The sequence below is a fragment of the Brachypodium distachyon genome, chromosome 5 (genome assembly GCF_000005505.3).
Source record: "Brachypodium distachyon strain Bd21 chromosome 5, Brachypodium_distachyon_v3.0, whole genome shotgun sequence".
Taxonomy (NCBI): Eukaryota; Viridiplantae; Streptophyta; class Magnoliopsida; order Poales; family Poaceae; genus Brachypodium; species Brachypodium distachyon.
Genome location: NC_016135.3, coordinates 1,257,857 through 1,312,829, shown reverse-complemented (window position 1 = coordinate 1,312,829; position 54,973 = coordinate 1,257,857). Strand labels below are relative to the sequence as shown.

General features: G+C 43.0%; 5 protein-coding genes and 2 long non-coding RNA genes across 8 annotated transcripts; 6 read left to right on the top strand and 1 right to left on the bottom strand.

Annotated features, from left to right (window-relative positions):
- The first annotated feature begins 8,974 nt into the window (after positions 1-8,974).
- On the top strand, positions 8,975-14,699 carry LOC100845558 (mediator of RNA polymerase II transcription subunit 15a). The gene is made up of 10 exons (XM_014895530.2): positions 8,975-9,233; positions 9,879-9,990; positions 10,242-10,664; positions 10,779-10,856; positions 10,948-11,234; positions 11,573-12,089; positions 12,187-12,474; positions 13,685-13,876; positions 13,975-14,066; positions 14,158-14,699. Exons 3-10 carry the CDS (start codon positions 10,281-10,283, stop codon positions 14,360-14,362), a joined length of 2,043 nt encoding a protein of 680 aa, XP_014751016.1. The 5' UTR covers positions 8,975-9,233; positions 9,879-9,990; positions 10,242-10,280; the 3' UTR covers positions 14,363-14,699.
- A 600-nt stretch (positions 14,700-15,299) lies between these two features.
- Positions 15,300-19,845, top strand: LOC106865477. Its single transcript, XR_001404680.2, has 2 exons — positions 15,300-16,392; positions 19,246-19,845. It is a non-coding gene; the product is annotated as an uncharacterized LOC106865477 (long non-coding RNA).
- Positions 19,846-24,488: 4,643 nt separating this feature from the next.
- Positions 24,489-25,022, top strand: LOC112269461. Its single transcript, XR_002961310.1, has 2 exons — positions 24,489-24,572; positions 24,659-25,022. It is a non-coding gene; the product is annotated as an uncharacterized LOC112269461 (long non-coding RNA).
- A 1,586-nt stretch (positions 25,023-26,608) lies between these two features.
- On the top strand, positions 26,609-27,367 carry LOC112269486. The gene is made up of 2 exons (XM_024456290.1): positions 26,609-27,110; positions 27,223-27,367. Exons 1-2 carry the CDS (start codon positions 26,635-26,637, stop codon positions 27,239-27,241), a joined length of 495 nt encoding a protein of 164 aa, XP_024312058.1. The 5' UTR covers positions 26,609-26,634; the 3' UTR covers positions 27,242-27,367.
- A 4,510-nt stretch (positions 27,368-31,877) lies between these two features.
- Positions 31,878-33,088, top strand: LOC100844948 (cytosolic sulfotransferase 5). Its single transcript, XM_003580911.4, has one exon. It carries the CDS (start codon positions 32,023-32,025, stop codon positions 33,031-33,033), a length of 1,011 nt encoding a protein of 336 aa, XP_003580959.1. The 5' UTR covers positions 31,878-32,022; the 3' UTR covers positions 33,034-33,088.
- Positions 33,089-33,288: 200 nt separating this feature from the next.
- Positions 33,289-37,242, bottom strand: LOC100827235 (TOM1-like protein 1). Its single transcript, XM_003580207.4, has 4 exons — positions 37,095-37,242; positions 36,090-36,617; positions 35,265-35,510; positions 33,289-34,056 (listed from the first exon to the last, which is right to left on the bottom strand). The coding sequence occupies exons 2-4, from the start codon at positions 36,606-36,608 to the stop codon at positions 33,643-33,645; spliced, it is 1,179 nt and encodes a 392-aa protein (XP_003580255.1). The 5' UTR covers positions 36,609-36,617; positions 37,095-37,242; the 3' UTR covers positions 33,289-33,642.
- A 4,917-nt stretch (positions 37,243-42,159) lies between these two features.
- Positions 42,160-45,989, top strand: LOC100825063 (Werner Syndrome-like exonuclease). Of its 2 annotated transcripts, XM_024456420.1 has the most exons (8): positions 42,160-42,501; positions 42,602-42,793; positions 42,902-43,078; positions 43,223-43,353; positions 43,476-43,637; positions 44,151-44,261; positions 44,344-44,495; positions 45,646-45,989. In XM_024456420.1, the coding sequence occupies exons 1-7, from the start codon at positions 42,258-42,260 to the stop codon at positions 44,395-44,397; spliced, it is 1,071 nt and encodes a 356-aa protein (XP_024312188.1). In that variant the 5' UTR covers positions 42,160-42,257; the 3' UTR covers positions 44,398-44,495; positions 45,646-45,989. The 2 variants fall into 2 exon arrangements, with proteins under 2 accessions (XP_024312188.1, XP_003580248.1); XM_003580200.4 differs by lacking the exon at positions 42,602-42,793 and having other exon boundaries at positions 42,163-42,501.
- Positions 45,990-54,973: the final 8,984 nt, after the last annotated feature.

The window sequence follows — 54,973 nt, the reverse complement described above, 5'->3', positions numbered from 1 at the left end:
TGCTCTGTGCCGCATCGTATCACGCTACACCATGTCATGCCTCGACACGTGTCGTGCCTCGGCAGCACCTTTGAATGACGTCATGCCTCGCGCTCGTCGTGCAAGTATTTATTTTGTATTCCATGTTTACTAAGTGTTGTACTCCCTCCATTCTTAAATTTTTGTCGTTGTTTTAGTTCAATTTTGAATCAGAGGAGGAATAGTAAAAATAAATCCCTTATATGGGTTGGGCCTTACCTGACAATTATCAAGTCAACAATAGTCACCTCCGGTCAAGATGTCTACATGGTACTGTTAAGTCTACAAGACACCGATCAAAGAAAGTCAAAAGAAGTCAAGTCTCCTAGGCATGGTCAAAAAGGTGGAAGGACCTAAAATTGTGGAAGGAGAGAAAAGGTGACTAGAAACAAGAAACTAAAGCAAAAGTCATGAGATGATAAGGCAAATGGTCGGCCACCATGGACCATGGACAATCTCTCTCATCCACTTGGTATACCGTTTACTATCACTTAAACTCAGGAGAGAGGGCTAACTCATTTGAGCCTTGTTGCGAGTTGCGAGAAGCAAGGTCTATTTGACTCGGACTCGACACTAAGGTAAAGGTTTAAATTCCCGAGGGTATCCTCACCTTGATTGTTGCTCGGGAAGCTCGGTTTGACCTAGTGGCGGAGCTAGGATTTTCGTTCAGGGTGGGGCGACTAAATTTTTTTTAGGTTTAGTACTATCAATGTAACATGGCAATACACAAGCGTAGAATTTATCAAACGGACAAAAAAAAAACTGATCCATAAGGTCTTAAAAGTCTCAAATTTGCATAAAAGAACACTACATACCTGCAACATTTTTGAAACTAAGACGACGCTAGTACTTTTTCTTCTTCTCAGGCTTGCGTCTTTTCATGGCCATGAAAGTCTCAATTATGTCATCATCTTTTACCTTGCTGAAAATTTCTCGCTCAATGAACGTGACGAGACAATCATCCAAAACACTATCGCCCAACTTATTTCTCAACTTATGTTTCACTAAAACTTCTACACAATCTGAACAATTATCAATCAATGTAAAGCGTGAAACAGCTAATGATCTCAATTCTCAAGAAATCGCACCTTAGGTTAGGCTTGAAAGCTTCAGAAATCAGAAGGAACAAGATTGGAACTGACGGTGCCTGTTCACGCCCTCGCGTCCTGCTGCAGTGCTGCTCCTCGCACGCACAGGTGCCTGGCCGAGGCTTTGATCTCGTGGGGAATTGCAGTCTGGACGGGGAGTCGTACATGGAAGCCGGACTGCAGCCTGCAGGGAAGACGATGCGCTCGCGGCTCGCGAAACGCCCGTGCGGCCGTGCGGTTGGAGTTGCCGTGAGATTCTACGTGTTAGTTGTTGGGCCAGAGAGTGGGCTTTTTTCTGTCTTTTTTTTTCGTTTTGCTAACAATACCTGCTGAACGTGTGCCTGATTTTTAGGGTGGTACTACCGCCGCTGGTTCGGCCCGAGCACCAGATGGCTCAACAATGGTTTTGACATTTATCTAGAAAGTATGTTGAAAAACATATGGAATAAACTTGTCAAAACATAAATATATAAAACTCTTGTATTTTTTTGAATTACTCAAAAATTTGAACAATACAAATGTCCAAGTATTAAAAACATTCTGAAAAATAAGAAATTCCAAGTGAACGCATCCTGCTGTAAATAAGGCTTGCTTGTCATGGATCAGAAGCTACGCCCCTGGTTAACAGAGGAACCAATTAATCTATTGAGATAGCAAATGTGCGGTGATTGTCGAAAAAACAGAGTACTAGGCATTTGGAATTGGATGCATGATCCCAGTAGGAACAGTTACTTACCAAACCAAACACAGGTTTCTGATTGCTCGAGGAATAGAAGGCAAGCAGTAATAAGGACTCTAAGGTACTTCGAAGCAAACCAGTTAATCGAGTAACGGCCCAGAACAACTATGTTTGAATATAGTCCTCTGAATTGGCGTGCCACATGTAGATGACATATGGGCCAACCTAAACATAGGGTAAACTGCAAAAACTTCACTTTACAGGGATGCCCAAAATAAGTTATCACTAAAGGAGTATTACTTTCAAATATGTGCACGCAGGGTTCCTGATTTTTATTCATTTGTTTGGCATTATTGGCGAGAGATTAGTTCATCCAGTCTATTTTGATTTTTCATGGTTTTAGTGGAAAAAAGGTTTTGAATCTATTTAGAACTCAGCAAAACTTATGGATTTTTTTAAAAATATAAACTTATAACTTTTGAATTCTGAAATTTCTCTTAAATTTGAAAAGTATGAATGCCCAAGTATAAAATATGTTGAAAAATAATAAAAGAAAATTTAGCCAGTTATAACAAAAGATGCGCTCCCGAAGCACCGCTCTACGTGAACTCATGGTTGCACGGCACGTGGGTCACACGTAAATGGCTCATTTGACTTTTGGTTACCTTTTTCTCCCCGCTTTTGTTTTGATAATTTTTCTCCCGATTTTAGTTTTCTCAGATTTTTCAACTTTCAGATTTTGCAGTTTTAAGCTTTTAGTTTTATTTATCTAAAATATCAATAGAAGGTAGAAAAAAACAAAGGTTTATGCAGTGTAAGCTCTATGCGGTGCTCAGACCACTAGCAAAGCCCAAACTATAAGACGTGTTGATAATTAATAAAAAAAACGTACCAAGTGAACACGGTCAACTACAATGAAAAGACACGATGTGAAGCACCGCCCCGGTCAAACTCGTGGCTGGGCAGCGCGTTACCACGCACAAATGATCCATTTATTTATCTCCTTCTATTTTTCTCTCTGCTTCTGTTTCTTTCTTGATTTTTTGTTCCACTTTCAGTTTGAAAATTTTAAACTTTTAGTTTTTTTATATAAATTAGCAACAAGGAAAAAAGTTGATTACATGGTAAGCTTTATGCAATGCTCAGCCAACTGACGCAGCCCTAGCTATATATAAGACGTGTTGTAATTCCTTCTAAGACGTACGAATAGAGCACCGCCTTGCATTGTCAAACTTGTGGCTCCGCGACGTGTTGTCATGGCTTTATTTGCTACTTTTTAATCTCTAGTTTCATTTTTTTCACTTAAGTTTTCACAATTTTAATTTTTGTAATCTAAAATAGCAACAAAAGAAAAAGAAAAAAAGGAAAAAGAAAGAGCTAACAGCAGGATAGGCCCTTTGGGGTGCTCAGCCAACTGGCACAGTCCAACCAATAAAAACTTGGGGTGCTCAGCCAACTGGCGCAGCCCCAACAATAAAACCTATTGATTATTCATAAAGATATTCCTTCCATGGCGCAAGCGGTGGAGCACCGCGCCGCACGGTCAAATCCGTGGCTGCGAGGCGCGTCCGTTACACGTGAATGAATGGCGCATTTATTTTTATCTAAAATATAGCAAAAGAAATTAGAAGAAAACAAAAAGAAAGAAATTAGAAAGAAAAACAAAAAAAATACGTGTTCGGCCAGCTAGCCCAGCCCCAGCCCCAGCCCCAGGGTATAAATACGGGATCGCGTCGGATGGGTCAGAACTCGGAATCCTTTGCAAGATCTCTCACAAACACAAGACCCAACGCGCTCCCTTCTTCCCCGGCACACGCCACCCAATCCGCCGTGTTCCGATGGCCGCCTCCGCGGGCGACAGCAGCCACTGGCTGGCGGTAGAGGCGCCCGAGCTCCGCCCCCGCATGCTCCAAACTCTGTAAGTAGAACGCGGGCGCTCCTTTCCCTGATTATATATTTCTGTTGTATATCCCTGTTGTACCAGCTGTACGCATCCACCGATTTTCGCCCTCACTGGATTGCTTCGGGGTTTTCGTTTCAGTCCGGATCTACTACTTCCTCCGATCCATATTAGTTGTCGAAATATTACATGTATCTAGATGCCTTTTAGGCATAGATTCATCCATATTTAGATAAATTTGAGACAATTAATATAGATCGGAGGGAGTGCTATTCTAGGATCAGGTTGCGTCTTGTGGTTGGATCGAATGCATCAGCTTGGGGCTTAGGACTTTGGATAGCCGATGCCCGACGGGGGTTTCTAGCTAGGCTTCTGTGGGCTTTGGCTCGGGTTGATTGTTTGTAGCAAGGTGTGTGCTATTCTATTCTTGCTTGCTGCTGCTGCCGTTGCGATGCGATTCATATGGGCAGGCAGCACGCTACATTATCTATGTCCTACGAGAGAGCGTGATTATAACAAAAGAAAAATCGATGCGATTTTTGAATCGGTTTCCTCTGGTATGGAAACCATAGCAGCCCGGCCCGAGCCTGGCTGAAACTACACCGGCCTTGGCATGGGCAGCCCGACCAGAAAAAGCTTGTGGGACGTGTTAGGGCTGGTCTAGCTAGATTTGCAGTCTGTGACAAATTTTGGGCCGCGCTCGGGCTTTAGTTCAGCCCAAAAAAATCTGGCTTGGCCCGGTTATAGGCAATAACCTGGGGCCAATCTTGGATCTAAATGGAAAAAGGCACATGGATTTAATTTGATTTGATCACGATCCGTGATGTCTGAATATCCATTTGTTATGCGCATTGTAAAGAGTAGTATGTATTCAATATCTACTTTCTATCTTGATTTGTGAATTGTCGGCTTTGAGCCGAGCCTCGGGCTTTTGAGTTGGGCCGGCTTCGGGTTTGAGTTTTGGAATAACCTGGGCTTTGGACCCCGCTTGGACTTCAAAGCTGAAAGTCAGGCTTCTACAAGCCCAACCCGAAACCTCGTCTAGCCCGATGAATGCCCAGGTATAATAGAAACAAACAGTTCACCCCTCCAAACTGTTTTCACATACTTGTCGTCCACTGCTAATGAAAAACACACCTAAGTCCTGCCAGGAGAAGTTCATAGCAGTGAATAACACAAGTACTTACACACGACTCCCCAGGACCGCCGAATGGTCAACAATGAGTTTCAACCTATCAAACTTTGTCTCTTTGTCAACTCACTTTCAACGTCTGCTTTTCAACCCACCTTCCATCAGCATCATCCGCAGAATATTCAAGACATCGCTTGTCCCATATGAGAGAAGTGTTCCCCTTTCCAAAGCCTATGCTCCTATTCAGACATTCTTGTTACCACCTTCCGATCATAGTCCAACACAGTATCTCATGAAAGGACGTGCAGAACAAATGATATCCGGAGGAAATTGAATTTTTTTTTAAAACATTCCTAGCTTCTAATTTTTCATATTGGGGTCTGTATTTCTGAATAACATCAACATTATCCCCCTTAGGTAACAATGTTACGACACCATAATTGTTTCTTCTCAAATTAAGATCACTTTTATGAAACTCGTCATTAGTCCCGTAGCAACTCTAATAGAACTCGATAGGAATTCCATCCGCCTCGCGACTTTATTTTTCTCCATCTAATATATATGATATGTTTCACTTCCTCATCTTCAAAGGGTTTATCTAATATTTCATTATCTTTCTCGGACAATTTTCTCCTCTTCCAACCACATTCCATCTCTCAAGCTACAACCAAAATCATCAGTTGGTCCAGACAGTTCTTTGTAAAACGCAGTAGCATGTTGTAGCAGATCATGAGTCCCCTATATCACCTTACTTTGATTTTGGGAAGGGGATATGATAAATTTTTCATCCTCCTACCAATGGCCAGATTATGAAAGTAATATGTATTATGGTCCCCTTTCAGAAGCCTTTTTCACTAGATCTTATGTGCCAAAATTCCTCCTCGTCAAAATATATTTATAACATCAAAACATTTATCTATCCTCTCTTGTTCATCTGTTCGTTGTTTCAAAGGTTCAATTTCCACAAGGTCCTCAAAATCTCACAATTCATGCAACAAATCTTTTTCAGCCTAATCTCACCTCTCAAATTGATTCCCCCGACCTATTATTTTTTCTTTAGTTGTTTCAACTTTTCTTGTATTATTCCCAAAATACCCTTGGCAACAACTTTCGGTCGCCAAATACTTGCAATTTCCATTAGGAACTCAGGTCGTTTAATCCAGCTAACCTCAAACCTAAAGTCATTTTGCTTTTTATTTTCCATTCTCCATGGTATCCCAAATCAAAAGATTATGACCAGATATTTTTCCTAACCAACTTATTCATAGTGGTTAGGGGAAACAAAATCTCGCATTCATTGCTAACTAGCAACCTGTGCAATTTCTCTAATTTAGTCATGTCGGTATATTTACCTCCGGCTAAATCAAAATCCTTCATTTTCATGAGTATTGATAATGTCAATGCATAGATCAAAGCTCTTAAATCTCTTCATATTCTTATTGTTTCTGAAATCAAACTCAATATATTAAATATCCTCCTATGAAGAAAGGCAAGGATATCTCCCAATTTAGCTAGAAACTCATCCTTATCTTTCTTCTGAGCAACCCATATACACAGACTAATGAAGCTATATGATACATTTATCATATTGCACTTTGAGCTTTGTATAATGATTTTCCATGCTTGTATATATCTAAAATCTCACAGGTCGTATCCCACGAGATTTCCCTATTCGACGTCCTCCTAGCTTATATGACTTGACTTTCGTTTGACCTTTTGTGCATATCACACGAGTAAATCATTCCTCCTCTTAATCATGGTCATTATCCCAGTCTAATAACAACACATCCCATCGCCAACTATAACCCCCCCCCCTCCTCTATATCATCATTTTTTATGAGGACTGTTATGTCTAGTAATTTCTAAGTTTTAAATATTTCAGCTTTCCCCATGGTTAAAAAAATGCACATCAAACCTAATCTAAAGGGCTCTAGATATCCCCACTATCTAGAACAACACAAGAAAATTAGCAGAATTTAAACATGTATCTTCCAGGTTCCTCCTTGCTTGTTGGTTGGCTGCTCTCACGTCCATTCGTTGACCCTCACCCCTCTGATTTCTGAGCCCGCTACTTTGTCTGAGAGATTCTGCTTCAGTGACTTGATTAGGGATGGAAATAACATCAGGAGGATCCAAAATTTCCATAAAATCCTCATCTCTTAGTTCTTGTACTAGAATGGGTATTTCTTGTTGAGGTTCATCCAACTCCATAGTGCAACCATCTTCTCCCGGCTCACTATGTATTTGTCTAATCTAATCATTCTTTCCTCGATATTCACCTTCTCCCCAACATTAAATGAAACATCGCTCTAATTTGACTTAATCTCCATAGAAGCAAATTAATTCAACACCAGCCTTAGGCTCTTGAATGATAGGTTCTCCTAAATATTCCTTGTATTCTTTCCGGCACAAACGTTTCTTATCACTACCAGAATGCATTAACTCTGCTACGAATTCCTCAAAGGGATCTCTCTACTGTAGGATCTTCAAGTTGAATCACATTGCCCATGATTCTAGCAACAAAAGGATTCCCTAGTGCAAAGGATTGGGCAACCTTTTGTTGCATCTCATTTAGTTTAGTCATTGCAGTTTCACGTTGATGGAGCATCATGTTGATGCTGCTGTTGAGCATGAATATGGGTATGAATATATTGCTTCTGCTGAGATGTCGGTCCAGGATTAGAATAGCCTAGCAAGGCCACTTGATCAGCTAAGGATAAATCCTCCTCCTCTTCTTCCACAGTAGCCATTGGAGTAAATCCACCCGACTTGATCAGCTAAGTCTAGGAGAATTTCTCCTCTTCCTCTTCTTCCACACTAGCCATTGGAGTAAAAACACATGACTTGATTCGCTAAGGAGAAATCCTCCTCCTCTTCTTCCACAGTAGCCACGATGTTGCTCCATGCGCCGAATTTCCTCCATGCGCCCCATGTCCTCCTCACTAGGGGCGGATCTGCACCCAGGGCTAACTGAGCTATAGCCCTGGTCATGGCCTAGATAATTAGCTAGCACTAGTAATTACAACTCCAACTACAAGATGTTCTCTTCTTCTTGTGCAACTCAAGCAGTCACTTGGCTTCAAAAAAAGAAAAAGAAAACTCAAGTAGTTGCTTTCCTTCATTTTGAGGATGAACCCTGCTTCTCTTCATTGTGATGCTTCTGCTCCTCGTCGCGGACGATGAACTAATAGGAAAACCATTCTGTATACTAGTAAAGTCGAGCCGGTACCTCCGGGATATCTACCCTCATCGTAGCAACCACAAATTTGGGAGAGAGAAAGAGTATTAGAGAACGATGATTAAGAGAGAAAGCAGTACTTGTGTTCGGCTACTCTTTTCTTAAAGCTCTTGTGTCAGGTTTCTATCTCTCTCTTGGATGTGACCACTGACAACTTTTTTGTATTTTTTTTGCTTCTCTCCTCTCTCTCTCCGGCAATGACTATTAGTACATCGTCTCAATACTTAAGTACCTTGTCCTGTTGTATTAGTACACAGAAAATACATAAATACATCCAGGTACATGAAAAATACATTATCGATTTAATAATACGTAAAGCAAATCATGATGGGTACATGATAGGTACATTATGATACATGACATGCTAGTTAACAATTTTTAAGTACCTCGTCAATATGAAGATTGTGTACTTCGGCTCATAATAGTACGTCATCTTCCAGGAAAAATCACACTACAAACATTGGTCAAAACTTAGTACCTCGTATGTAAATACTGTGTACATCAACTCATAATTGGACATCATGTATCAGGAAAAAAAAAGCACAAACCTTCATCAAAACTAAATATCTCATCATGTATCCATTCATCAAAACTTAGTAAATTGTGGAAAGCATCCAGATCGAAACGCGATTATACGCCAAACATTCCGGTACCCATCCTATCTATGCTCATGGTGTTGTCCACACACGCTCATCACTGGAGGTTAAGGAACATATTGTCATGGATGGCATATAACGAGTTACTAAGTTTTTGAGGCCAATGATTGCGTGAATATCTGCATGTACAATGGTTGATAAGACAGTATTTTTTTATTTGTTTCACGTTATTTAGAAAAGACAATATGACATATTTAAGAAAAATCTGACGTTACCCATTATACACGTCCTGACCGTTTCTTATGACCCGCCCATGGACCCACAATGCCACAACTGACTCGCCCTCAACAGTCAACACGTGCAGAGCCTCAGGACCTCGCCGGCGGCCTTGGACCTCGCCCCCCGCCGCGCGCCATGGACTTCACCCTACAGGCATCACCGTCGATCTCCCATGGACCTCGCTGGCGCCGCGGGCCTCGCCGCCATGGACTGATGGACCTCGCCTTCGCTCCGCATGAACCTTGCCGCCATCCCCGCGGACCTCCCCGGGGCCCTGCCACGCGCTGTAGCGTCTCGCCGGTGGTGAGCGCAGCAGCCATGAACCTCTGATTTGGGTTTTTTCTTCCCTTGTATTCTTCTAAACCCTGAAATTACTAGCTAGATGTGGTTGGAAACCCTAGGAGAATGTACAGAGGCGATAAAGGCACGGCTGAGGTTATCAGAGTTCCTTCTTTTGAGTCTTTTGACTCGCATCCAAATTGGGAGTCAGCGCAGTCATCAGGGAACTCTATGCCTGACTAGTTACATGGGTTGTACTGGCCTACAACAGTCTACTAGAACTCAGCTTGGCTGTGAACTTGTGATCGCACCAATGCAATAGGCTATATATTACTTACTAGTAATATTTTGGTAAATGTCTTTTAGTTGGTAGCTGTTGTTCTTTCTTAATCTGATGACAGGTCTCAATCGTCAAATTATTTGTTGATATGCTTATGGGACTAATTTGATTATTCAAAAAATTGGAAAAAAAATCTACAGTTCTACCCGGTGGTACTGGTGCAGTCATCACATTGATATATATGTTTTGTGTGCTCGTCACATGGATCTTTTATGCTCATATTTTTCGTTAATTGTGGATCTGGATAGCAAATACATATGCTGAGCTCTGTTATAATACGAGCTCTTCGAATGATATATCTTAACCCCATTTCTTTCAACTGTATTCAGAATTGGCAAATTGGCCCAGTTTTATCAGGGTAGGTGTGACCCACATTCCCCTGAGTTCCAAAGCTATATTGCCAAATTTGAGGAAGCGGCCTTCAATGGGGCCAACAATAAGGTGCGTTTATCTGCTACTTGCTTCCTTGCACCAGTCGAGTTGCTTTTTCCTATTATGTTTCAGATCAGTGGAACCTAGCTAGTAGTTTCATGTTATATATCCAATTATATGTGTTCTGGTAGTTAATTCGAAAACGTGAGAAACAATGTTGTGCAGCAGCAAAATATGCCTTTCTGTTTATTTGGTTCAGACTTGATTGATTCCATCTCATGTCATCGATCAATATTTAATTTTGTTTTGGACTTGTTCAGGAACAATACTTGAGGATTCTATCTACCAAGTTGATCGGTATGGGAAAAAGACTGCAAGAAGAGCAAGAGCGACAGATGCAGTTACGTCGTAGCCAACTGCGATCGGATATTGCAGTTCAAGTTCATGCTTTACATGGTGGCAGTTCTTCTTCAATGCCACAGGCGGGGAGGAGCGGTAGTCCAAGAGGGCCATCTTCTCAGATGACACCTCAAGCTTCAGGTCTAGTGCCAAACCAGCGAATGGTCCAATGGCATCCTTACACTCCAAACATGCAGACTGACGTTATGCAAGAGCAGACTGACGCGATGACATTTCTGGATCAATTTCTAAACTTTGAACCCACGGAGAATGCTCCAATGGCTCCAGGTGTCCAACCTGGAAGTGCCAGAGAAGTTGACCTAATAGAGAAAATGTTTAGGCAGGTGAGAACCTTCTCTTTTATATGTTGGTATTAACAATTTATGTTTATCCATATTCTGTTACAAAATCTTAACAGTTCCACCTAATCATAGTGCTGCCAAAAAAATCCGTTGCAGATCAAGTCTTGGAATGAGGCTTATTTCTCGAAGTTTATGGAACTGGATCGAGGAATTGTTGTTCAAAACTTAACAGAGGTCATCTGTCCTTTTCGTAGGGATGAATCTTCATTTGTACATGTTTGCAGCGCTGTCTGTCACTTACACCCTTCATTCCATCTTCATACAGGAAAAATTATCATCATTACCCGAAGACATAGCTAAAACTTATCGATATACAGCGACTGTGAAGAAAGCAACCAGAAAGGTGCTGAATTTCTTACAGTTGCAGAAAAGTAATTTGCACGAGGGTATGAAGTCTGATTTCCCGATGGTCGAAAAGCTAATACGTCATTTGCTGGGTGTCATCGAAAGTAAAATATCTCGCAATGCAAAGATGAATACAGGATATCAGTTGCAAAATTGTGGTGAGCAGTCTCAAGTCGGCAATGCAGCTCCAGCCACTGGCGGTAAAAGGTTTGTAAAACTACAGCTTAGAAAAACCAGGAGATATTAAAATTAACTATTTTTTTTTATGCAATACAATGCCTTTCTTTTAAGATGCCAAAAGTGGACAATAAGAAATATTGAATAGCCCAATCTATGACCCTAAACGTGATTTAACATAACTTGTCACCATGAATAACATGAAGTACTGGGCATTCGTCTCTTCCTGAAGTAACTTCTCATTTTTGTTTCACATTCAATAGTTAGTAATATTGATGACAACTGTGTTCCTAATTGTTCCCTATTTACAGAATATATCAAAAGAAATGTTTGCAATGAGCTTTATCCAATGCGTTTTTTGTTTCTAGCGCAAGCATTTTGCAGTCAAGGCGAATAACTGTGGCTGGAACTCCACCAGCTCATCAACAAGACAGTAGCAACCACTTCCTAGGAGTAGCAAGTTCTTGTTCAATCAGTGCATCAGGAACATTGCAGTCTTTGCCTACAAATAAGCTTGAATGCTTGACTCCATCACCAGTTGCCAAGTCAGCGGCTACACCTTCAGCTTCACCCTGTGCTTTGGTGAAGCCCATATTTATATCACCTGTCGAGAAGCCGGTAGTAGCACCAGTTGCTTTGCCCTGTGATCCGGTGGTGTCCATACCAATGGATTGTGACAGCATAATTGCCTTCTTGTCACACGACAATGCAGCAACACCAGCACAAGACCCAATTGCAAATGGTTCTAACCAGGCCACTCCTAAAGCAACAACGTCAGCTTCACCACTTCAGACAGAGACAGTAGCTGGTATGGCAGAGGATCAGGTGCACGGTGGATCTGCAACACCAGTAGGCAGCAGGCCCATCAACCGCCTAATTGACGCAGTAAGTGTATCAGATTTCTCAGCTCAGTGCGCATAGATCATTTTCTTGCAATCTCTTATACTGACTGCTCTGTTTTCTATCTTGTATATAATGTCAGATACGGTCTTCATCACCGGCAGTGCTACAGAAATCAGCTAATTCAATCCGGTCTGTCCTCAGCATTGGTGACATTGTACCACCTGGGAAAATTGGCACAATTTTGGATTGCAAATTCTCACATCATCAGCACGGTGGATTTAATGCTGTGGATAAAATGAAGCGTGTTTTTGATCATACGGAATTACATTCTGAATCACTACCATTCGGAAGCGCTATGCCATTTGAGTGTGATGCCTCCGGCTGCGGATCCAGCAGCGAACGAAGCATGAAGAGGCACAAAACACAGGTAACCTGATTGAACTTCACTCTATGAAGTTGCCAATCCAATGTCATCCGTTTCCTATCTGTTGGGACGTAATTATTTTACTTTGGGGGATTTGATATTTCACCGTTATATGCCTTCATCCTCTTTCGATACCATCATACACCCTTCCATTTTCCGTGATTTAACTCACACGCCTCTGTTTTTCGTTTTCTGGGTGTCATGTGTCTCCTCCATTGCCTCTCCAAAAGCACATAAGGCGACGTCTTATTCCCCCCTTACTCCTTCTGTGCTCATCCTTGTTTTGTCTAGCTCCGTCGCTAGTGCATAGTTGCCCCACTCCACTCCATCTCCTCTAGGAACATATAACGGTGTATTAAGAGCATCATCTCAATATGGATAATATAAAGGGAGCATATAGAAATGACAAAATGTGTGTGCCCACACTAAGCATAGGCTTCACTGGCCAACATTGCCTACAACCCCGCATGACGGCACATCAGGCTCCGCTCTGCCTCTAGCAACACTTCGATCTGACATAGGTGCAACAACCTTAATCATTTGTTTGAATGCAAAAACCTGATAATGTTTCGGTATCAATTAGCTCGTGTGACCTTTTAATGTGGATTAACAAGTGTTTGTTCACAACAATTGTGTTAAGTTGTTGCCCAATGTAGGCTTCCTACATTGCAGATAAACCTGGTATTAAATACAAGCAGTGATATTGGTATGCTCAGTTTGCTATGCTCTAGTTCTATTAAAAAAGTGGTGTGCTGTCACTTTAACTTGTCAGAAAACAGGTTTGCAAGCAATGCATGGATCTTTCAGAGTTCTCAAAAGAAAATTTCGGAACTTCCAGGCATTCATCAAAATGATACCATTCACTTTAGAATCTTTAAAACAGGTTTTTTATCAGTCTGTTCATTTGTCTTTTCCCCAAGCGCCAAAAACTGATGAACGAAAGCAAACATTCATTAAAAGCTTTATCCTGAAGTAAAATGCACAATAGAAAATTGAAAGAACTCACCCATGTGTTGCTACGGACTAAAAAAGTACAATATATATTTAAAGAGATGTTGTATTATCATCTATTATCTTGGACAATATAATCCACATTTGTTCTCAAAGCGACGTAGTCTGAAGACATCACGGACCACCACCATGTCCGCCACCGATTGAGTCTTTTATATAAGTAGTTATAAGAGCCTAACATTCTTTGATGTTCCCCTCGCAGAATGCAAATGATGCTCTGTTGGAAGAGGTAAAATCTGTTAACAACGTAATGATCGATACAGTGATCAGCGTGACTAGTGACTGTGGAACAGATAGGAACACCTCTTGCGGCAATGGGACCGTAATCAAACTCTCATACAGTGCCGTGTCGCTTGACCCAACCCTGAAGGAACTCCTTGCAACATCAGAAATGGTACTTTGGCTCACAAATCTCTGATACTTTCTGCATGTCATGTCACTTTACATCAGTACCATGATGTCCTGACTGATTTTTCTGAACAACATATGCAGTCTCTAGTCATGCCAGAGAAGCTCTTTGTCCCTGCTGACTATCCGAATAGCTCCCCTGTGCTTATCGATGACGAAAGAGATGACCAGATAAGGTGAGTTGAGTTCCAGCACAACCGATCATCTGGATGCCTCAAATCTGCCCCTGCTTCATAAAAGATATGGCTATCTGTGTACCATCTGCAGGAACAAGTTCAGTAACATCTCGGCGTCGGTGCACGTGGCATTCCGGCGTGCACTCAGTGGCCTCCCGGAGCCTTGGTCTATCAAGGAGACAGCGAGGGCGTGGGATGCCTGTGTGAGGAAGGCCGTGGTGGAGTTTGCGGAGGAGCATGGCGGCGGGACGATCAGCTCAATGCTTGGCCGGTGGGAGAGATGTGCTGCCGCATGAGAAATGGAGAATGTATGATGCCGTTTGTGTGCCTTGTTTGTTGTACAACAGGAAGAGAAGAGAGGGTAAGCTGGTTAGTCCATGTACTCCTTAGACAGATACTTATGCATGAGTAACAAGTTTAGGCAGTGGTGGAACTCTGCATATCTGTTAAAATTGACTCTGTTGATGTAAAATGTACTTCTAGTGATGGATGTAAAATGTATCACCAATTTATGACAATTTGGAACAAGAACTGCTAGTGAAATGACTGGAAGATATTGGATTGCTAGAGGATGGATGGCACAATTTTATCAATTTGAAATAATGAACGTCTATGTGTGCGTTGTTGTGACGATGATCGTCATGTAAGTCATCTTGGATTGCTCTATTATTCTCTGTAAACTCTTCTTCTTAATATATTGAAAGCAGCACTGCTGCATTTCGTCAAAAAAAATGGTTGGGCTGAATCGAGACAAGAACCAATCATCTGGATTCATTGCTAGTAACGAAGCTCTATTCAAGGAGTAGGTACGTTTTGTTGCTACTGCTGGCCAAGAAACAGTGGATTCAGTACTCGGTACGATGGACTCTGAATATAAAATTAACAAGACTCAGACTCAAACAAATTCGAAAGTTAACAAAATATCCTGGGAATCGGGGAGTTTCTAATATCTGTATGTGCATGCATGACCGGGGACACCGGCCCTTGTTGCCAGCTACCGGTAATTAATTAAAGACAAGGTTGTAAATGTTGAGATCTGGTTATAATGGACACTATCGATCGACCAGGTGTTGCTCTACTTTAAGAAAGCCAAAAGATGCAGTCCAGGATGGATGAAGTTGAAAACATGTGCTGGTTGGGATACTCATTTACACCTATATCATGAATACTTCAGATTTCAAAGACAAACTAACACTTCTTTTCCCCTTCACACACACAACCTACCTGCGATAAATAGCAAGGTCGATGTCCATTCATTTTTATAAAATGGATGTAAAATCTCAAATGCAAGAGCTAAAGTCGTAGAGAGAACTGGAGTAGCTAGCTAGCTAGCTAGAGTGGCAAATTATTCCATTAGGACTTGTTTGTTACAACCCGATACCCACCGATTCGGAGGACTGGCAGGGATTGATGGGGATTGTAGTTCATTCCCCCTCAATCTTTCCCATTTCCCATCAATTCAGAGGAAATGACACTAGACTGAACATTACACGGATACATGTGATCAAAACCGTTTCGGAAGGAAGGTGCTTAGGGGGAGGACTAATCAATTTTCCTAGTGCAACCTAGAGGCTCTCACGTCGCCCACCTCGGGCGACTCGGGGGCAACCCCCGCCGCCAGCCGCCGCCACCCTCCCTCCTTCTCTCTCCCCTCGCCGCCGCTAGAGGCTGCAGCCGGCAAGGCCGGGCGTTGCCGATGAAGGAGGCGGCGAGGCGCTCCGCGCGTGCCCGTGCCCCTCCACCATGCTCCATGGCCGGCCCTCGATCTGCCGTCTTCGGCCAGATCCGGCCCTGGGCGGCGAGATCCCGTCGGAGGTCTCTTGGGCTTGGCGGCGGGCGGAAGGGCGTCCTGGTGTGGCCGCGGGCCGCTGCTCGGTCGTGGAGCGCACCTGCTTTCCACGGCCGTGTGCGGGGGAGGGCGGAGCTCGTCGGCCACCGCCGGTGCTCCCTCAAGGCCGGATCCGGCGGTTGTTCAGCCGCCGGTTCCCTGCCCTCCGCCCAGGCGCCGTACTTCACCAGCTGTGCACCCACTCCGCCGCCTCCCACCTCGCCATCACCCTGCTGCTCGGCCTCGCGGCGGCTCCCTGAGCTCCGGCCCGACTTGCTGCCTCCTTCACCGGATCCGTGCCGCGCCGGAGAAGGCAGCCGCACTCGCGTCCCCCACCCCTCGTCAGTGCCTACTGCTGTTCCGCCACGTGTGCGGCTCGACAGTCACAAACTTGGCGCCCGCGACGGTCCCCTGCCCCAGATCTGCTGCTTTGCGGCTTGGCAGACCCTATTGCGCCGGCGTCGGCCCCCCGCCCCAGATCCATATCGGTGATTCAAGGTACGGCTTGTTCCACAGCATCGTCTGCATGGTGAATGGTAGTGCCAACGTGCATTTGGGATTAGGGATTTAGGTGGATTGTTCCAGGAGAAATCCTAGCTTTGAACTTGTGCCAATGGCAGCCACGGCGACGTTTCTTAACATCGTTTACCTTCTTGGAGGCATGGTCATGGAACTCCAACTCCCATCACATCCCTCTGGTCATGGTTCTCCGGGTGAAAACCCCAGATCTGATCCTCAGATCGGGCGACAATGCTGTCTTTGACAACGTTTCCTTGTTGGAGGTGTCGTCTTCGAGTCTTGTACCATGCAGGCCTCCTATCGGGCACTGGTTCCTAGTCAGACATGCACGGCGATGGATTCGCTCTTGGTTTTGCAATGTTGCTGCTACCATCATTTCCCCAATAGCTTCTGGTCAGGCCCCTTCTGGGATTGAGGTTACCCCTTTGTAGTCGTCAATGCTTGCAAGAGGTTTCGTGTTCGTGGTGAAGTCTCGGCTGCCCATCGCCCTTCATCGGTTCAGTCGGCACACTACGCTTTGCACAGTGCTCGGGGTCGTGTTGGCTCTTGAGCTCGCGGTCAAGGTTCGTGTTTGTGGTTTAGACTCGGTGTCGCGACGCCCTTCGATAGCATGTGTGGACCAGCTCGCAGTGATGGCATATCTATTCAACCGGCAAGATTGATGTCTGCAGCGTTGTCTCGGTGTGTGACGCCCTTCGACTAGATACACTAGGTAACAACACTCGTTGACTTGATGGTGCTCGGATCCACTCGGTCGCCAATCAAGCGGGTGGAGATTGTGCAACTGCTTCTGACTCGGCTGTGGTTTGCCCTTCGACGACGTCGGAGGCACACCTCTCGTGCATGTCAGAGATCGCTTCTTCGGTGGTAATCCTCTAGTCCTGTTGTGTTTTGACTAGGTAGTTTTCTATGAACTTTTGATTGAAATGCAATTAAAAAAAAAGGTAGCCGTCAGCTTGTGACGTGTTTATCTTTCCCCCCCCACCACCCCCCCCCCCCCCCCCCGATTGCCTAAAAAAACCCGTTTCGGAATAGGGGGCAGAGGGAATGCTCAATGTGCCAGAGGTAACCTGTGTTTCCTCATCATATTATATTCTCTCATTCTGGCCTTTGAACTTCTGGCTGCGAAAATGGCGAGCATCGGCCATGTCCATTGCTGTAGATACTGTGCGCCAATCTTATATTATTTGGATTCATTGCTAGTAACGAAGCTCTATTCAAGGAGTAGGTACGTTTTGTTGCTACTGCTGGTACATGGAAATTCTGAATTCCGGCAGATTTGGTGGATGGCCAAGAAACAGTGGATTCAGTACTCGGTACGATGGACTCTGAATATAAAATTAACAAGACTCAGACTCAAACAAATTCGAAAGTTAACAAATTTTCCTGCGAATCAGGGAGTTTCTAATATCTGTATGTGCATGCATGACCGGGGACACCGGCCTATGTTGCCAGCTACTGGTAATTAATTACTCCCTCCGTTTCATAAAGATTGGCACAACTTTAACCTAGAGCTAGTTCAAACCCGCGCCAATCTTTATGAAATGGAGGGAGTAAAAACAAAGTTGTAAATGTTGAGATCTGGTTATAATGGACACTATCGATCGACCAGGTGTTGCTCTACTTTAAGAAAGCCAAAAGATGCAGGCCAGGATCGATGAAGTTGAAAACATGTGCTGGTCGGGATACTCATTTACACCTATATCATGAGTACTTTAGATTTCAAAGACAAACTAACACTCTTCTTTTCCCCTTCACACACACAACCTAGCTAGCTAGACGATATATAGCAAGGTCGATGTCCATTCTTTTTTATAAAATGGACGTAAAATTTCAGATGCAAGAGCTAAAGATGTAGAGAGAACTGAAGTAGCTAGCTAGCTAGAGTGGCAAATTATTCCGTTAGGACTTGTTTGTTACAACCCGATACCCACCAATTCGGAGGACTGGCAAGAATTGATAGGGATTGTAGTTCATTCCCCCTCAATCTTTCCCATTCCCCATCAATTCAGAGGAAATGACACTAGACTGAACATTACACAGATACATGTGATCAAAACCGTTTCGGAATAGGGGGCAGAAGGAATGCTTAATGTGCCAGAGGTAACTTGTGTTTCCTCATCATGTTCTCTCATTCTGGCCTTTGAGGCGTGCCACGTATGCTAATGGTGCAGCTCTTGAGACGAACAATGCAAGGTTGATCATGAAATGACTTAGCTGTTAGCTCCAATGTCAGTATTGGGAAACACTGCGGGCATCACTGGAAACGCGTTTTGGAGCTCGGTGTAAAATTCGGAGCCCAAAATATTTCCGACCCCAGCCCCGAACAGCGACTGGACTGTCCTTTTGGTTACCCTTTTCCCATGTATTAAGGCCATTACACCAGCTCTCGAGCAACATCTGCGGTGTAGACGGACTGTGGTGCGACCCCGACGGCGGCGACCTTGATCTCTACGCTCGGTGGCTCCACAGCTTAGCAAAATGCAAGTGAACTTGATTAACATTCACGGTGACCTAGCAGCTGGTTTAATGACCTCCCAACTTCGGATGTAACTCTTACTACCCATGATCAATCAATAAAGGGTTGTGTTATTGTCAGAAAAAAAAACATACGCGGTACTACTCTTTCACCTCCCAGGTGCGAAACACTTGTATTTTTGTGATAACAAAATGAGAAGACTGGGCCACCTTGGCGTTATTAATTCTCTCCGTTGTGACTCGTGGTGTGGGATATTTTTTTCAAAGGTCCAGAAGTAGGGTGTGGCACGCATGATTCATACATGATACTCTAGATTAACTTAATATTTATAGTGATAAAAATGTTTGATGCAGGAAGAGGCCAGGGCATACCCCTTTTCGAAAGGAAAAGAAAAAACTCTTGATCAGATTCGGTGTTTACGGAGCCCTATGAGGCACAGATGCTGATGTTTCGATGCAGCAGCACCATTGCTGCACACGCTCTTTCCGGTTCTATATATTCTCCAGAGTGGGGGACGATGTTTGTGTTATGTCACACATATCCTACGGCTGCAGTCCGCACTTGTGGGCGTCTTGGTACCCCCTGGCATCTGGGGCGTTGCCACAATAAGATTAGCTTTCAAGTCGCAACCACAATATAACTAGAGAAATTTCTTTCCGTCACCCCTTGTTGTTGATCTACCGATGCTTCCTATCCCTAGTAGACCTCCTTGCCACCTAATTTTAAGTAATCCAAACAAGGTTTTTTTTGGTTCCGATATGCTCATCCCCATCCATTCACTCTCTGGTTCTTAAAGTTCAGTGGTCGAGCTTCATCTCTGGTTCTCATAGGATATGCTGTATATGTGTAATCACGAGTAGTTCGCGCGTGCTATTGTACCTTCTGAAAATTATGTACTGGATGCTTTATTGTCCTTTATGTAGCAAATAATTTCTTGGAGAACTTCAAGAGCATCCTGGTCTATAAAATAGAAAATTCCTGAGCAATACAGGATGTTTAAAAGTTCTGCTCCTCTCGTCATTTCAGTCATGGCCATTCTAGATGCTAAAATATTTCCATATACTCGTGACGCAAAATAGATAAACCCTGATAACTAACATCGTGACGAAAAATCATAGTTTCTCCAAACACATAGGGACTAATGTTAGAATCAATCTTGATTGTTTTCAAGGAGTTGAGTCTAATAGAAATTAGAGTCTTCGTGTGTTGCATTTCAGAGCCCGGTTGTACCTGTGAGTTAGCATCGTGTTTTGCGTGGTCTAGGGTGAGTTTGGCATTGAGGTGGATTATGATACATAATCCAGTTTTTACCTAGTTTTGTGTTTGGCTAACAAAATTCTTCTTGCTTTCGTGTGTATTTTGATAGCAAATAATAAAAGAGTAAAATGCACCCGAAGTTCCTATTCTTTCGCGAAGGTGTCAATTAGATCCCTAATCTTTCAAAATGCACATTTGGGTCCTGATTGTTTGTTAAGCGGTTCACCCCAGGTCCCTCGACTGTATGCGCAGCTCTGGTCGCATGACGTGGCTGACACATAGGCTTTGGGCCCACACGTCAGGCGACGACGTGGTGTTGCCATCTTACAGAACCCCCCCCCCCCACACACACACACACACACATTTCTCCCTCTCATTTTCGCGGCCCGCTGACGGCGGCGATGGGGGCTCCGGCTCCACGGCGGATCTGGCGGCGAGCGAAGACACGACCTCCTCGAGCCTCTCCAGCAGCCCGGCGAGTTCCTCCGCGGGTGTCGCCATCTCCACCGTCTCCGCCTCGTGAACCTCGGCCTCCTCCTCCAACCCCGCAGTGACGGCGCGAGCAGGAGGAAGAAGAAGAGTGCGGCGAGGGGACGGTGGGCCATGGCTGTCAGTGAGCGACCCTTCTTTACGGCACTGAGGAAGAAGAGGAGAACGTCAACGGGCCGCGAAAATGAGAGGGAGAAATGTGCGGGTTTTTTTCTATAATATGGCAACGCCACGTCGTCGCCTGACTAGTGGACCCAAAGCCTACGTGTCAGCCACGTCATGCGGCCAGAGCTGCGTATACAGCCGAGGGACTTGGGATGAACCACTTAACAAACAATCAGGACCCAAATGTGCATTTTGAAAGATTAGGAACCTACTTGACACCTTCGCGAAAGAATAGGAACCTCGGGTACATTTTACTCATAATAAAATAAGTTCAGCTCAGCAAAATTCAGCAATGTCAAACTGCGCTATCTTGTAAACTTTCTATATAAAGCAATATAAAGGGTTACAAGGCCGTGGTAAGTTGCTACGGTGGCTACATCTTTCATATCCCAAAAAGGATCATTCCACAATTTTTGGTCTCCTGCGGTGAAGCTACTGCGGTAGAAGTTCCAATCCTAATTCTCTAGCTACCGTGGCAGCGATTCTAGTTTTAGTCTATTACTATTTACCTGACAGCATTTTAATTAGATCTGTTTGGTGCCGTGGAAGAATCACGGTAGGAATTATTGGTTCTATGGATGGAGTTGATCTTAGGCAAAGCTAACACACGAAGAATCTCATGTGATTTAGTCCACATCTGTAGGAGGTAGTTGGCCGATACAGACGTGTGAGTGTACTTCAAAGTCATTCACATACCTAGCTACCACCTGCGAAATGTTGTAGTACAGCATCAAAGCATTTGTCAGGGGCATTTGTGTTGCATGTAAATGGTTCATAATACCATGTCCATAAGCCTGCCCCAGCAGGTTTGGGTATAAATTGCTAGCAGGCTTCTGTTTCGTACACATACAAAGCCAGAAAGGCCCAATTGGTCCATGAATAAAAAACCCAGAAAGGCCCAATTGGCCCACCCTAAATCAAACCTCTAACTCCGCCACTGATTAGAGGCAGTAGTAGTTACGGAAAACGGCCCCACGGCACGCGCTGTTTCGGATCTCACGAACCGTCGCATGAAGCTCGATAATCTCGCTCTCCTGGACGAACTGGAACCCTAGCCGCCGGAGGAACAACAGCCACCGTTCTATCGGTTCTCCTCATCTCCAACCACCGATTCGGTATCGGACGACGAGGGGAACCATAGATCAACATCTGACGATAGTTTGAGTACCTTCTTCGAAGGTTTTGTGTCCTCCCGGCAGCGTATGGAATAATGGTCTGCTGGCTCCATCCTCATCATGGTGTAGTCAACACAATCTACTTCATGGTTCTTGTGGATCTTGTGGTTTGTATTTTTGTTATTTTGCTCTTCTTCCTCGTCGGTTCGGCGACGGATCCGCGTTTCGACAACCTGACTTGCAAGGGGTGTGTCCCCGGCCAAAGTGCGTTCAACGATAATAAATTCTCATCGTTTGCGGTGAGCGACTTATGCGGCTATTCAAAACCTACAAGGTTAGTCCAGCTTGTTCAGGATTAGTCTTTTGCAGTTTCATCACGAGAGACTTGAAGAGATTTCAAGATGCGGATAACGGATCTAGAGATTCGAAGAATCTTGATGTAACTTATAGTTTCATTAGGAATCTTCGTTGTCGTTTTTTATTTCAATTTAGTCGATTCTTTGTACTCTGTCTATTGAATCAATAAAGTCAGATGTTTTTAAAAAAAAAAGTAGTAGTAGTAGTTTCGCTCAAAAAAATTGTAGTAGTAGTATCAATATTGAGTGGCCTCGAAAGACTTTATAGGTGGCCAATTAGTTCATCAGGATTGGAGACACCAGACCTGGGTGTAGAATCAGAGGGCGTACAACTTCCTTTTCGGAAGGAAAAAAACGGGGTGGGAACGAAGTCAACATCTAAAACATGATCATATTACGATTCCACTTTTAATTCGGCTCTTTATCTAAAAAACGATAATTGTCTGTAGTGAAAAAATAGACAGTTATTAGTTGAGCAAATTTCACAGAGCAATCACATTTGAGACAGTTGTTGCATAAACCACCGTTTTTGTAATTTTCGCGCAGAACCACCGCGATTCAGGCAAGTTTTTGCACATAACACTGATTCTGTCGTTTGCGGAGTATAATCTCATTTCTGACACCTGGGTCCACATGTCGGGTTGACCAGCCCGACCCGACATCAGCATCGTCTGTTAGTGCCGCTTGGAGCGAGCCAGACTAGTCTCCCCATGCGTCTCCGGCGATGCGGGCTTCCTTTGTGCACTCGGCAGGGTGCGCGACTTGACCAGAGCTGGTGGCGACCGAGGAAGGGACATTGGCGGAGACAGCGGCGACAGGGATAACTTCTCATGGCCTCACAGCCACGGCTTGCAATGCTGCTGCCGCGTATGATACTTATTTTTGTTATCTGTTGTTCAATTCCGCAGTATTTCTCGTTTGTGCTAATTACATAACTTTGCAAAATAAAGGACTAAGAGGAGGACTCCCCTTTTTAAAGAATGACTCCATATACATTTTGAGGTCTTTTATGGTACCTTTAAACCGTTGTGAGCCATCCATTTTATTCGATCTGAAGGCCCATATTGATTTATATTGGTGGTCAAAACAATAGTGTCAAAATGGAGTATCAAAACGTGTAAGGGCAAAATTGTCCGAATTTTTTTTTCGCACCGCTAAAAAGTAAAAAACAAATTTCGGCAAACCGTCCGACATCACTTCCATCATTTTCCCCTTCCCTCACTTCATCTACCCCTCGCCGCGCCGTAATCCATACCGCCGCCGTTCACCGCCTCCACATGGACACCCCGCCGTCCACCTCCGCCTCGGCTTCAGGTGACAAGCCATGGATGACAAGGAAGAACTTCTGGCTGCGAAAATTGGCACACAGTATCTACAGCAATGGACATCGCCCTTGTCCAAATCTGTAGATATTATGTGCCAATTTTGTATTATTTAGAAGAGGGAAGAAAGACAGTGAATTTTCTCCTCTTTTTAATTAGGATTTAGGGATAGGCGTTTTTGTATATATTACAACGAGTTCTGCTGTTCGATGCTGATGCTGCTGCTGCTTGTGTTAACATATTCAAACAATCCTCTCAGAGGTGAAGCATCTCTGTTCAAGAGGAAGTTTAAGTTCTGCAGTTTCTTTGCCAGTCACCTTTTATCGAATGGTCGTAGTTGTGATGAATCGCTAGTTGTGATGGGTTAGCCGTGGTTTCTAATCCTTAATTTGGTTGTGAGAACTAAAAATGCACTATTTCAGTACAACATAGGAATCCTCAAATTTGTTCTATTGCATCCGGAAAAATAAATACCGGTACAGAAAAAGCATTGGAAATTATACTTACTTGTGCCTATGTACATTCCTACAGTAAATTATTCAGAAAAAGGGGACAGAGTTCACTGACTGCTCCATCTGTACATAATTAATTGACGCCGAAAATGTCGAAAAAAACCCTTGCTATTTCTCAAAATCAACCTGCAGTCCACATTCTACCAAAACTTTTGCAAAAAAATCTTGTAGTTTTTCGAAATCAACATGCGATCCACATTCAATTGAAACGTGTACTACAGCTTGATATCGTATATTAACAGGATTGTTTTTGCAAAATGGCCAGCACCAATTAATTGGCAACGGAGGGAATCCCAAATATCTCCATGACGCACAGCTTCTCAGGAGAACAAAAATCCAAAACACTTGTAACATCTGTAATCAGTCGGTGAGAGTTCATCATATCTGGCTGGACGGCGACCCACTGCCCACCAGCATGCTCGACATGTGCATGCTTCTCAGGGTGGGCAGAGAACCTGACCTCGGTAACATCTCTGCACATCTTGTTCAAGTGGTCGATGGAAAGAAACAAATCAAAATGATGTTCCGTTTTATTGCTGGTCTTGTGGAGCTTGATGCCGACATCCACGCCACGAGAACTTGCAGCGCCGAAGAGCAAAGGATGCCCGAGGACTAGCTAGCCCGTCAGACAAGCTGCATATCTGTCGAAAGTAAAGTTTGTTTCAGATATCGGGCGGAGACGGGGCGGCCCCGGTGGAGGCGGTGGCGCGACGTCGACAGGGCGGCGCCGACGGAGGCGGTGACGGCGCGGCGACAGGATCAAGAGATACGTATTTTCTATCGATCTATTGCGATGCCGATGGCATGAAAAAAAGTCAGGTCCCTGCTAATTAACTTTCTATTACTCGTCTCTTCCTGTAGTATCAAAATGTACCGTAAAAAACATCTACATTTCAAGGTTTAACTTTGATCATCAAATTATTTAAAAAAAAAAGTTGACCATCAATTACGACAATGCTTGTGATATTTCGATGTTTTGAATCTTTTATGCAAAACTAACAGAAGAATCACGTACATTTTTTTTATAGAGGGAGCTTTCATGAACCAAAATGTCGCCGGGCCCCTGAACTTTGTGCACCATTTAAGAAATCCTTTTTGTGCTCGTTATGGAATGTCTGTCCAAGCTATTCTTGACAGCTGAAGCTGATGGTTGTTGGAATTTTGGGTTAGGCCCAAGGTTTAATATGAAATTAATTCCTGAAAAATCTCAAAAGCCCATTCATGTAGTGCGATGAGGAAGTGGAAATAGTCTCACCTTGCTAGTTTAGGGGGAGTTGGACCAATATATAAGGTATGTTGGTTCTCACCTCTTGATCAAGTGAGCAAGAGAAATCCCCACGCGCGCTCTTCCTCCGCTCGTCGCGTCGCGACGCGACGCGTTTCGTTTCGTGGATCGAGTTCGTGCCGTGCTTATCTTTTTGGTAGTCGGAATCCATTGCGGACGCGTAAAACACACCACAACCCTAGCTGTCACGCCTACGATCCAGTCTCGCTGTTCGCCGCCAACTGCTCCTCCATCCCGTCGACTGCGTGCACATATCGCCGGGAGAGCAGGCCTCCGGAACCCCGACCTTTGAGATCCTACCCGGGAGACAGTCGATAAGGTTCTTGGGGAGCGTTCTCACACGATTACTCGCTTCTTCACGTCCCTATTTCGTCGGCATCTTCATCACCAATGGCCGACGACCTCGGAGATCCCGCGGCTCAGGCTGCCGCTCTAGGTCAGCAGCAGCAGGCTGCACAACTTCAAGCACAGCAGCAGGCTGCCCAACTCCAAGCCCAGGAAACTGCTGCTGCACAGGCGCAAGCGCAACCACCAGCCGCTGCTCAGGAGGTAGTCAAGGCTGCTGCTGCCGGCGTGAACATCGACGCCACCGGACTTGTCACCAACCTCAACAAACAAACACAAGAAAAGAGTACAACACCGTACGTAATCTGCTCTTTCTTGTTGGTTTTGATTAGTAGTTCTATTGTTAATGCCGTGAAATTAGATGAGTTTTATTGCTGTGCGTTACTATTTAATTTGTCTAGTTTGTATGATATAATATGCTACATGTTTTATACATTGTTTTTCTGGATTAAATATTCATCGAAATTACCTAATTACTCAGCAATCCAAAACCTTACTCGTGTAGGCAATTTTCGATGTCTCAATTTGTTGTCGCATTGAAACCACCTGTGTTTACTGGACTGCACTTTAAGAGGTGGCAGTATAAATGTCATATGTGGCTCGTGGCTATGGGCGCATGATGGGTGGTACAACACGGGAAGACTCAAACAATTGCTTCTCAGTAGTTGTATGTTGAGGCTTGTGTTGTAGTCGTCGGTGCGATCTGTAGTGTGCTGGGAGATAAGCTCGTTGATGCTTATCTGCACTATCAGGATGCCAAAGAGTTGTAGGATGCGCTCGATCCTAAGTTTGGCGCATCTAACGCTGGTAGTGAGATGTACGTCATGGAGCAGTTCTTTGACTATAAGATGGTTGCAAACCGATCTGTAGTGAAACAAGCTCATGAATTACTGACTATGGCTAAGGAACTTGAGCAATTCAAGTGTCCACTACTCGACAAGTTTGTCGCCGGGGGCATCATCGCCAAGCTTCCTCCCTCGTGGAGGAACTTTGCTACTTCACTAAAACACAAGAGACAAGAAATCTCTATGGAGAACCTGATTGGGACTCTTGATGTTGAGGAGAAGGCGAGAGCAAAAGATGCTGGCCCCAAATGCAACACACAAGAGGGTACATCCACTACCAACATGGTTCAAAGGAACAACCACAACAACAGTAACAACAAGGAAAAGGAAAAAGCATTCAACAATGCTGGTCCAAAGAACACTACCACTTTCAAGAAGAAGAAGAAAGGAGGCAACAAAAACAAGGATCCTTGCTTTGTGTGCGGAGGACTTGGCCATTGGGCGAGTAACTGCAAGGAGCGCAAAGGGGGACAGATTCGGAAAAAGTTTGCTAATTTGACCATTGGCAACAATGAAGATGCAGGCAGGTATGGTAATTTATTTACTGTATTTTCTGTATGTCATTCCGCCGATTGGTGGGTCGATACAGGTGCAACTATTCATGTGTGTGCTGATATTTCCTTGTTTTCTTCATATCAGGCCATCAACTCCTCAGTGACGATGGGGAACGGCGCCCATGCTTCTGTTCATGGTGTTGGCACGGTGGATCTGAAGTTTACTTCGGGAAAGATCGTGCAGCTGAGGAACGTGCAGCATGTGCCCTCCATTCAGAAGAATCTTGTTAGTGGATCCCTCCTTTGCAAGGACGGATTTAAGTTAGTGTTTGAGTCCAATAAAGTTATTGTGTCTAAGTATGGACAATTTATTGGTAAAGGTTATGAGTGCGGAGGCTTGTTCCGCTTATCCCTTTCGGATTTTTGTAATAAGGTCGTGAACAGCGTCAATTCTATTAATAATGAGTCGAATGTTTGGCATTCACGACTTTGTCACATTAATTTTGGTTGCATGACGCGATTAGCAAATCTGAGTTTAATCCCTAAAATCACTGTGGCTAAAGGTTCGAAGTGCTAAGCTTGTGTGCAAGCGAAGCAGCCTCGCAAGCCTCACAAGGCTGCTGAGGAGAGGAACCTAGCACCATTAGAGCTCATACATTCTGATCTTTGTGAGATGAACGGTGTATTAACCAAAGGTGGAAAACGTTACTTTATGACTTTCATTGATGATGCGACTAGATTATGTTATGTGTATTTATTAAAATCAAAGGATGAAGCATTGCATTATTTTAAGATCTATAAAGCTAAAGTCGAGAATCAACTTGAGAATAAAATTAAACGTTTGCGGTCTGACCGCGGTGGAAAATATTTCTCCAGTGAGTTTAATTCATTTTGTGAGGAACATGGCATAGTCCATGAGAGGACGCCTCCTTATTCGCCCTAGTCAAACGGGGTTGCTGAGAGAAAAAACCGCACGCTGACTGACTTGGTCAACGCCATGTTAGACACTGCTGGTTTATCCAAGGCATGGTGGGGGGAGGCGCTATTGACTTCGTGTCATGTCCTAAATCGTGCTCCAACAAAAGATAAAGAAGTCACCCCATACGAGCTATGGGAAAAGAAGAGACTCGCACTTTCTTACTTACGGACTTGGGGTTGTTTGACGAAAGTCAATGTGCCAATCACCAAGAAACGTAATCTTGGACCAAAAACCGTTGATTGTGTCTTTCTTGGCTACGCACTTCGGAGTGTTGGCTATAGATTCTTGGTTGTAAATTTTGGAGTACCTGACATGAGCGTCGGTACAATTATGGAGTCCAGGGATGCTACATTCTTTAAGGACATATTTCTCATGAGAGATATGCATAGCACATCTAGAGAGGATCATGATGTACCTGCTGAACCCGTCAGTTCAGAGGAACATCAGGATCATGGTGTAGCTCCTGAACCCGCCATCCCAGTGGAAAATCTTGAACAAACACTTGATGAGATTCCTGAGGAGTATGAAAATGAAGCCCCTATTAGGGGTAAGCGACAAAGGATTGCTAAATGCTTTGGTGATGATTTCATTGTGTACCTTGTGGATGACACACCTAAAACCATTAATGAGGCATTTGCATCTCCGGATGCAGACTATTGGAAGGAAGCCATTCGTAGCGAGATGGATTCTATCATGGCTAATGGTACTTGGGAGGTCGTTGACCGTCCGTACGGGTGCAAACCTATAAGATGCAAGTGGATATTCAAGAAAAAGCTTAGGCCTGATGGTACTATTAAGAAGTACAAGGCACGGCTTGTGGCCAAGGGTTTTACCCAGAAAGAAGGCAAAGATTTGTTTGATACTTACTCACCTGTAACTCGATTGACCACAATCAGAATATTACTATCACTGGCTGCCTCATATGGTCTGATCGTCCATCAAATGGACGTGAAGATAGCTTTCCTTAACGGAGAGTTGGACGAAGAAATTTACATGAACCAGCCAGATGGATTTGTAATAAAGGGTCATGAAGGCAAAGTGTATAAGTTATTAAAGTCTCTATATGGCCTGAAACAAGCTCCTAAGCAATGGCATGAGAAGTTTGACAAAACTTTAACATCTGCTGGATTTGTTGTAAATGAAGCTGACAAATGTGTATACTACCGCCATGGTGTGGGTGATGGAGTTATACTTTGTATGTCGATGACATACTAATATTTGGGACTAACCTCAAAGTGATTGAAGAGGTTAAGACTTTCTTGCCGAAGTGCTTTGACATGAAAGACCTTGGTGTAGCTGATGTTATTCTGAACATCAAGCTCGTGAGAAGCGACAATGGTGAGATCACTTTGTTGCAATCTCACTATGTGGAGAAGATCTTGAGTCGTTTCGGCTATGCTGATTGTAAACCTTCTCCAACTCCTTATGATCCAAGCGTTCTGCTTCGAAAGAATCACAGAATTGGAAGAGACCAACTGAGATATTCTCAGATTATTGGTTCACTCATCTATTTGGCTAGCGCAACTAGACCTGACATCTCTTTTGCTGTGAGCAAACTGAGTCGGTTCAATAAAAATCCGAGAGATGATCATTGGAGTGCGATCGAGAGGGTCATGCGCTATGTAAAGGGCACAATGAGCTATGGCATACACTATACTGGGTACCCCAAGGTACTTGAGGGTTATAGTGATTCAAACTGGATATCTGATGTTGATGAGCTAAAGGCCACGAGTGGATATGTGTTTACACTCGGAGGGGGCGCTGTTTCATGGAAGTCTTGCAAGCAAACGATCTTAACCAGATCAACAATGGAAGCAGAACTTTCAGCATTAGATACATCCACGGTTGAAGCCGACTGGCTTCATGAGCTCTTGATGGACTTGCCGATTGTTGAAAAACCAATACCGGCGATTCTTATGAACTGTGACAATCAAACTGTGATAGTCAAAGTAAACAGTTCTAAAGATAACATGAAGTCATCAAGACACGACAGGAGACGTCTGAAATCTGTCAAAGCAATGAGAAATTCCGGAATAATAGCTTTGGGATATATCCCAACGGCTCAAAATCTGGCAGATCCCTTTACAAAGGGTCTATCAAGGAATGTGATAGAATCTGCATCAAGGGAGATGGGGTTGCGACCCACGTGAGTTACCATGGTGGTAAACCAACCTATGTGATCGGAGATCCCGTGAATTAGGACCTGTGAAACAAGTCATTGGATAACTGAGGAGAGTGTACATTCTTTATCCCATTCCGTTGACGATGCATTACTCTCGTGTACTGTATGGTAGGTTGTTTAACTTAATGTGTCCTAACGCGTTGCATTAATTTGCAAGGGAGATACTGTCCTACAGAGTAGTCTCTAAATAACACACCTATATGAGGCTGACTGTTGGTCGCAGTCTATGAGATTTGGGTGGTCTCTAGTAAGCTCATGAAAAGGCCTGGAAAATGACTTATATGCTCCACACCGCGGTGTAGCATTCAGCAGCCCAGTACCAAACAACAATTTAGTGAAGCTCTAACACAGAAAACTAACAATTTAAGGTTTGTTCATTGTTCAGTTGTGCGTGAGTGAAGCTATTTGTTTAGGTGGATGTTCAACCTTAACCGATCTCCACTGAAACGCTGGTATATCAAAAACAGAGTTTTGGATCAATGGCAATTTTATGTGCTTATGAGATATTGTGGGGGATTGTTGGAATTTTGGGTTAGGCCCAAGGCCCAATCTGAAATTAGTTCCTAAAAAATCTCAAAATCCCATTCATGTAGCGGGATCAGGAAGTGGGAATAGTCCCACCTTACTAGTTTAGGGGGAGTTGGACCAATATATAAGGTATGTTGGTTCTCACCTCTTGAGCAAGTGAGCAAGGGAAATCCCCACGCGCGCTCCTCCTCCTCCTCCTCGCCTCGCCTCGTCACGACGCGCGTGCCGCATTTCGTGGATCGTGTTCGTGTCATCCTTTTTGGCAGTCGGAATCCGTTGCGGACGCGTAACAACCGACAATTAAATTGCGGAGTCGGTTTTGGTTTGTTAAACCGAACCGAAGTCCGCATGCGTGCCTATATAATAAGACGACCGCGGTCTCCCGGAAAAACACACCACAACCCTAGCCGTCACGCCTACGATCCAATCTCGCTGTTCGCCGCCAACTGCTACTCCATCCCGTCGACTGCGTGCACATATCGCCGGGAGAGCAGGCCTCCGGAACCCCGACCTTCGAGATCCTGCCCGGGAGACGGTCGATAAGGTTTTTGGGGAGCGTTCTCACGCGACTGCTCACTTCTTCACGTCCCTATTTCATCGGCATCTTCATCACCAATGGCCGACGACCTCAGAGATCCCGCGGCTCAGGCTGCCGCTCTAGGTCAGCAGCAGCAGGCTGCACAACTTCAAGCACAGCAGCAGGCTGCCCAACTCCAAGCTCAGGCCACTGCTGCTGCACAGGCGCAAGCGCAGGCACTGGCCGCTGCTCAGGAGGTAGTCAAGGTTGCTGCTGCTGCCGGCGTGAACATCGACACCACCGGACTCGTCACCGACCTTAACAAACAAACACAAGAAAAGAGTACAGCACCGTACGTAATCTGCTATTTCTTGTTGGTTTTGATTAGTAGCTCTATTATTCATGCCGTGAAATTAAATGAGTTTTATTGCTGTGTGTTGCTATTTAATTTGCCTAATTTGTATGATATAATATGCTACATGTTTTACGCATTGTTTTTCTGGATTAAATATTCATCGAAATTACATAATTACTCAGCAACGGCCGCGTGGTACGCAAGCTTAAGAGTATATTTCAATCCATAAACATCCAGCCAAAAGACAGCATGCCGGCCGATCTTATCGTAATCTCACAAAAGACACCAGCTAGCCAGTGATGCATGTGAGCTAAAAACCAATACAGCTAGGGAAATTTGTCGCGCGACACGGACCAGCTGGCCAACAATCAACTTGGCCGGAGGATGGCGTCGCCGACGATGGATCTGGACATCTCGTCGCTTCCCCTGGAGACACGCTGCCCGCCGTTCCGGCTCAGGCAGTGCGGCGGCTTCTGGCTGCCGGAGACGAGCCTCCCGGGCATCGCCGCCGTGCACGCGTCCTTCGCACCGAGGCCGGAGGACATTCTCCTGGCCAGCTTCCCCAAGTCCGGCACCACCTGGCTCAAGGCCCTCGCCTTCGCCACGCTCCACAGGGCCGACCACCCGCCACGCGCCGCCGACCACCCGCTCCGCCGCCTCAATCCCCACGGCTGCGTCAAGTTCTTGGAGCTGGACTTGGGCCTTCCGGCACAAGATCCTAAAGGCGGAGCTAGCGGCGTGCTGGCCACCCACCTGCCTTACTCGCTTCTAGGGAGGCGTATCACGGCGGAGGATTCCGGTTGCCGGATCGTGTACATTTGCCGAGACCCCAAGGACGCCTTCGTCTCCTCCTGGCTCTTCACCAAGAAAAACATGGACATGGCGGCGGCCATGGATGCCGCCAACAACGACAGCCCACCAAGCAAAGCTACTAAGGCACTCTGCACGCTCCAAGAGGCGTTCGAGCTATTCTGCGACGGGCGATCATTCTACGGCCCGCAATGGCACCATGTCGTCGGCTACTGGCAAGAAAGCCGGAGGAACCCACATAAGGTGCTGTTCCTCCGGTACGAGGAGATGCTCCAAGATCCTGTAAGCAACCTGAAGAAGCTGGCCGAGTTCATGGGGTGCCCCTTCTCTGCCGAGGAGGAAGCGGCGGGGGCCGTGCGGGACATCGTCGAGCTGTGCAGCCTCGACACCCTCAGGAACATGGAGGTGAACAGGAATGGTGCTCAGTTGCTGGCCAGGAACGACGGCTTCTTTCGCAAAGGGGTAGCCGGAGACTGGAGAAACCACATGACGTCAGCAATGGCGGCAAGGCTAGACAGAATCGTCCAGGACCAACTGCAAGGGTCAGATTTTACCTTCACCGTCGCCGCTCAGGCAACTACGTGAGTGCAACGGGTGTAAAACTTGTGATGAATCAATAAAGTCATCCCTTTTTCATCTTGTCGGTTTGGTTTTGTGCATTAGCTCTTAAAATCAAGTCCTTTTCCTACAATTCCATATGGGACCAATCCCAAGAGGTACTACCAAATTTTCTGATTGGACATTCTGTTAGCTTCAAGAATTTGGCCCAAGAAAAATTTAACTGTTGCCCTGCAGCAAGTTGCATGAGTAACCAAAACACGAAAAGCAATAAAAGCTGTATTCTCCAGACAATGGAAGCTTTTATTGATTCTTTTGTATCCAATTAGAGCATGCAACCACAGAAGGGTTCAACTCGACCATATAAATATGATGGCACAAGAAAGATCTAATCAAGCTTCATTCACATACTAACACAAGTTCTTCATCAAGAGTAATCCAGCATCCAATGCGTGAAACCGGATGATGATCAAAGGACTTACCAACTCAAGACCGTGGATCACATGTATGAATGATCACATATGCAAACAGCTAAACAAGTGACCTTCAAACCCTAAAGGTTTGCCCTGATGAATAATTCACAGCTAAAAGCAGCAAGTATCTTCAGATCCCAGGGACTAATAACTGGGATGGTGTTCAGAAGTTGATCAGGTCATCTTTCTTGGGATCCTGCTTTTGGGGCCCTTCCTGGGAGCTGCTTCCTCCCTTCTTGCCGAATATCATCTCATCCAGATCATCGAGGATATCATCGTCCGCCCCGGGCCTTGCTCGAGAACCGGCTGGTTTTCTGACAAGGGCGTCTTCGCTCCCGACGGTGGCAGAATCCTCATGTTCCGTGGCGATCGGTATGACCACCGGCTCGTGTTCAGCGTTTGCCGACGCCAAGGGTTTCTTCATCTCTTCGTATCTAGATAGCACTTTCTGGATCTCATCATTCACGCTCAGGGCCTCGAAAAGCATGGCCTCGTTGTCTCCAGCCGTCTCGACGAATCTCTGGATGGTGTGTTGGGATTGGTAGCATTGTTGCACAAGAGTGGTTGTCAAGTCATCCTGTGGAAATAAGTAACATCGTAACATAATTAGTCAAAACACAATACTAGCTCTTTGCCAGAGTACGTTCAACAAAATCTAACTCAAAACTGTTAAAACAACAAATAAATCATAGTTGAAAAGTAATTTAGTTCGTGTCACCGCAAACAAAACATGAATATTTTGGGCGCATACCTTGCATTCATCAAAGAATAGCATATAGGGAACATCATAACATGCTTAATACAGCAGTAAGTGCTATTTTTTCAACAATCATGTTTTCTGATATAGAGCTAGATGACTAGCAAACAAGAAAAGCAATCTTACTGATGTACTCCCTCCTTCCCATTTTATAAGTTGTGATAGCTCAGAGAAAGCAGAGCACGCATTAGATAAAACAAAATCCAACGCACTAATTTTAACTCCCTCTTTTCCTAAATGTATGGCTTTTTAGTTAGTTGTACTTCAACCAAGACGTGTAAGAAAGACCATTGATCCTCCTCATCGTGTCACTTGTTACCCTTGGGTGTTGCATGCTACTCTAGTCCATGCTAAAATAGTAGCAGTAGAGGTAGCTGAAGGAGAGATATTCAAAGGAAAATGTTTGTATAAAGTTATATCAAAATGATCGATGATATGTATTTAGGAAGACATAGCATAGAAGAACGGTATATATTCGGGAAGAGAGGAAGTAACCATAAACTTCCTACTCTCATAAACAGAGTGATACAAGCATTCAACAGAACAAAATAACCAAAGCACTGGCAGCATAATTCAAATAACAATACACTGCATGATAGCTCAGAAATATGTACCAACCACATATCATCTACGATATCAGATGAAATTGCAAACAAAACAACAGATGGTACTCTTTCAACACAGCAACCAATACAGGAATTTCAACGGTTCACTGAAAAAGCTCCATAAGAAACCAGATCTCATGCATGGAAACAGCTACTCCCTCCATTAAAAAATATAGGGCATATCAATTTTGTCCAACTTCTTAAGTTTGACCAATTTTATAAAAAAAAATCAGCATCTACAAGACCAAATCGATATCAATAGATCCATCATGAAATATGTTTTCATAGTGTATTGATTTGGTACCATAAATGTTGGCACAAATTTTATATGCCCTATAGTTTTTAATGGAGTATTGCGTAAAGTGCCCTGCAGTCAAAAGGTTTTTATACAAACTTGTGACAAAGTTACACAAAGCCCGCTACCTGCAAAGCATCCTGCTGAGGGGAAGATGAAAGAACAGTCGAAAGAAGTTCAATGCTGTTACGCGCAACATCAAAAGCTTCCTTTGTTTCTTCGGCAGTATATGTATGCACATGCACATCTTCGAAGGTCTGTTGCGTGAAGTTTGCTTGAACTTCAGCTTCAGCAACTGAACGTGGTGGAGTAAATATGGGGACCAAGCTCTCATTGTCACGTCCAGGGAACCTCACTCCTCTTGATTTCAGGCTCTACAGAAAATACGTCAGCACCATATTTGTTGCTAGTTACTTAAAAGCACTGCCTTAGTTACTAACATATTTTTTCACTGTAATAGAAATCATATGGATTTACAGTACTGCCATCAAACTGGACACTGAAACAACTGAATTATTCAATGCCAAAGTTTATTGAGTACATTCAGTGCTAATGCCAAAAGTTTATCCACTACAATTACAGCATGAAAAAGTTATGACCACCGCAAATTATCACTAACTTCACTTCTAAACACAAACATATGAAGCATAAAGTATTAAAGAGCTGTATTTTGCTAACTGATAAACTTATTACTTCAAGGTGCTAGTCCTAAAATGGCTTGCTATTTATTTATTTTTTTGTGGGTAGGCTTGCTATATTTTTAACTAACATGAAGGAGCAATAGATTATAATGGCCCTTTTTATCGAACAATGAAAGAAAAATAAACCTAACTGCTGCAAGAAAGAACTACAGAATAGAACATAATTCAAGAAATTCTATTGTCACTTTCACTGGTAACGCGGAGATCAATACAAAGGAAGAAAAGGGGAGAAGGGGACATGTGTTAGTGTACCTTGTAGGTTTCCTCATAGACCGGCAGATATCGGAGCTCCTCACCAGACTCACCCCACGCTTCAATCAGCATAAGTGCCTTGTTCCTGTTATTGACCACAGTCTGGGGATCATCAATCAGCCTGACCATCTCATCAAGAACCCTCTCAGCTGCAATCTCCGAGAAGGCCTTCTCGCAGTTCTTGGCGACGGTCTCGAGAAGGAACAAGGAGAGGAACTGAACTCTGGCGTCCTTGAGCACGATCCGCTTCTTGATCCCACGGATCAGGTCCACGCTGTTGACCTTCTCCGAGTTTATCAAGTCGCAGATTTCGAGGTTCGCAGACCAGTCAGGACCGTCCAGGTTCTCCGAGGTGGCCTCCTCGACGAACTTGTCTGCGGGGGTCTGCGCTTGGAAGAGCTCCTTCATCTTGAAGCTCATGGAGCTCATGCCCGCCGTCATCTTCTTGCTGACCTCTGACCCAGTGATCTTGAGGCGCTCACTCAGTGCTGTGACTTTGTCCATCAGATTGTCATTCATCTTTGCTGCCTGTAAAGCCAGTAATAATCTATAAATATCTGTATGAAATACAAGCTGCAGTAGGCAGTAGCTGTAAAACCGTCTGGCCATATACTACCAGTATTTACTAATAATCAACGGAAACCACATAAACAGTCGCAATAACAGGCACATCGAAGTTTGATTAGCGCAACGAAGTCATGGTCAGATTTGAACAATCTAAACACCCCTTCATATGGGTTCAATGGGGGCAGAAAAGTTCAAAAAAATAATCAGGGGCGGACCTAATCTCGATTTTTTCTTGAATAAACGGATTCTTGCATTGCTACTCAACCACGAAGCAAGCAAATCCGCAACCAACCGAATGAATTATACAAATATATGCCCCCCACGAGCACGTTGACTAGCGGAGGGTCCTCCGGCGGCCGGAGCTTCGCCGCGTGGGCAGACGGGGAAGAGGGGTAAACGAAGAAAGGGAGGACAAAAGGCGGGCGGAGGAGAGCTCACCCTCGCCGGCCGCAGGGGAAGGAGGCGTCAGATCTGGCGAACGGCGGTTGAAACGACGAGTCTTGGTACTCCCGAAGGTCGCGCTCGCTCGCGAGAAACAGGACGCTTGGCTAGGGGCGAAAGAGCTCATAACCTCTGGGCGGTTTTCCTCTGTGAAATATAGATGGTCAACAGGCCGGCCCCCATATAAACGGGCCTGGCCCCAGGAAACGTCCTCCAGGCCCAGGCGCGGGACCAAACCCGGTTGGGCCGGCCTGAGTCCTTCAAGCCCCACGGGACCACCGAAGCCCGCCTCAGCACATGGGCAGATCTGCAGATCACTGCAAAAAAATGAAAAAAAAGGTTAGGCTAGGCCAGATTCAGGAGAAAATGAAAAAAAAACGGTTGGCCGGGTAGATGATGGGCTAAAAGAGAAAAAAGGTGCGCTGGGCCAAAATTGAGAAGGTTAATGCGCCAACTGTGTTAATCCTAAAAAACTATAAACGAGCCATGCCAAGGACCCGAGGATGAACCCCAGGGACGGACAGGAGGGGCTAGGGCCGGCCTAGGCTCGATTAGTTTTGTGCCGGGCCAGGCACACTCGGGCCAAGCCCGCTAGGCTTTCGGTCTTTTCAGAAAGAGTAAATTACAAAAAAACACCACATCAGACTTAGGGTTTCACATAGGTATCTGTTTTCATTTTAGTTGCAAAAAACCATCGGATTAGCGTAACCTCTCCCTCGCTAGCATATAAGCCCGTTTTTAACAAGACGGGTCCACCAGTCAGGCCAACCTGGCGTCCATCGTCCCAACTATCTCTTCTTCCTCTCTACTCTCTCTCTCTCCCCCCGATCTGAAGGCCGATGGGCTCTCACTGGCCATGGCCGCCGCCGCTAGGGAGCCGTGCGGCGAGCAACCGGGGCGAGCGGCGGCACGAGTGGAGCAGCAACGCGTCGCCATAGGGGCGAGCCGCAGCGCGAGCGGAGGCGCGTCAAAGCGGCGGAGCAGCAGTGGGCGAGCGACGCGGCGGCACGCGGAGCCACGGCGCGCGTCGTGGGGGAGCAGCGGCGGCAGCGTGCGGGCGAGCGTCGCGGGGGAGCAACAGCGCGCGGAGATTAAAACTTCTTACACCTTCTTATGGAGGTGGTAGGTGAATAAAGGAGAAGAAAATGCTATAAAAAACCCAGAAACATAGACATAGACACCGTTTCGAAAACCAAATAAATAGATACATAAAGTCAATTTCTCATGTGATGATACCGCGGTGTCTCCAAAAACAACCACATCTACACCAAAGTGACAGAAGAATCCAACAATCCATCTGTCACACTAGGCCAAATGGTTTGACCACCCAAAATCGACACGGGACCAAATTTACTCAATATTAATAGTTCACAGTAGAAAAATCACAAAAGGAAAGAGTTAAGAGGTGGAGTCCACACTTTCGCGCTAGGGGACAAAAAAATACACTTATCTATTTGAAAAAAAATTAACAATTTATCATGAAATTTGGACATACATAGGCTTGATTTTTTTTAACCTGTAACATGTTTTATTTAATGTATACCACTCCCTCCGATCCATAACTTATTGCAACTCTATAATAAGTCTGAGACACTCATTATGGATCGGGGGAGTAAAATTTTCCAATAGTGCACAATTACATTTTTTTTAGTTTTTCTTCCCATCAAAATACTCATGGCAACTACCCATTTAAAATCAATAAGAAGGTTCACTTGTAGGCGAAGTATCCGGTGAAAACCACCTCTACGGTGCAAACTGTGAAAACTCCATCGAAAAAAGTTCAAAAAATTCTCAAAAAAATCACATATGTTAAAAAAGTGATGTTTTATATATGTGTAAAATTTCAAGTCCAAACTCAATTTCGTTTGGTAGCAGCAAAAAAGACAAATTCTGCATGAATAGTGGTTTTTAAGTATTTGACACTATTCATTGTAAATTTCTCTTTTTAATTTCTCCAAAACGCTTTTGATTTTGAACTTGAAATTTTGCAGGTTTGTAGAACATCACAGTCCCAACATATGGTATTTTTTTAGAATTTTTTTGAAACTTCTAAACGTGGCTTTTATGAAGTTTGCATCGAATGAGGGTTTTCACTGGATACTTCGCTTGTAAATTAAGAAAATTACATTAGTTTTTAGACACGTGCGTGAGTAAATAGACACTACTCGCTCGGTTGATAATGATAGTCACATCTCATAATTAAAGCTTAAATCCACAAACATTTTGGCACATGGTCGAAAATCCGTATCTTGGTGCTAACCACCCGCTCCGTCGTCTCAATCCTCATGACTATGTCAAGTTCTCGGAGATGGTGGTGATATCCCCATTTCATTATGTGCTGGACGAAAATTTGCTTCAAGAAGCCGTATATTTGCATCAAGGTCCATATAGTTATTTGATTTTCTGTCAAAAAAAATTCAAAAAGTTGTGCGCCATTTGTTTATAAGACTTAATGTGTTTTTTTGCTTTTGTTGAATTGGACTCCAGTGCCAAGATTACACTGAAGCATTACGCCGTGAACACCTCGCCCCTCATAACCATCTTCCTCTTGCCTTCGTCCTTCGCTCTTTGACTCGCAGTCCTACCATCCGATCCCCGACTGCTTTCACACCTTTCAAGGGCGGCGCATTACCATCGACCTCAATGTTGCACCACCCTTCTCAATCCTCCTTTTTTTGGGCTTCTAGGCCAACTTATAGGTTCCAGGCAGCTGAAACCTAAAAGAAAGGAAAATTTCTCATGAGCTGAAGCTGAACCCAAATCACTTGTAAAATTGGCTCCTAGGAGAAACTGGTCTGGTCCCGACCAGTTTCTAGGACTTCTCCACACATCAGGTTTAGACTTGCCCACGGCGAACCATATTTACAGCAAAAATGCCGCCACCAAGTTTTCCCACCGCGAACCGTTTTCTTGCCCGAGCGCCTCCCTCGCGACCAGCCCCCACCCGGCGTCCTCCCCAGCGCCGGCCGCCCCGCCTCCTCCCCCTCCTCCGGTTGCCCCGCTTCCTCCCCCGCCTCCACCCCGCACCCTCCCCAGCGCCGGCCTCCCCGCCTCCTCCCCGCCGCTGGCCGGTCACCCGCCTCTCCCCCTCCTCCGATCGCCCCGCGTCCTCCCCACCGCCGGCCGCCCTGCCTTCACCCCGCGTCCTCCTCGTTGCCGAATTCCCCATCTTCCCCGCAGCTCGACCGGCCAAAAGGTGAGCAAATCTTGGCATCATGGTTTACCTTTGTACTATATGTGTGATGTTTCCATGTTGTGGAATGAAGTAGCCACTGTTTTCTTGTCCTGTCATCGTGGCCTATCTTTTTACTGCATGTGTGATTTGTGGAATGATGGATTTATGGGTAAATAGGCACTGTTTGTATGGCTAAGGAGGACATGGGAGTATCACAATAAAAAGTAGGCTGTGTTTGCTTTGAACCAATTCTGAACCTGTAGTTTGCATTAGAACCTATTTTTATTTATCTTGGCTGCACCTGTGTGTGCTAGTTGATGCTTGTGTGTGCAAATTATTTGTATGGATTGTGTGCCATCTGATGCATGCGTGATGCACCTGCACGTACTTGTACATTGTTTTTATTTGTCTCACTTGGTTTCTTGATAAGGGGTGACCTAATCTTCTCAGAGAGCAACGTGGATAACTTGTATGATTCTAAAAATCTTCCGGCTGTTCACCCGTCGCGGCACGACGAACTTGCAACCCAATGGAAATTCGCAACACCACACACTTGCGCAGTAGTCCGCCGACCACAAGCGGTTTTGCAATCTTCCAATTCCCAGCGGAACGACAGATTACGCTCGAAATTTCAGTAGATAACAAACACCCTATCGAAACGAATATGGTGTATATGATTCCAGATGAATGCTTCTCGCAATCAACAAGAGTCTCAAAAATAGCTAAAACGTGTTCTCCCCTAAACCTAGACGTACCCCTTGTTTATATAGACGAGGAGTAGCCCAAACTCAATACAGACTCCGACTTAAACTCAAACTAGAATTCGACTCAGACTCAAGAACTAGAATTTGACTCAAAGTCAAACATGGACTCGCAGATTTGGGCACTCCTTAGACGTGTCGGACTCGTCGTAGGCTGTCTTAGTACGCCTCATATTCGTACACGACTTGTGGTGCATCCTGAGCATATCATCCTTGTCGTTGACTGCCACTTGCACAAAGACATTCTTCTAACTTGTATCCTTCATCTTCACTTTTTGTGCGCCTGCCTCTCTCTCCTCCCTCGCGCATATCTTGATGTTGGATATCAACACTTGAGGATCCGCACCCTCATCATTTCTCTTATATGTTGAAGCTACAGATTCATCGGAGGAAGAATTTGACATGGCAGTGGTTGCATTATTTTGTATTTTTCAAAAGAAAAAGAGAATTTCATATGTGCTAGTTGAAGGTACCAATGATGGCACCATGGGTGTGATACTTGAAGGTATTGGAGCGAGTTTGGCAGCTTGAATGATGCTACTGAAGAACTCCTTTTGTGTAGGATAAGAAATATGAGACCTTTTCTTTTGTTAGACTTGTAATATGTACTACTTTAATATGTTCAACTTTTATTCTAATTGTCATTTATGTGGTAAAACAGTCCAAAATACGCATCTTAACAACCAAATAAGTCACGGTTCAGTTTTAGGAGCATCATAGTCCTTTCATACATACATCCGACATGAAGCTGTATTTTCAGAAGCTGAAAAAAAGAGAATATAATAGTTTCTCAGGGTTTTTTTGGCAGCTGGCCAAAAATTAAGCTGAAACTGGTTTTTAGATAAGTTCCAGCCAAAAAAAGGGAGCCTCAATGTTGCATCACCCTTGTTATTTTCCTTCTTGCTCTTCTTCCCGTGCTTTTCCATTTGTTCGTCGCCCCCAAATCCAACGACAGCAAACAAAATGTTTGCCACAAGATGAGATATTGAATGCCCGTTCTATAAGTTTTTTTTTGTTCGAGTAAATTTTCGTTGAACTTTGAACACAATATTTGCTACGTTCAGACCACACAACCAAAATTTCCCTCCCACGGCTTCAAATATCAAAATCGGCCAAACACCTCATCAACAATAATAAGTAAGAGAAGGAAAAAAACCATCTTTCCTCCTCCTCCCACACCATCGGCATAGGCGCGCCGGCGAGTCGGCCACCGATCCGACCCCCATGGAGTCCTCCGCACGGCCCTGCCCCGTGAATGTGGAGGACGATTTCTACTGGGACGCCGCGGCCGAGGCGGAGCTCCAGGCCATCGAGGCAGCCTACGCTTCCGAGTCCGCCAAGCGCCGCCGCCTCCCGGACTGGTGCAGCCCCGCCGTCCCCGTGCGCCCACGAACGAATCCGCTCCCCGCGGCCGGAGCCGCCGACTTGCCATCGTGGACCCCATCGCCTCCCACTCGCCGAGTTGCAGGTGCGGCTCCCCTCTTCTTGCCTTCCTGTTCTGCTTCTCCCTTTCTTCACACCGCGGAATTAAAGAAGGCTCTTGCTTCTTGGAACTGAGGCAAGAACAGATCGTTCCCTCCACATTGCGTCGACCATGGAAATTGTTTGTGCAATTGTGTTAATAAGTTTGTATGATACATCGCACGCATGCGCGTGGAGGACTGGAGGGGATAGGGTTCTTGGGGTTACAGTTTCATCACTTGGAAGAGAAGCCCCCAACTTTGGTGAAATGGCAGCTATGCGTGATTTCTTCCATGTTGGTGCGCTTGGGCTGGTTGGTTGATTTGCACCTAGTTGAAATTTATCAGTGTTAATCTTATTGTGGGATTGACATGAGAATCCTGTTGCCTTTGGATTTTGCGCTACAGGGTATGTGAAGGCAATGCACCAACAAATAGTTTTCAGCGGTAAGATAGTATATTGCCAGACACCTTCTGAAGTGGAGAAAGCTACAACGGAAATTTTACGCAAAATTGAAAAGATGAAGGCCACTGGCCAGGTCTCCCTCGGTTTTGATCTTGAATGGCGACCCTTTCCTAGAAGAGGTTTGCTGCTCTGCCTAGCCTCGTCTTTAACTGCATTCTCAAACTGCAAAAATGTCAGTTATTGGATGAATTCCTTGTAAGTTAACTTTTGTAAATAATTGGATCTGATGGAACCACCAATGATGTGAAGTGTCAACTTTGCAGGAGACCCGCCATGTAAAGTCGCTCTAATGCAGTTATGCATGGACAAAACTCATTGTTATGTCATGCATATCATTCACTCTGGAGTACCTCCTAAATTGAAGTTCCTTTTGGAGGATAATTCATCAATTAAAGTGTGTAATTTGATTTCCTTCAAAGAATTTTGGCCATTTCCCCTTAGATCAAATGCTCTATTCCCCCACAGATGGGTTGCCCTTTTTCAGTCATGCAAGACATTGTTACGTTGTCTGCGCAGGTTGGAATTTGTATAGACAATGATGCAAGGAAAATGTTCAACGATTATGATGTCCGTGTACAGCCATTAATGGATTTGTCTACTGTTGCTAATGTCAAGTTAGCTGGGCCTCCTAAAAGATGGAGTCTTGCTGCATTAACTGAAATGATCACATGTAAAGAGGTAATTTCTTTTTATTAGCTAATAAGTACTGTTCTCTTCCCCAGTTATGTTAGTGTGGGGAGAAACATGAGTCTTCAGGTCTTTATTCACGTTTTTGTTTTATGTATCACTTCAATGTATGGTTGGCTAAATCACACGAGTTCATTTGTTATCTAATAGTAGAAACAAGCCAAAACACACAGATGCCACTATAATATAAGTTTTTTTATTCAGAGTACATGATTAAAACTAAAATTCTTTTGACTGCTACTGTATCATGATTGGTCTATATGGCTATATCTATGTATTGTGGTAATGTCTGGTAGGGTAATTGATACAAGTTCAATTATTATTTTAGCAGACCAAACTCTGAAGTGCCTGTGAGATACAAGCAATTTTTTCACTAGGAATGTTTACATAAAAAAATTGGTTGGTTGCTTGGTCTAATTTCTTCTGCTAGTTCAGTGTTTTGTTGCACTAACATATTGCTATGTTGCAATTCTCTTTATCACCTGCAACTTTTCCTGTCTACAGTTACCCAAGCCCAGCAACATAAGAATGGGAAACTGGGAGGCTTACACTCTCTCAAAGCAGCAACTTCAGTATGCTGCTACTGATGCCTATATCTCGTGGTACTTGTATGAGGTATATGAATAATTGAATATACTATTCATAAGCTGTTATTCCTTTCTCTACGATTTTGACACCCATTTCTACTCTTGATCAGGTATTACAGAGTCTTCCAGATTATAATGCTGAAACTGAAAAGGAGATAGTTTAGGGAACATAGCAGTAGATGCACAATTAAACTGGAGCTTCCAAAAAAGAAGAAGCTATTTCATGTCTCCCTAGTGTTCTATGACTTCTCTTCTCAACCAGGTCAGCAATGTCGACTCATTTACTTAACCTGCAAACCTGATGCTAGCTGTGGATTGGTTTTTACACTCTCTTATGATTACATATTGTCTTTTCCTGCTCAGAGTTTTGCACAAGATTCTTTATATGTGGAGAAATTAGAGATAATAGATGCTATATTCGCTTATACTGGTCTATGAATGACTTCATATGGTTCAAGACTAGTTTAAATTTAGTTATGATTTTTGTATATATGCCAAAATTTTCCTTGGCTTCATAGCAAACATGCTGTTTCCAATTAGAACTATTGTAAGTCCGAAGCCATCATAATTGGTGACACACTGCTTGAAATGTTCAGACTAAGAAGTTAAGAACAACGGACCTAGTTTCTTGTCCTTTTTGGAACCATTCTTGTCACGCCCAGGACTAGCTTGTGGTGTAACAGACCTAAATCTTTGTTCATGATTGTATGAACAAATGTGGAAATTCGGACATAGAACCATTATCTTGGAATGTCTTCTGTTCTTATAACTTATAAATAAGAAGTTATTATCTCAATATTTGCGTCACTTGTTAATCCATACTCTGAACTGTGAAGTTTAACAGTATGCACAAAACAGTCATATAAGGGTGTTACAGAGCATATAGAACTTGATAGTCCATACTCTGAACTGTGAAGTTTAGCAGTTTGTTGCCTTTATTTTTGCATATAGAACTGACAGGACAGATGGTTCTGTAAATTCTTGCAGACTTATACCACAAAAAGAGTCCAGTTGTCCTAGTTAATCATTACATGTTCATTGGATCTTCTCTGTTGATGATTATGTTATACATGTATTGTGTAGTAAAATCTTATACAATCACAAATGCCAAGTGCAAATGCCAAATGGCAGTTTGAGATTGTTTCACGTCCAAAAGATGGAACTTGAAATTTCTAATCTATTTTTTAGGAATAAAAAAAATGATGTGACCTAACATTCAGTACTAAACTAATAAACAATACATATATTTGTAGCCACTTTTAACTTGTTCAAAAAACTTGCTCCCATAATCTTCTGTTGGATGCAGCATGAATTGCAAACTAAATAACCTAAACCTGGTGATATATATTTAACATTTTCTCCCAATGTAAACATTGCATTGCTGAAGCTCTCTGTCGCTTCTGTTCCCGCAGGGTTGAGTACGAAGATATTTTCCCTTGGTCAAAACCAAAGAACTGAAAGTTTCTCCAACCATGCATTGGGAGGCCTGCTGTGCGAAGATCTTCGCTCTGTTGTAATTTGTGCTTGTTGTGATTTAGATTATGTTTCTTAGAACTGTTGTGATTTAGATGCGTGGTGGTTAACCCCTTCACTATAAATTCTTGGATTGTGCCGCCATTGTAACTTGCAAGTTGGATCAAGTACTCTCTCTCCCTCCTTTTTTTTATTGGATCAAGTGCTCTTCTAGTGAGAACAGTTTGGGCTAAATTTTATTGGCCCTATTAGTTTGTTTGATATCGCCATTTGGAGTTAGTTTTGGGCTTAGAGTCATTTAAGTTGCACCTGACTAATCATGTCTCTTTTGTGGGCCTATCTGGGCTGTCATTACGATGGGCTGTCCAAATGGCCCTGATAAAGGTCAAGTATAACCAACTTTTGCTCCAAAAGAAATGGCCAGCTGCTCCAAAACTAGCATGATGGTGAGAATGATGTTGTTTTCAAGTGAAGTTGAGAACTTAAATTAGTAGAATTGAACTTTAACATGTCCTTGCCAGTTAACTTCTTCATCCTTGTGCTCGTCTTCTTCCTTCCGGGGATTTGATTATATACCTCACTTCACATTGCTCTGATAATTTGTCATGTCCTCATTGACAAGCGGCTCTAAACCCTGCATGTAAGTGACACAGGGTGAGACAAATCATCAAAGTGCAAAGTAAATGTGATCAAATCATCAAATGTGTCTCTCTGTGTTTATCGTCACTAGCCTCCATCAATCTAGCACTATTCTTCTCTGCATCGACTGTAAATCTATCATCAATAGGTTAGAACTATAATCAATCTTAGTGGATGTGGATTACATAGTCGGCGATTTTGACGAAACATTCACTGTTTTGGAGGCCAAACTAATTAATTAATGTCACCGGCCGAAACTAAACTGCTCATGCAGCACAGGTGGAATTAACTAGATTCAGCTTTGGTCATGGATCTTGGATTGACTAGATCCTGAAACCGGCCGTCAACATTTGCACTGATAATGTTCTTTTATTTTCTAGGTGACACGTCTATGTATTCTCCTCCATCTAAATAAATATCACGAGCACCATGCTTATTCTGAAATTAGAATCAATCCAAACTTAAAATGCAGACATGTAATGGACAAAGATGCTTGCTTTCAACATTACTGACAGGATGCATGGGCCGGCCACGCATGAATCATTCTCTCGCATAGTTTTATCTTGTCAATTACTGAACAGACATTTATATACATGATCAAGGATTTGATCCCTTCTACTCGTGATCTCATGTAGAGAATAAATCTGTGTGCTGAGATACTCACAGAAAAACAAATATGAAAAAGGGAATAATCAGTTGGGCTTTAAGATTCCGAGCAAGCACACCAAGCCGACGGGGCCACATGGAAAATACAACGGTGGCAATAGTATATACACAGAAATGGAATCTCCCGGCCCAATCTCGACTGTCCACTTGGTTGCCGATGGGCACGTGGCGCGCATCGGTCTGTCCGCGGCCGCTTGGGTTTAGTGCTGGGTTAGTAGTGACAGAGTTCTTGTCACATGGATTTGTGCTGGTCAAAGCGAAACAACATGGTATTGTGATCTTGTATCACGAAGCTAGATTCTCTTCTGATGAGAACAAGACTTTTTTTTTCTGTGTGTTGTTACAATTGGGACAGCGAGATTTCAGTGTTGGAAGAGCGCTGCTTTTGACACAAGAGAGTTCCCAGCTTTGAATTTGCATGCATACACAGGAGGGCCTGCATTCCCATAATTTGACCCTGTTGGATTCTTAACTTAAAAGTGAAAATTGGAAACCTTTCCTAATGATTAACCAACACTTTCTAATCAATTCAACAGTAAGTCTTTTTTACTGACGATGGAAGTACCATATGTATTTTCGACTTTGGCAAAATGGATGCAAATTAGTATCTACTCCCTCCATCCCATAATTCTTGAGACGAGAATTATGGGACGGAGGGAGTACATATCTAGCAATATCTTATATAATATATCATTGCCAAAAGAAAAATCAATTGACACAGGTCAAAAGATGTATATTATCTGATAAGATCTAGTAATCATTTGAGATCAGTGTTTCCAGAGCTGGCACCTGGCTAATGCCGGAGCACTAACAACACTAGTTGTTCTAGACACTGATTTTCACTGCATAAAACTTTCACCCAGCGTGCTAATCATCTTGACCTTAATTGGCAGGGGACAAATGCTATTGCATAAGGTGACTTGCTAACCATATTTGCCCGTCTCTTTTGAGACCAGACCAGCTATCTTGTCACTTTTTCTTGTGTGTTCTTCCACTACCACTGCACTGGAGGGCACGGCTTGTCTACCGTTGGTGATTGATTTGATGCATTGGGAAGACTTCGTTCCAGCGGCTCACAGTGATCACACAGATCTGTCATCTTTTATGGTTGTCGTGTGTACAAAGATGATCTTCCATATATAGACTGCCTCCGTATGCCACAATGTAGTATATGCTATGCAATTATATTTTGTGGTAGATCTAGTCATATATCAATGTAGTGTTTTTTCCATATTGTTGTGGTTATCAAATAAGAAAATGTTTAATTAACAAAGATTCAAAATTTTCTTATCAGAGAAATAGTACATGGTAAGGTCATCTCTGGCCTGCCACTTTGGTTTGAGTGATATGTAGTGGGATCTGCTCTTGACATATAGGTTTGTGAATCCCGGACGTGTCGCTTACTTGTGAATACCGTAGATTGTTGGCTTGTCTGAGATGAATCTAAGATGAAAGCAAATAAGATAATATACTTTGAAGAAATGGTATCAGGTATAGTGGAGAATCCACCAAGCTGTAGATGTAGTGCATATGCATAGAAATTGCTTCCAGCTGGAGATGCTATACATCATTACTCTTTACATTGTTCTTCTGGAATATTTGTCCTGTCATATACTACATGAAGAAACTTCTTCAGACAATTTGACAGAACATGCGTGAGCAGTACTGTTAGCTTTTTCCAAGGATCGAACACAAGATCTCCTGGCACCTCATGTCCAGTGGCAACACAAGTCGTCAAGCTGCAACGAGTCTAAGATCAGGGGGAACAGGTAATGGAACATTTACAAACCGACTCATCCGACTCTGTCCTAGACGCAGTAGTTCGACCTGCATGCCAGCAATGATAAGATATTTTCCTAACTCAAACGACTGTTTTTTTCCAAATTCTACTTCTACTAGGACAATTGGCATTGGACCTGTCTTCTAACAGGATGACCACAATTTTGGATTATACAACAAGCATTTTGTATTTACCTATAGATGATACTCCCTCCTATCCATATTAATGGTCAAAATATTACATGTATCTAAACGCTTTTTAGGCATATATTCATTCATATTTGGGCAAATTTGAGACAATTAATATGGATCGGAGGGAGTACAATATTACTGTTGCCTGTAATTTTTGGGATCTGACTGAACTTTTAAACACTTTTTAATTCGACAGGGGGCGAAGACACCCCCGGTTCCACTAAAAATAAAACCAGGACAGAGTAGTGCACTTATTACAGGAACTGAGTCTCAAACAGGAAACAGAGTAAGATGGGTCACAACGGCCATCAAAAACAGCAGAAATTCTTGGCATAGTTCAAAAGAAATCCTATATCGAATAGGATTCGACCACATTCTGAACTTTGGCACACGGGCGAACAGCAGCCTCACTTTTAAATACTTCCATGATGTAGGATTCATGTAACTGAATTGAGCTCTCAAACACAATCTATCATTGGATTATGGTCTCCAAGGACCAAGCTATCATGCATGCACCTCCTTCTCTCTTAGCCCTAGGTTTGGACTTTGATCCTGAATTCCATGCAAATTGCAATTGATTTTTCCACCTGGATCTGATGTTAGATTTCTGAACAGAGCTTCTCAAGCACATTGAGTTCGTAACTTGCAGTGCATTTCCCCATTAGGGAAAGAGGGAATGAACCAAGCACATGAGAATCCTACCAATTGCATTGACCTACTTAAACAAACACTTATCCTAATATCAAAGACCACAGGTTCATTATGAATACCACAAGTATGGGGTTATCCACAATAAAATAACTCGTATGTATCTAATACTAAATACGACTGGGAATATATATATGTGAATACCGATATATGCTTACCATGTGATGCACCTAGAAGCAGTTGATATTGCTAGAACCAAATCGGCTCCATATCCTCTGGAATATTTTCCCCCTAATTTACCATATATCATCATCACGAAAATAAAATCAGAGTTACTGTTGCACTGTATATATATTTTTTCTTGATCAACCCATGCTATATATAAAAGAAATTGACATCATATCAATCACAGTTTTATGGTAAATTGAAGTAACAGAATTCTCCTAATTATTTGTCTCACTATCTAATTTTTTAAATATAATCTGCGAAAAATATATAAAAGAAGTATGTTCTTTCTCTATCATTTTTTACAGTTGATTTCCTATCAATTAATGCTGAAGTGGGGAGGTCATGACTCATGAGAGGCTACCACATGACACACCTGCCACTGCATGGCGCCCCTTATCATCTGACTGAGATTCTCAGGCTCCATATGACCCAAATAAACTAGAGACTGCACAGCGCCGAACTGAACTAAAATTTGTGTCAGATTATACTCTTCTTTTTTTGCAGTGAAACCAGGCCTAAAAAATAATTCAAGGATCACAGAAGGATAGTGGCTAGCTCAGACTGATAAACAAGAAGATAAATTAGTTACTTGAAGAATAATAGCTACCACATGGTGGTTAAACCGTTACAACCGACCAAGGAAACAGTTGGTGTGTGGTCAAACATCTCGGGGAAAGAGACAATTTTCAGTCAAGGATAGATGAGGTCATCTAATCAATAGAAGGAAACAAGCAGCCACATATACATATATGGGATTAATTAATAGATAATTAAATACCACATGACATGGGTGGCCGGCCTGGTCATAGTGTAATTTGGGGGAGGCTTTACCTAAATGTTGGGGATTAGGGTTGTGAATGTGCTTGGGATGAAACGGTTCTTGGGAACCCATGATGCCATGTGCAAGCTATAGATATGGGTGTTTTGCTTGGTTATCAGTTAATTAATGTTTCTTATGGGACTTATTATCGGTGCAATCTATAATAATGGTCATCAACACATATATCTATTCTTTTATGTACTTTTGAATTTAAATTATACAAATAATACAGGTTCCCAGCTCAATGTGGGTTATGCATCTTAGGTACCTCTACCTTCGAATATTATCCTTTTTTATCATACACTACATTCGAATTAATGAGTTAAAATTACAAGTAGATGATTTTGATTTGAGAATTCAAGGTCATGCAGTATATAAACATATTGATAATTTAGCTTAAATATGTAATTTTGTTCAGTACTTAAATGCAGAAAAATGATCGATATGGCACTGTTCGCTCTGATTTATACCTGAATGATTTTCTAATTTTTCAATATAAGTGATACTTGAATACAGTTCCAGTAAAACTCTGCTCATAATTCCCTGATAAAAGAAAATTCAAAAGGACCATGTATTGATGCATACACATGAAGGAGGAAAATAGAAGGCATACATTAGATGAATTAATCGAGAACACTAATAATTGCCCCTGTAGCTAGCTAGAATCTAAACTACCCATAGAACATTCTTCCAATGATCATCAAACTAAACCCGTCAAAATTTGGTACCAACTAAAAATCTCTAAAGGTGAAAGTTCTAATATCTTAAGATTCCGGTGGGACTCGATGTAGATATACATGAATTAAAATATACGGAGTATGCAATAAGGGGGTGCTCATGACCCAACTGAGACCTATTTCAGACCAAGTTGGATGCATATCTTGGTTGTGATCGATGATCATTAGTACTACAAACCAACTAATTAAGCTGCTGCTCACCCCTGCCATGTTCATATGCATGATGCACAATTAGCTGGTTGACTAAATTATTTGCATGCAGCTCTTGCCAATTATCACAAGATCACATGGCGGCGCGCGTCAAAGGCTCCACTGGCTAGCTTATTTAAGGAGCAGTTGATCACTGCGTGGGTACTATTTTATAGGAAAATGTCATGTTGATCCTGGAATAGCTAGCATACCTTTGCTGTATGACTCAGCTTGGAGTGTAGCTCTATGTGGCGCGCGATCCATCCCTTGTGTGCACCTCATCTATTTGGAATTAAACAACGGCGTGCTTGCATGTTTTTAGGAACACAATTACAATCAGCAGACGCGCACAAACACATTTACCACCGCACACTACGTCTGCTAAAAAGGAAAGGTCGAGCTTGAAAGTCAACAAAGTCATCATTAGCGTTTTGCAATGAGAAAAGTATATTTTTGGCCCCTCAATTGGCAGCAAAGTCTAAAATGGTCCCTCAACTCAAAATCATATACATTTTGGCCCCTCAACTGAAAGCAAAGTCTGAAAAGGAAAGGTCGCGGAGCTTGGAAGCCCACAAAATCATCATTAACGTTTTGCAATGAGAAAAGTATATTTTAAAGTGCCTCAAAACACATATGACATCAAATCCATATATTATGAAATTACATTTCGAAACGGATCTAATGATGCTAATTTAGTGTCATAACTGTTGCTACATTTTTTAATAAAATCGATCAAACTTTAATAATTTTTTATTAGGACAAAACAAAGAAGTACACTTATTTGTGGATGGATCCAGTAGGCAAAACTATGAATATAGGTGTACTATGCAAAACTATAGATTTATATTACACAAGATTAAAAAATAAGCTATAATTAATGCAACACTAAAAAAGCATACATCCATGCATGAAAATTCAGAGGTTTTCTACATGCAAATATTGAGGTGTCAAATAAATATCCGACATTGCCAATACTTTGATTAAAAATCTCTCATTTTTAAAAGCTTAGTTTGGAGCTAATAGCAGCCTATTATTTTAGCTAATTAAGCGGGCGGTTTTGGATTACGATTTCATTTTTTTAAGGTCAAAAGAAATCCCTTAGCACGCAGCTGGCTAGATATTATATACTAATTTGATGCATATCTCAGGCACATGTTTCGTTCTTCTGGTCAGGATATAGTTTCTACTTTTACTGTCGAAATGTCCAAATTATAAAATAGGTACGAAGAGAAACTTACGGTATGGACAGTTAAAGTACACCCTACATCACAAAGCAAGCATGGTATTATTATATCAAAAATGGCATGTTGATTCTGGAATAGCTAGCAGCTAGCTGCATGACTCAGCTCGGAGTCGAGCTATATGTGTCACCCGATCCGTCCCTTGTGTGTATACCTCATCATGGATTAGAAATTAAATAATGACGGTCTTAACAGTTGACTATAGAGTTATGGTAGCTATATTAGCAGGAGGACTGTAAGAACACACTCTCTGAAATGTGGGCCATGCGTATCGCCAACCTTCACTAGGTCTAGAAATAACAAAAAGGTTCTGTGCGTGTAAAATATTGAGATGACAATTAAATCTCCTATGTTGCCCCAGCTTTAATTTAAAAAGGTGTAATTTAAAAACCTGATGTAGAGCTAATAGTGGCCTCCTATTTAACATTGCATTGGAGGTCGAATGAATTAGCCACTCGCGGTTTTGGAGAATAAATTTGCTTTTGAGGTCCAATGAATTAATTACCCCCTGTCATGTTAAATTTTGGAACGGTGAGTTCAACTTTAATATCCCATATAGAGATCTCAAGCACATGTATATGAATCTTCCTCTAGCTGGTTGCTATTTTTAAAAATACAAATGATTAAATGTTGCGTGGGAAAATTAACTAGACGGATTTCGTGCTGTCAAAAAAATAAAAAAATAGACGGCTTTCTTAACTTGTTTGATATTTTCTACGGTGATCGGTCAAGTCCAAATGGTCTGACTTAACATAAGTTTTCCATTTTCCGTAATATTTTCAACAGTTTCATGGTTTTTCTAATAACCATTAATTATTGGAAGGAAAAAGTCAACAAATAAAAAATGAAATGTGGCTTGTATCATTAGCCTTGTGGATTACCAAATATTTTTTGTGAAGAATTTCAGGACATAATTGTTGTGTACTGTCATGTGGGGTACATACATTGAATTTGAACTAGCTAGGGAAGTTGTTCTTTACAATCACAATTAGAAAAATGATTATTCTCAATCAATTTCGTAGATGTGATTAAGACCTATTGTGGTGTGATATACTTCAATACTATGTAGTTAGTATAATTAGTGTGTACCATACCTCCATGATGCCCCACGGAATATTGAGCACATTAAAAAAAAGTCTCTATATAAAGGTTCTCATAAAAAAACAACAAACGCATATCACGAAGTCCCTAAACAAAACTATGGTGTGTGTGATTGCACATACTTTTGGGCTTCGGCTAGCTATGAAAAGGCTCCAAAATAGAGCAATTTCTTTAATCGAAGGGGCCTTTCGTCTATGATTTGCACTTTTGAGCTAATCTTGTAAACCATACTAGGGCAATCACGTAGCAATTGCCATGAGAACTGTGAAGGCTCAAAGAAGCTCAGCTCACCTTACTTGGACGGTGGTGGAATCGGATTCATTTGTGTTCTATAGGACACTCCTCTAATGAAAAAAAAGATCCATGTTAATTAGAGTTAAGACCATATTAATCTCAAATTCCACCGACTTCACTTTTTATTTGATTATATAAAATGAAGAAAAGTAAATTTATGAAGGAAGTAGAAAGATCAACATTGTTGCAGAATTTCTACAATCATTGAATAGTGTAATTAAAGAATATAAGCTATGATGTCAGTGCTCTTTAGCACTTAGATTTCTCAAATTGAGATGTACTATATCAAGCTCCCTATGAGTAATCTACAAACTTCTACTCCCTCCATTTGAAAAAAAATGGCACGCACGCATTTCAAGATTTTATTTTGACCAACAATTAGACTAATGATTTGAGGTTTATGTGTTACAAAAATTATATCAATGGATTCGTATTTCAAAAACCTTTCCAACAATATAAAATTTGTAACATATAATCTACATATAATTGGTCTAATTGTTGGTCAAAATTCAACCTCGAAAAGCGTGGGCGACATTCTTTGTGAAATGGATCGAGTAGTAGCTAACTGTAGTAGGAACTACTGGCACGTTGGGAACTCCATCACCAAATGAAATTTTGTAATTGATGTTCCCAAGAGTAGAAAGCTTCATCGATCCGAGTAATATATACTTCTATCAGTATAGGTCGGCCATTCTCTACAATCATGGCAAAGGCCTTTTAGCGCGTGCGCTAT

What these genes read in the sequence shown, in the direction of transcription:
- LOC100845558 (XM_014895530.2), top strand. Translation starts at nt 10,281, where the DNA reads ATGGGAAAAAGACTGCAAGAAGAGCAAGAGCGACAGATGCAGTTACGT. An exon ending in TAGAGAAAATGTTTAGGCAG is followed by an intron (nt 10,665 to 10,778) that starts GTGAGAACCTTC and finishes AATCCGTTGCAG; the next exon opens with ATCAAGTCTTGGAATGAGGC. An exon ending in GAAAGAGATGACCAGATAAG is followed by an intron (nt 14,067 to 14,157) that starts GTGAGTTGAGTT and finishes TACCATCTGCAG; the next exon opens with GAACAAGTTCAGTAACATCT.
- LOC112269486 (XM_024456290.1), top strand. Translation starts at nt 26,635, where the DNA reads ATGGCTAAGGAACTTGAGCAATTCAAGTGTCCACTACTCGACAAGTTT.
- LOC100844948 (XM_003580911.4), top strand. Translation starts at nt 32,023, where the DNA reads ATGGCGTCGCCGACGATGGATCTGGACATCTCGTCGCTTCCCCTGGAG.
- LOC100827235 (XM_003580207.4), bottom strand. Translation starts at nt 36,608, where the DNA reads ATGAATGACAATCTGATGGACAAAGTCACAGCACTGAGTGAGCGCCTC. An exon ending in TCTATGAGGAAACCTACAAG is followed by an intron (nt 35,511 to 36,089) that starts GTACACTAACAC and finishes TATTTTCTGTAG; the next exon opens with AGCCTGAAATCAAGAGGAGT. An exon ending in CTCAGCAGGATGCTTTGCAG is followed by an intron (nt 34,057 to 35,264) that starts GTAGCGGGCTTT and finishes TTATTTCCACAG; the next exon opens with GATGACTTGACAACCACTCT.
- LOC100825063 (XM_024456420.1), top strand. Translation starts at nt 42,258, where the DNA reads ATGGAGTCCTCCGCACGGCCCTGCCCCGTGAATGTGGAGGACGATTTC. An exon ending in AGGATAATTCATCAATTAAA is followed by an intron (nt 43,354 to 43,475) that starts GTGTGTAATTTG and finishes TTGTCTGCGCAG; the next exon opens with GTTGGAATTTGTATAGACAA. An exon ending in AAATGATCACATGTAAAGAG is followed by an intron (nt 43,638 to 44,150) that starts GTAATTTCTTTT and finishes TCCTGTCTACAG; the next exon opens with TTACCCAAGCCCAGCAACAT.